Source organism: Hirsutella rhossiliensis (genome assembly GCF_020360975.1).
Source record: "Hirsutella rhossiliensis strain HR02 chromosome Unknown scaffold00010, whole genome shotgun sequence".
Lineage (NCBI taxonomy): Eukaryota > Fungi > Ascomycota > Sordariomycetes > Hypocreales > Ophiocordycipitaceae > Hirsutella > Hirsutella rhossiliensis.
The window spans coordinates 1,615,274-1,686,295 of NW_025408676.1; the positions used below are offsets into that span (position 1 = coordinate 1,615,274).

At 40.1% G+C, this 71,022-nt stretch overlaps 9 protein-coding genes across 9 annotated transcripts; 3 read left to right on the plus strand and 6 right to left on the minus strand.

Moving 5' to 3' along the window:
- Positions 1–18,340: 18,340 nt before the first annotated feature.
- Positions 18,341–20,462, minus strand: HRG_08498 (metallopeptidase family m24 domain-containing protein; the record flags this gene model as incomplete). Its single annotated transcript, XM_044866969.1, has 4 exons — positions 18,341–18,769; positions 18,866–19,127; positions 19,212–20,304; positions 20,381–20,462. 4 exons carry the CDS (start codon positions 20,460–20,462, stop codon positions 18,341–18,343), a joined length of 1,866 nt encoding a protein of 621 aa, XP_044717856.1.
- A 618-nt stretch (positions 20,463–21,080) lies between these two features.
- On the plus strand, positions 21,081–22,208 carry HRG_08499 (short chain dehydrogenase domain-containing protein; the record flags this gene model as incomplete). Its single annotated transcript, XM_044866970.1, has 2 exons — positions 21,081–21,218; positions 21,312–22,208. The coding sequence occupies 2 exons, from the start codon at positions 21,081–21,083 to the stop codon at positions 22,206–22,208; spliced, it is 1,035 nt and encodes a 344-aa protein (XP_044717857.1).
- A 407-nt stretch (positions 22,209–22,615) lies between these two features.
- Positions 22,616–23,155, minus strand: HRG_08500 (core histone h2A/H2B/H3/H4 domain-containing protein; the record flags this gene model as incomplete). Its single annotated transcript, XM_044866971.1, has 3 exons — positions 22,616–22,831; positions 22,884–23,008; positions 23,086–23,155. The coding sequence occupies 3 exons, from the start codon at positions 23,153–23,155 to the stop codon at positions 22,616–22,618; spliced, it is 411 nt and encodes a 136-aa protein (XP_044717858.1).
- A 457-nt stretch (positions 23,156–23,612) lies between these two features.
- HRG_08501 (tRNA synthetases class I (W and y) domain-containing protein) lies at positions 23,613–25,917 on the plus strand (the record flags this gene model as incomplete). The annotated part of the gene is made up of 7 exons (XM_044866972.1): positions 23,613–23,642; positions 23,720–24,091; positions 24,609–24,839; positions 24,908–24,988; positions 25,055–25,170; positions 25,256–25,374; positions 25,460–25,917. 7 exons carry the CDS (start codon positions 23,613–23,615, stop codon positions 25,915–25,917), a joined length of 1,407 nt encoding a protein of 468 aa, XP_044717859.1.
- Positions 25,918–26,292: 375 nt separating this feature from the next.
- Positions 26,293–29,802, minus strand: HRG_08502 (importin 13; the record flags this gene model as incomplete). The annotated part of the gene is made up of 9 exons (XM_044866973.1): positions 26,293–26,377; positions 26,454–26,734; positions 26,816–27,000; positions 27,060–27,122; positions 27,279–28,836; positions 28,907–29,024; positions 29,123–29,461; positions 29,522–29,703; positions 29,758–29,802. The coding sequence occupies 9 exons, from the start codon at positions 29,800–29,802 to the stop codon at positions 26,293–26,295; spliced, it is 2,856 nt and encodes a 951-aa protein (XP_044717860.1).
- Positions 29,803–30,354: 552 nt separating this feature from the next.
- Positions 30,355–31,194, minus strand: HRG_08503 (ribosomal protein s10p/S20e domain-containing protein; the record flags this gene model as incomplete). Its single annotated transcript, XM_044866974.1, has 3 exons — positions 30,355–30,997; positions 31,061–31,101; positions 31,156–31,194. 3 exons carry the CDS (start codon positions 31,192–31,194, stop codon positions 30,355–30,357), a joined length of 723 nt encoding a protein of 240 aa, XP_044717861.1.
- A 765-nt stretch (positions 31,195–31,959) lies between these two features.
- Positions 31,960–32,785, minus strand: HRG_08504 (fcf2 pre-rRNA processing domain-containing protein; the record flags this gene model as incomplete). Its single annotated transcript, XM_044866975.1, has 2 exons — positions 31,960–32,319; positions 32,582–32,785. The coding sequence occupies 2 exons, from the start codon at positions 32,783–32,785 to the stop codon at positions 31,960–31,962; spliced, it is 564 nt and encodes a 187-aa protein (XP_044717862.1).
- A 577-nt stretch (positions 32,786–33,362) lies between these two features.
- Positions 33,363–34,467, plus strand: HRG_08505 (histone-like transcription factor (CBF/NF-Y) and archaeal histone domain-containing protein; the record flags this gene model as incomplete). The annotated part of the gene is made up of 7 exons (XM_044866976.1): positions 33,363–33,450; positions 33,517–33,530; positions 33,595–33,648; positions 33,717–34,152; positions 34,210–34,260; positions 34,318–34,388; positions 34,438–34,467. The coding sequence occupies 7 exons, from the start codon at positions 33,363–33,365 to the stop codon at positions 34,465–34,467; spliced, it is 744 nt and encodes a 247-aa protein (XP_044717863.1).
- Positions 34,468–34,716: 249 nt separating this feature from the next.
- On the minus strand, positions 34,717–37,592 carry HRG_08506 (exocyst complex subunit sec15-like domain-containing protein; the record flags this gene model as incomplete). Its single annotated transcript, XM_044866977.1, has 10 exons — positions 34,717–34,795; positions 34,849–35,102; positions 35,160–35,316; positions 35,399–35,691; positions 35,755–35,890; positions 35,936–36,045; positions 36,098–36,199; positions 36,250–36,381; positions 36,454–37,464; positions 37,542–37,592. 10 exons carry the CDS (start codon positions 37,590–37,592, stop codon positions 34,717–34,719), a joined length of 2,325 nt encoding a protein of 774 aa, XP_044717864.1.
- Positions 37,593–71,022: the final 33,430 nt, after the last annotated feature.

Below are 71,022 nucleotides of genomic sequence, written 5' to 3' on the forward strand. Positions count from 1 at the left end.
CGATAATAGAGGCCCCTAAGCCTTTAGCTAAGAAGCAGCACCAACGCCTCTTAGTTAACCTAGCTAGCCTAGAAGACTTTAGGCTATAGCCCTTAGTCTTCTATACTAACGGCTCTAAGGGGTGCCCTAAGGGGTCCCCTATAGAGACTAACGCCTACTCCTTTTACGAGATAAGCCTAGAAAATAGGCCTAGTAAGGCGTACTATAAGAACCTAGGGCCCTCTATCGAAGTAGCCGACGTAGAGCTATTCGCGATACTAAGGGTCCTAGAGGACCTAGCTAAGAGGCCTCGGCCTCTAAGGTCTAGCCCTCTTAACCCCCCTATAGAAGCTTATATCTTTATAAATAGCTAAGCCGCTATATAAAAGGTTAAGGGCTACTTAGACCTCGCTATATATATTAGAAGGCTCTTAACTAGCTTAGAGGCCTTCTATAATATACGGCTATACTAGTGCCCTAGCTACCTAAGGATCTTTAGTAACGAGCTAGCCGACTAGCTAGCTAAGAGAGGCCTAGGGGCCCCTATAGTCTCTATTAGCTACTTACGAAGAAAGGTCTAATAAGCGGCTAAGGACTACTAGAAGGGCCTCTAGGCTACTAAGGCAGCTAAAGGCCCTAAGGCTAAAGGCTTAGGCAAGCACTATACGTTTATTTAAAAGACCCCCCGCTTAGCCTTTAGCCCGGAAAAGGACCTTATAGGAAGGCCTAGGCCGGCCCTTTCGGCCTACTACTAACTTCTCCTTAGGGCCGGCTTCCTATTATCCTTCTTAAAGAGGGTTAATAAGGTAGGCCGAGATAACTACCGCTATAGCTAAGGAAGGTATACGGCTAAGCACCTTATCCTAAGGTGCCCGAACTATAGGAGGGAAAGAGAGGTCCTTTACCGGGCCTTAAAAGGACGGAAGGAGGCCCTTAGCCTACCTCTTCTCTATAGTACTAAGGAAGGAAGGGAAGCCCTTCTAACCTTCTTAGCTAAAATAGAGATAAGAACGGCTAAGTAGCTTAAAAAAGAGTAACCTAGGGGCCCTAGGGCCCTTAGGGGGGAAAAACACCGCGTAGGAGGAACTAGATTAACCTTTCCTTTATCTTTGCCTTTATAGCTACCCTTTCCTTAATTAGTTATAAGCCCCCGGGCTCTATAGCTAGCTAGGACTACTAATAAGGGCCTAGGCCCCTATTAGCCTCGCTATAGCCTTAGAGGCTATATACGAGTAATAATAATAATAAAAAAAGTAATAACTAAGGTTTATACTAAGGTAGGACCTATACTAGCGGCGGTATAAAAGCGTTCGCTATAGCCTATACTATAACCTTAGATTTAATTAAGGTTAAGACTAGCGATAATCTCGGCTAAGACTAAACCGCGATAGCTATAAAGATACTACTAAATAAAGTTAGGAGCGCTAGTAAGATTAATAGGCAACGTAAGATAAGGATACTTTAGGACGGGCTCGGCGCTAAGAGAACTACTAGGCTATAGCTTAGCGTTAAAGGAGGACGCGGTAGGATCTTAAGCTAGCTTTATAACGGCCGCGGGTATAGTAACGATAATAGACTCCTTAACCTTAGCCTTAAATAAGGCCTTAAACGTAGCTACCGCTTTACCTTTACCTTTACCCTTCTTTTTATTAAAATAGACTAAGGCTAGAATAGGCCTAGTAAGACTAATAAAATTAAAACTACTATCTTTATTATTAAGGCTATTACTAGTAATAAGATAAAAATAATTAATAAGATTATTAATATAATAACCAGCGTTATTCTTAAGGGATAAACCTATTAAGGGGTTTATATTAATAGATATAATAGGGCGTAGTCTAAGTAATAATAAGTATATTATATTAGTAATAAGTTAGAGGTTATAGACTATAGACTATAACTAAGTAATTAAAATTAAAGATAGAATTATAATAAAGATCTATATTAAAAGCTAAAGAGCTATCTATTTAAAGGAGTAAAAGTAAGTAGCTATATATACCTATAGTCCCCTTACTATAACGATATTACTTATTATATTTAGCCCGTTTAGTTTACTTAGTACTAATCTAGCTAATCTAACTAATTAGACTAATCGGTGCTCGGTTTACTTAGTATCGATCGTCCGATTTAACTAATCTAACTAATCCGTTATATAACCTTTATATTAATAGTTCTTCTATAGTCCGTAGCGCCTAGCACCCTATACTTTAGCTATATAACTTATATTCTAACCGTCTTCCTTTTATAGTTAGCTAGTTTATAATATTATTCTCTCCTCCCTTATAATCCTTATCCTAAGGATTATAAGTAGTATAGTACGTCGTCCTTAAGTATTAGTTCGTTCTTTCCTTCTTTATATTTTTTTTCTATTATAGCTAACTATATCTAGTTCTCGCGTCTTTAAATTATTCTGTTTTTTTACTTAACGCTATAGGGACGTAGTATCTTAAATCGAAAAAATCGGTATTTAGTTATTCGAAATAAGTCGGTATTCGCCTTACTAAGAGAGTAGCTTATTATATTTCGTCCTAAAAGGATATTCGAAATACTTATCTTATATAAAAAAAGGCATTTATTATTATAATAGAAATTTTTCGATAGTAGAGTTTAATAGCCTTAAGGTTTAAAAGAATCGTCTTTAGGTTAATACCTAATCTAAGCGCTAAGAGGTCGGTCGGCTCGCGGCTATAGCGGCCGCCGCGTATACCGCTCTTATAAGGGCATAGTAAGAAGAGATCGATATCTCTTCTTAAATCGATCGATACTCTAAGGTATAGTCGCGTATATTACGCTAAGAGCTTTATATATTAAACGAGTTAGACTTATTATCGACCCTTAAAATAGCGGTTCTAGATAACGCTTTTCTATAGTTAGAACTAAACTTATAGCTATAGTCTAATAGCGTTACTACTAACGTTACTAATAAAACTATCGGAGTAGAGAACTATAGTAGGTTAAGTGCTTAAGTAGTTCCTAGGTATTCTCTTTTAGTCTATATCCTTTTTATTTAATAAGGTATTCTTATTACTAACCTTATTTTCTTATATTTAGTATTTATTTAGCTTTATATTCTTAATTATTATCGACTTTAATTTTATCTTATAGTTTAGCGTTTTATAGTATTAGTTCTAATAATAAGATATAAAATATTAAGTATATCTATATTATTATTAATAGCGAAAGTTTATAGTTAACTTTTAAAATACTTTTCTTAACCTTAAATAGTCTAAGTTTCTTAAAATCTAATTTATTACTTAGTTATTTTATCTTAATATTTCGTCGTATAAAGTAGACTATATCTCCCTCTTAAAAGATTAGTCCTTATAATCTTTTCTAATTATAATAAGTAGATATTTATTCTTTAATAAATTAAAGTTCTTATTATATTTCTTTATATAAGTTTTATAGCTAATCTACTTATAGTATCGCTTATTCCGCTTATAGTCCTTATTAAGTAACCTTAAATACTTCTAAGTTATATTTATAATTAGTATAGATTAGTAAAAGCTTAGTTATTTCTATAACTAAGCTATTATAAGCTAGTTATACTATTAATAGCTATTTAACTTAATTGTTTTATTTATAGCTAATATAGTATCGTAAATATTATTTAAGCGTTTAATTAAGTCGTTCTATTTATCTATTTATTTATAAGTAATAAGCTATACTAAGCTTATATTTCGTCCTTAATTATACTATAAGAGCTTACTAAAATTTAGCTATAAATATACTTCCTTTATTAAAGATAATCTTATTTAATAGTCTATAATTACTAATAACTATTTATAGGAATATATATACTAGCTCTTTTATATTACTTACTTCTTTATATAGTAAAAAGTATCTATACTTCGTTAATTTATTAGTAATAATAAATATACTATTATACTTAACGTTAGTTATAGGTTCTTTTAATAGTAATAGCTTTATAATATAGTCGAAAGCTATTAAATCCTATAGTTTCTTTAATACTAATAGCGGTTATAATTCTCTATATAGTTTATATCGTTTAGCTTTACTTTATATATAAAGTTTATATTTTTTAATAACTTATTATATTACTTCCTTAAGCTATAGGAAGTTATATTATCGTTTAATCTATTTTATTATTCTTTAGATTCCTTAATATCTATATATTAAATATTTATATATATCTTATATAACTTTATCTCGTAATTTTAATAGTATCTAGATTTTATTTTTATATATTAAAACTTCTAAATATTCTATATTATATCCGTTTAATACTTTATATTCTTTTATTTATTTTAAGATCCTTTAATATATTAAGTTATTAGGTTATACTTTAAATATTATATTTAGCTATTATTATTAGTAGTTCTTATTTTTATTAATTTCTAAGAGCTATCCTTTTACTATAAGTACTTTTATATTATAGTTACTTTATTAATTAAAGGTATTAACTTAACTATTTTTTATTCCTTTTTTATAGATTATTTTATAGTCGAATTCTAATAAATATTCGGCCTATTAGACCTATCGTCCGTTTAACTATTATATTATTATGAAGTATAAGATATTTTTATAATCTATATAAACCTTAACTTTATATTTACTTTTAAAAAGGTAGTATTAAAATTCCTTAAAAGCTTAAATAATTATAAGGAATTCTTTATCGTAAATAAGGTAATTAAGTTCTATACTATATAGCTTCTTTAAATAGAACATAATTAGTTATAGTCTTCCTTTATTATTTTTTTTATCTAATTTATACTCTTAAAGTAAAGTTTAATATATTAGTTTTAAGTTTAATTTATCGTTTTAAATTAAAGGTAGTTAAGACTAGTTCTTATATAATTATAGTTTTAATATATTTAAAAGCTTTATTAGCTTTATTATCCTATATAAATTCTTTTTCTTTTTTTATTAAGTTATATAATAGTACTATAATCTTTTTAAAATCTTTAATAAATTATTAGTAGTAATTTATAAATCCTAGGAAACTTTATATATCCTTAACGTTTTTTAGCGTTAGCTATTCTTTAACTAAGTTAATCTTATCTTATTATATTTATATCTCTCTTAGTAAGATTATATATCTAAGAAAGTCTACTTCTTATATATAGAACTTACTTTTCTTTAGTTTAACTAATAACTTTATATTTTAAAGTATATAGAGTACCTTATAAACGTATTCCTTATATTCTTCTAAGGTATCTAAGAAAATTAAGATATTATCTAGGTATACTACTATAAAGATATCTAAGTATTTATATAGGATATTATTAATTATCTATTAAAAGGTAGCTAGTATATTTATAAGTTTAAATAGTATTACTAGATATTTAAATAGTCTAAATTTCGTTTTAAAGGCTATTATTTATTTATACCCCTTTTTTATATATATTAAGTTATAAGCGCCTTTAAGATTAAGGGCTATAAACTATTTTTTACTATATAATCGATCTTATAGTTCTAATATAAGCGGTAATAGTATTCGGTCTTTTATTATAATATTATTTAAGCGTTTATAAGTAATAACTAGTTATAGCTTACTATTTTTCTTTAAAATAAATATAACTAGGTAGCTTACTTTAGATATTAACGTTTATATATATCCCTTTTATAGATTCTCGTTAAAGTAGTTATATAGTATTTATAGTTTCTTTTCGTTTAAGTTATAGATCTTATAAAACGTTAGCGTTATTTTATCCTTAAGATAAATTTTATAGTCTTATTAGCTATATTTAGGTAACCCTATCTTAAGTTCTTCCTTAAAGAGTTTATTATATTTTTAGTATTCTTAAGGGATATTCTTTATTTTATTTTATAGGCTTTATTCTTTCTTTTAAAAGCTAGTTTCTCTTAACTTAAGCTCTTTATTAATTTATTTAAGGTCTTTCCTTAAAGTAGTAATAACTCTTTAAATCTTTATATTATATCCTTTATTTTATTTATATTAAATACTAATAGTATACCTTATTTTTTACTTAATCTTTATTTATTTTATTTAGGTATTCCTCTTTAATTTATTATTAATATTATTTCTTTATATTTTCGTTATATAGTATTATATTAAGGCTTAAGAGACTAATTTCTTATAGCTAATTAAAGATTTCTTATTTCTTAACGCTATATTATTTATATTATACTACTTTATAGTTAATTATATATTATACTTTATAATTTTATTTATTTTTATACTAAAGGTTAAGTTTTCGTTCTATATCTTTTTATTTTTTATATAGTATTTCTATATTAATTTTTCCTTAGTTAAATATAGCTTATAGCCTTTATATATATTACTAATAATCTTTTAGTATACTATTATATCGTTTATATTATACTTATACTTTTTCGTATTTATAAACTTTATAGTTTAAGTATATATATTTATTATAATCTTCTTTATTATATTTAACTTATTATATAAATCTTTAAAAGATTAAGGGTTTAAATACCTTAAAGTAAGTAGCGCTATACTATTCCTTTATTTTAGCGTATTTATAGATTTTATATATCTCTAAAAGATATCTTATTAATAAACTATAATTATCGCGGTATTTAAGTAGCGTGCTATAATTAAGTTCTAATAATATAACTTAGTCGTTTAAGTAGCGTTAATCGATTTTTTAATAGTTTAGTTCTATACTTAGGTAAGGTTTTAAAAATACTTATCCTTTAAACCTAACTAAGATAGCGTTATATTATACTTTTATCTAGAAGTATATTATATAATCTAGGTAGACGTATAATATTTATAAAATATACTTATAGTACTTATAAGTAAGTAGTATTTATAGATTATCTTTAAATTCTCCTTATAGTTACTATTCTTATTATAAAGCTATAAAGGTATTAACTATAGCGATAGCTATAGTATAGTCTTCTTTATATAGTACCGGTTAATATTAAATTAATATAGCTTATTAGTTTTCTATAAGAATTTAAGGTATTTATTAAGTTCTAATTTTAAGTATTTCTTTAAATTCTTTAAAGTATAGAGTATATTCTTTAATCGTAGTATTTTCTCTTAATAGTAAAGGTAGTAGTATAAGTTTATTTTTATCTTTCGTTTCTCTAAGTATTTATTATTTTTTAGAGCTTATATTATCGATACTTTATTATTCCTCCTTAGGTTATTATCTAAGTTTTATAAGTATAAGGGCTATATCTATATCTTCTTTATTATATTATTTATAGACTACCTATTATTATTATTAATTTTTATTTTATATATCTTCTTAAAATCGTTTACTATTCTTCTTAATTTAGTTTTAAGAGACTCCTTTAAGATAAGGGTATTTTAGTTCTATAAATTTAACTTATCTTTATATTTTAAGATCCTTTTACTATATTATTATAAGGGTTTTCTTTAATAGCTTTAAGAACTATTTAGTACTATTCTTATCGCTTAAGTATACTATATATTTATCGTTATAGTATATAGTTTAACTAAGGAGTTTATACTTTAGTTCCTATCTATTAGTAGCGTTTAGGTATTTTTTACCTTTTAGGGCTAGTACTTAATAGGTTTTCTTTTCCTTATAAGGTTATTTATATTCTTTAAAGTAATATCTAAGTTTCCTATAATTAAAATACTTTCCTTTACTTTTCTATATTATATTTAGATCTATCCTACTTAGGTTAGTTATATAAGTATAGGTAATAGGAGTTTCGCGCTTTTTTTATAGTTAGTATATTAGTTAAAGTTATTCTTATAAGAAGGGTTTTAGTTTCCTCTTCCTTATTTCTTTTCTTAGTATTACATATACTATCTATCGTTAATTTATACTACTATAGCGATATAGTTTAAGAGGCTATTAGGTCGATCTTCCTTATAGAGTTCGTCCTTAACTTCTTCCTTAAGTTTATTATAGAATTGCGATATAAAGGGTTCGTTATCCTATTTAAGTTTTAAGGTAACTTAATAGAATTTAATAGTATAGTTTAATACTAAGGTCCTTTATTAAAGTTTTTAAAGTTTCTATTTAGCTTCTTATTCTTTATTAGTTATTCTAAACACATTAGTAATAGCTTCTTTAAATCCTAAGAAACTAGTAAAGACTTTATCTATTTCGCTATTTCGTTATACTAGTTAGTTATTAAGATAGTCCCTTATAATAGGTCTAAACTAAGCGAGTGCTATTTTAAATAAATAATTTCCTATATAGAGTACCTTTTTAACTAGGTTTAAAAGCTTTATTAAGTAAAACCGGTAGTAGGCCTTAAGTTAAGTAAGAAAGTCTTAAAGAGTACTATAAGTACCGTCGAATAGTCCTAGCTACTTTAGTTTAACTACTTCTCTAAGGTCCTTAACTTATTTATTACCTCCTTTATTCCTAAGTAACTATACCTCTTATCGAAGGGTAATAATCTCGCGTATTATATCCTAAGGCAATATAGTAGCTCTAGAGTTAGTTAATCTAGTTTACTATATAGGTATATTAATAGTTACGATATTACTTAGAGTAATATAGTATTATACTAAATAAGAGCTTTTAACGTATAATAACTAGCGTTATTCTTAAGGGATAAACCTATCGAGGGGTTTATATTAGTAGATATAATAGGGCGTGGTCTAAGTAATAATAAATATATTACGTTAGTAATAAGTCGGAGGTTATAGACTATAGACTATAACTAGGTAATTAAAATTAAAGATAGAATTATAATAAAGATCTATATTAAAAGCTAAAGAGCTATCTATCTAAAGGAGTAAAAGTAGGTAGCTATATATACTTATAGTCCCCTTACTATAACGATATTACCTATTATATTTAGCCTATTTAGTTTACTTAGTACTAATCTAGCTAATCTAACTAATTAGACTAATCGGTACTTAGTTTACTTAGTATTAATTGTCCGATCTAACTAATCTAACTAATCCGTTATATAACCTTTATATTAACGGTACTTTTATAGTCTATAGCGCCTAGCACCCTATGCTTTAGCTATATAGCCTATATTTTAACCGTCTTCCCTTTATAGTTAGCTAGTTCGTAATAATTAACCGCTATAAAAGTCTTTTAAGTAACTAAAAGTAACTTAAGCTTAACCTAAGCTAAGGTTTTAATAGTATCGCTAAACTTACTTAAGTGCTTTTTTAAGGACTTATATATATAGTAGGTATTATCTATAAAATAAGTAAAAGCTAACGTAAGCGTTTTAATATTCTTAGCGACTATAGCTAAACTAAAGGTAAACTCGCTTAACGCGCCTTTACCTTTAGCGGCGGGGGCCTTCTAACTAGCGTAAATATAAGTTTTTAAAATAGTATAATAAAAGTACTTTTATACTAAACCCTTAATAAGGGAAGGGCTATCGACCTTAAACTATACTTAATAAAAGGTATAAGTAGCTTCTTTACCTTTAAAGGTAATCTAAAATATAGATTAGTACTAAACTTAAATAGTACTATAATAAGAAAGGGTTACTTACTTAGTAATAAGACTAGTTAAAGTTAGCGTAAGTAATATATACTTTAGCTTTTATAGCTATTAAAGTTAGCTAAAAATACTAAAAGTAAGATTAACTTAAGATAAAGCTAAGATTAATACTTATAAAACTAGTTTTAATAGCTAGTAAAGGACCTATAAGTAAGCTTATTAATAAGATACTTAATATATATAAAATATAAAATAAAGCGCTTTAATCCTATTACTATAGTAACTTTCTTATAAAGAAAGGGTTTTAAAGAAAGTAAGCCGCTATTACTTAAGTTAGCTTCTTAGTTAAATATTATAATATAGTAATAAGTAAACTAAATATAGTACTAAGAAGACCTAAAGTTATAGAAATAAGGTAAGTAAGGTAGTAGTTAATATAAGAGTCTTTAACTATTATAGGTTATAGGCTTAGGCTACGGCCTAAGCTATATAGTTATATATAGAGGGCCGGATCCTATACGTATATATACGGGCTAGCTATATATAGGAGAGCTCTATATAGCTTATTAATATTATCTTATAGATAGCACCTACGCGTACGCCTCTACTTACTCCGTAATAGTATAAGCTATTAATTAATAGATCTAATAGATATCTCTCCGGAGAGGGCGCCTCCCCCTCGAGGAAGCACTCCGCCCCTCCCCGGACGGATAGGAAGTATCGTAGCTATCTTAGAAGCGATTAAAAGCGCGACGGCTAGCGAGAAGGACGAGGTTCTCGCTATACTAAGGGAGCCGTCTATAAGACCGGCTTTAACCCCTACGACCTCCGTAACGCTAGTTACGGCGGCGATACTACCGATAAGGAAGCCGCTCCCTTAGCCGACTTAGGACGGTAAGCCGGAGTCCTTTTACTTCTTTCTTAGCCGGCTATAGATAAAGTTTATAACTAACGAGAAATAGGGCCTAAATAGCTATCGCGATATAGCGTAGTATTCGCTCCTCTATACGCTACTAGAGCCTTAGATATAGCGGATCTCTAGATTCTAGGATAAGGGCGGCCCTAGGGGTAGACGCGACCTATAAGACTTCTTTTAATACCTTATATATACGTTTAGCAACGTATAGGAGCGGGAGAAGGCGTAAGATAGGCTATAGACCCTTAAGTAAAGAGACGGATAAACCTTTAGCGAATTCCTTCCCGATTTCGAAGAAACGCTCTTATAGGCAGCGGGGACTATAGTATAAGAAGATAGCGCGAAGCTTATATAGCTATAGAATTCGATTACGCTAGCCCTATAAGAGCTACTTATCCCTATAATTATACCTACTAACTATAGCGAGTACGTAAGCCGGTTAATAAAGGTAGCTTAGGGCTATAAGTAGACGCCGCGTTTCTAGAAGCTCTATAAGCGCACGCTATATAGCGGCGACGGGATTACCGCCCCTCTATAAGATAAATAACCGGCTATCGATATAGATAGGGATACCTTAATATCGGCTACCTATATAGACCGGGCTAGACGCGGTAAGAAGACGCCGTCGACTACCCCCTATATCGCCCTATACTCTAAGTAGCGGGCGAAGTAGGTAACGAGCGAGGAAATTAAGAAGAAGAAGGCTAACGGCCGCTACTTATATTACGGAGTATCTATATACTTTATATTAAAATACCCCTTCCTTTTAGCTAAGCGGCCTATAGTAGTTTAAGTAGTAAAGATAGAACCGCTCCTTGCCTTAGACGATAAGGAGGACTCCGCCCCCCTAGGCTTAAAGGAAAAAGAGTAGCTCTAGAGTAAAGACGGGCTCTAGAGCCCTAATTACTAGTACTAGTAAAGGAGAAGGAAGAATTATCTACCTATATAGAAAAGGAGCCTACTTTAATATAGGTTATAATTAATAACTCCTTACCTATTACCGCCCTTATAGATAAGGGCTACTAGTACTACGCCGTAGTTAATAAGGCGCTTATACGAGAGATATAAGTACTAGTAGAAAAGATCGCCCTAAGGCGAGTAAAGGGCGCCTTAAGCGCGATAGAGGGTACGGTAATTAAGGGTATTACGTAGCTAGCTATAAAGGTCGATAGTTACTATAAGCTTATCGTAGCCTATATAATCCCCTAACTAGAGTTTCCCTTAATCCTCGGGAAACCCTAGTTATTATATATAGAGTTATATTTAGTTTTATACTAAAGGAAGCTATAGTTTAAGCCTATATAACGGTAGGTCTACTACGACGATAGTTCTATAGGCGTAGGACTAAGCGTGCGAGCTTTATACTTAGTATAAGAAGTCCTTGCCTCTATCTTTATAGGAACCGTACGATAGGTAGAGCGGGGGCAAGGCCGGGCAGCGGCTAATATAGCGGTCTATATAGTTAGCTTAGCGGATATCGATAAGGCCCTCTAAATAAAGAAGCTAAAGTCGCCCTTTAAGCTACGGTAATAGATACTAAAGCGCTTTTACGACCTCCTACTACTATTTAAGTCCTAGGAAGTAGATAAGCTTAACTTATATAAGCTAAGGGTAAACTATAGGATTATACTCTATACTAATAAGAAGGGGCAGGAACTGCCTATACTATTCGGACTACTATATAGTATATTATACGTAGAGCTACTAGTGCTAAAGAAGATACTAAGGGACCTCTTAGATAAGGGTTTTATTTAAGTAAGTAGCTCCAAAGTAAGAGCGCTAGTCTTATTTATACGTAAACTAAGGGGCGGGATACGGTTCTATTACGACTATAGGGCCTTAAACGTAATTACGAGGCTAGACCGCTACCCCTTACTCCTAATCTTAGATACGTTCTATAACCTTTCGAAGGCGAAGTAGTTTACGAAACTAGATATAAAATAAGCATTCTATAAGGTGCGGATCTTAGAGGGTAACGAGTAAAAGACAGCGTTCTATATACGCTATAGCTTATTTAAGTAGCTTATAACGCCCTTCGGCCTCTTAAGAGCGCCCGCTACCTTCTAGCATTATATTAATAACGTGCTTTAAGACTTCCTTAATAAGTTCGCCTCTATATATATAGATAATATCCTTATCTATATAAGCGGCTCCTATAAGGACTATATATAGAAAGTATAGAGGGTCTTAGAGCGCCTCTAACTTTATAGGCTTTACCTCGACCTAGATAAGTACGAATTCGGGGTTAAGAGGGTTAAGTACCTAAGCTTTATTATCTATATAGGCATAGGTATATAAGCGGACCCTATAAAGATCTAGGCGATTTAGGACTAGGCTGCCCTAACTATATAGATAGGTATATAGAGCTTCCTTAGGTTCGCGAACTATTATAGGATATTTATTAAGGGCTTCTCTTATATTATAATACCCTTAAATAAGATTACTAAGAAGTAGACCGCCTTTTACTAAGGGCCCGTATAGGAAAGAGCGTTCTATACGCTTAAGGACTTATTCTCTTAAGCCTTAGTGCTACTCTAGTAAGACTTCGACTAGTCTACGTTAGTTAAAGCGGACTATAGCGGCTAGGTACTTAGAGAAACGCTCTCCTAGGAAGTAAATAGGCGGAAGTAACTAGTAGCGTTCTACTCTTATAAGCTAACCCTAATAAAGCGGAATTACGCTATTTATAATAAGGAGATACTAGCGATTATTAGCTACCTTAAGTAATAATAAGCGGAGCTCTAGAGCTATAAGAGCTTTAAGGTTCTTATAGATTATAAGAACCTTAAGTACTTTATAACTCGCTAGTACCTCTCGGAGCGGTAAGCCCGCTAGGTAGAGTATCTCTTATGCTTTAACTTCTCGATTAAGTACCGCCCTAGGCGGGACTCCGCGGTCCTAGACGCGCTTTCTCGGAGGGATTAAGACCGGCTAACGGGAGCGGATATTAAGGCCTAGGATCTATAGCTTATCCTATAGGAAGTACTATAGACTTATATAGGAGCTTCCTTAGTAGAGGAAGACGCGGTACTAGCGAATAAGCTTCCCTCCGCGCCCTTACCTTAGTCCGGCGAGGAGGGATAGACCGGCCTAGGGGCGCGCGCGGCAAGAGTATTTTAAGATAAGGCCCTTTAACGCTTATAGGATAGGATAGCGGCTCTAGACCGCACCTACGAGGGCGTGCGCCGCGCTATTAAGTCTAGCGCTTAACGCTTAGATCCGAAGCTAAAGCTAAAGGTATAGGTAGCCGACTACTATATTAACTTACGGGGGTATCTACGCTAGCGGGGGAGACTATAAGTACCAGGCGCACTATATACTATAGAAGCTAAGGAGAAGGAGGGACCGCTAGAGCTAGACGAATAGAACGAGCTCTAAAGGAGGCTAGTCTAACTTATTTATAACTCTAGCGTCGTAGGTTACCTAGGTAGATAGGGCATAGTAGTAGGCCTTATAAGGGACTTTTACTAGCCCTTCCTATAGTACTACGTTCGTCGCTTCCTCTATAACTATAATATCTATAGCTATATAAAGATCTAAAGGGTATAGCTTAAGGGGCTACTTAAGTAGCTTCCGGTGCCCGACCGGTTCTATATATATATATAGATAGACTTTATAATAGACCTCCTACTTATAGAGGGCGGCAACCGCTATATATAGGTAATTAAGGACCGACTTAGTAAGTCTATAGTATTAGAGCCGATACTATCTATAAATATAGAGTCTTATATAGAGCGCTTCCTATAGTACTAGGCCCGCTTATATAGCTAGCTAGCCTTTATTATAAGTAATAAGGGATCGAATTAAACTAGCCGCTTTTAGTAGTACCTATACTAGCTACTTTAGATTATATAGCTACTTAGCACGGTATATTACCTATAGACTAATAAAGGGCCTAAGAGAGTTAACTAGGAGGCATAGGCTTACCTATAGGCTATTATAGCCTATAACTAAGTAGACTAAGACCGGTAGCTCCCCGCGGCCTAACTTACGTTAAATAGTAGACTATATACCTCTATTAAGATAGCTCCTTTCTTTATAACGTATAGCTTCGAACTACCCTTACTAGTTCCCTTTACTATAGATATAGTAGTAGAGTAGTATAGTAATTCGTTACCGGAGGGCCGCGCCTCTATATTTATATAAAAGCTATAGGAGACTATAGATTATTACTAATCCGCGATAGCCGCCGCGGCATAAGATTAAGAGCGGCACGCTAATAAGACTAGGGCCCTAGTAGATAAGTTCGCGGTAAGAGATAAAGTATAGCTAGACCTCTATAACTATAGGTCGGCACGACTAAAGAAGAAGCTTAACTAGCTATATACGAAGTTTATAGTATAAAGGGTTATTAGCCTATAGGTTATAGAGCTCGATAGTCTCTTAATAAGGGTCTATAATAAGATTAACGTAGACCTCCTTTATAGAGCCTCCTTTAACCCGCTACTTAGATAAGAAATAGCGAACGCCTAACCGCCTATAATCGAGGTAGAGGGAGAGGACGAGTTTAAGGTTAAAGAGATATAGGCCGCGCGATAGAAAAAGGTCGGTAGGGGGAAACGCTAGGAGGTCCTCGTTAAGTAGCGCGGGTATCTCGACCCTATATAGGAACCTATACGTAAGTTTACGGGAACTATAGCCCTCGATAAGTTTAAAGCCTTATTTAAAATAGTAAATAAGAATAATAGACTAGCGGACTACCGATAGTAGCTTAGGCTAGGACTATAAAGTAGGTAAAGCGGAGTAGGTAGTTACGATAACGCGAGCGTAATTATATAAGTAGAGATAAAAATAGCGTTTATTTTAAGGTAGAGCCCTTAGACTACCTAGACCTACTCCTTATTCTTATCGTCGTCCTTATCCTTATCCTCGTCGTCCTCCTTTACCTTATTAGCGGCGGCGGCGCTCTTTAAGGCGCTTAGGCGGCCCTCTAGGCCCGCTCGCTAGTCGGCGGCAGCGGCGGCTCTAGGGGCTCTAGGGGCGGGGGGGGCCCGGCTAGTAGCAGCGGCGGGGGCGGCGGCGGGCACGGCTAAGGGGACCGCCGATAGGGCGATAGAGGTAGTGTCCCTAGTGCTAGGAGAGTTAGTAGCGGAAGTAGAAGAGCTAGATAAAAGGAACTTACTTAGGGACGAGGCCCTAGCGCTTAAGGGCGCGGAGATTACGGTAGGCGGCGGCGGCGGCGGTAAGGCGCTTCTTAGTAGCCCCCCGTGCCTACCCGTGCGCGCTAGCCTTTTAAGCCGACGCCGTAGCGAGCAGGACGGGAGGCGCCGCCTTATAGGCGCGGCCGGTACGCGCGTACTAGTAATAACTACCGCTATAGCGGCGCCCGACTTAGTTAGCGTAGGGGAGCTCCTACGACGCGCACCGTATATAAGGGGCCGCGCGGGCGGCTCCGGCCTATACTTAGCGTTTATACTTTAAGAAGTTAGCGGAAAATAACTACTACGCTCGCTAGGCAGCGGACTTATAGGGGTGGTAGTAGCGGAGGCGGGGGCAGAGGGGCCGGGCGTTATGGCCGGCGGCGGGGACGGCGTCGTTACCCGGAAGGGCGACGTGAGGGCGGCTAGCGTAGCAGAGGCAGAGGCGGCGGCGGTAGGCGCGGTCGCGGGGGCGCGGGCAGGAGCAGCGGCAGCGGCGGAGCCGTCGTCGGCCGTGCCTAGCACGGCGTCGACGAACGACTCTATATGCTCCGAGAAGGAGGAAGTAGGGGAGGGGGAGGTAGATATATCTATCGCGGAAGTTAGTATTACGGATTACGGCCTCCCGCTTTATAAGGCGGAGAACTTACTAGTTAAAGTTATTATTATTAGGGCTATTATTACTACTATAGCTATTACTATAAGTATACGTTAATAAAGTAGCCCGTATAGCTAAGAATAAACTAACGCCTTAGGTAGAGCGGAACTTACCTATTACTATTACTACTACGGTTAAAGAAGGAAGAGAAGGAAAGGAAGGAGGAAAGGGGGGATGCCGCCTTATATACCCCTAAGTAGAGGAGGCTACCTAAGGCCGAGGGGACGGGCAACTTAAGGCTTACGTAGGTCTAGGCCGGCCGCCGGCTACCTAGGGGCATATATAATAGGTTACGCCCCTATTTAAACGGCTAGCCGGCCGATAAGTATAGAGCCCGGTTCCGGCTACCTAGGCTAATAGGCGCGGGGATAATAGGGCTAGTAGGGCTAGCACGATTAACGGAAAAGGGCAGGGTAGAGCTAGCGGCATAGGCCCTATAATACGGAAGCTATTAATAAGGCAACGCCGCGCCGCGCTTAAGGGAGGGCATTATATAAGAGTCTTTAACTATTATAGGTTATAGGCTTAGGCTATAGCCTAAGCTATATAGTTACGTGTAGAGGGCCGGATCCTATATATATATATACGGGCTAGCCGCGTATAGGAGAGCTCTATATAGCTTATTAATATTATCCTATAGACGGCACCTACGCGCACGCCTCTACTTACTCTATAATAGTTAAGCCTATAAAAGAGATAGATAATAAAAAGATAAAAGGAGGTATATATAAAACTAAGGGGGGAGGGTAGGTATATATAAGCGCGAGCTAAGCGTATATAATTAGTAACTATAAGATAGAAGGTAAATATAGGCCGCCGCGCCCTTAATTAAGAAGTCGCGTAGCTAGACGGGAACCGATTTACGATTAGCGGAGCTAGCTAACTAAATTTCGATTAGCTGGCCCTACCTAGGAGCGACCTATACTAGCGCCCGGCCCGGTAACCGGATATTACCTACCCTACTAACTAACGGACCGATAAGCTAACGCGACTATAGCTACGCGGCTATAACGCGGGAGCTATAGTAAATAGAGGCGCCCGCGAGTCGGGTCCCCGGAGAGAGACTACTGCCTATAACCCTAGGCCCGGGCTAGCGAGCCCGGGCCGAGATATAATAGCGCGGGAGGAGCCCGCGGCAGCCGGCGTAAATTTCCTACGTACTACTACTATAACCTCGTTCGAGGCGGACCCGCACTAAAAGAGGGGAGGGTTTTCCCCTAGGCATTCTAGTTTTCCCCTCCTATTTAATATTAAAGTTCTAGATACCTCTAGCTAGGTCCCTAGCGTAATCTTAATAATAATATATAGGCGGGCGCGGGCGCGGGCATTTAGGCGGTACGGGTACTTACTAGGCGCGCGCGGTATAAATAGGCGGGACGGGCTGGCGTTAGTACGTATCTTAAAAATAGGGTAAGTGTGTAATTAAATAGCAGTATGCTATTATGTAAATAGCAATACTTAAAAGATATAGTAATGTTTTTAAAAACTATCCCTTCCCCCTCCTACTATGCTCTCTAACGCCCGTTTAACAACGAGGTCGCCTACTTCACTATGAGCCGCCTATTCAGAACTCAACCTTGGCGGCAACGTGCCTCCCGCCTTGTCGGCCCAGGGGCGTTTGTCGGCGCAACAATGCTCTGCACCCCCGTCGCTCGACTCGACTCGAGCCAGTCTGCAGGAACGCACGCACCACCTTCTCGAGCCTTGCGGCCCATGGAAGCCGAGCCATCACCCCAAATAGCCCGGCAGGTGTCAAGAGGAAGTCTTTCTGGTTCGTGGCCTGCTTGTTTTGTTTCCAAACGTCGCCCTCGGCTTAGCCTCCGCAGACGTGCTATTCTTCTCTCGCGTGCTGACGCCCTAATTATCTGCACAGGCTTCACTGCTGGCCTCATTCTCAGCTTGTTCTCGCGAACCGCCGTCTTCCTAGGCTGTCTAGTGGCTGTTGTCCTTCATGTGTGATACGACGTCTCTTTTCCAGTCTACGTCGACGGTCAGAAACTAATCCTCAGCAAAGCTCGCCTCCCGCCTCGGATTCGAGATGCCGCGACTACTGGTTTCCAAGGATGCAAGACGGCAGCGGCTTTACTCTCTAACCAAAGCGTGTGCTGACAGTCCATGGTTCACGGCCTCTTTCGCAATAACTTCCACCCTCGCAGCGTTTGTGCGTCTGTAGGCAATTCCGGCCTAGGGCCATCCCTTGTGTTGTCACCTTGACACTCTTTTTATTCGGTTCTTGCAAGACATTGGAGAGAAGCTTTGGGGGGGTGGGAGCAGATAAAACACCCGCCAGACAGTCCCCCTAATCCACTGGCCGCGTCTCCCTCATGAGCCACGCCATTGTCAACGGATCGTTCTCAAAAAAGCCCCTAGTCTTGTCCAGAATTTCGGCGCTGTACGCATTGAGCCACTCCTTCTCCGCAGACGTCAATAGCGTCGTATCAACGAGGTTCTGGCAGTAGGGCACCATGGTAACGTGCGAAAAGCCGAGAAACGGCTTATCACCAAAGCAGTGGTCCGTCTCGACTTCCCTCACCAGCATAACGTTCTCAATGCGGACGCCGAACCGGCCATCCTCGTAGTACCCAGGCTCGTTGGAGAGCACATTGCCGTGAGCCAAGGACACCTCAGCATACTGGACCCGGGTGCCGATACCAATGGGCCCTTCGTGAACATTCAGGTACGAGCCAACGCCGTGTCCGGTGCCATGTCGGTAGTCCAGGCCTGTTTTCTGCATGCCGTTAGTACACGTGGGAAACCCCGGTGTTGAGCAATCCGTTGCCGCTCTCGCAGCGAGACGGCACACGCGTGATGCCGGGACACTCACCCATAGGTGCTGACGAGCTAGGCAGTCCAGAGCAAATCCAGTGGTGCCTTTTGGGAAAACGGCCGTGTCAAGTGCTATGACCCCCTTGAGCACCAGAGTGTAAGCCTTTTTTTCCTCGCCCGAGGGGTTGCCAAAGTGCAGAGTCCGCGTCGTGTCAGTGGTACCATCCAAGAACTGCGCCCCCGAGTCACATAAGTACACGCTCTGCGGATCAATGGTTGCACAACTCCCCCTTTCGGGACCGTAGTGAATCAAGGCGGCGCTACAGGGAGCCATGAATCAGTTTCGCCATCCAGAAGGCCCACGTACAGCGGTATGACAACAAGAGCAAGTTGTGTCAACTTACTTGGGACCAGTAGCCGAAATGGTGGGAAACGATAGGCCAACAAAATGCTGCTTGGTGGACCGCAGCTCTTCCAGCTTGTCGGCAGCCTGCACCTCGTCCAGCGTGGCATTTTCCACCACGAGCTGATGCTCGAGCCAGGCAAAGAACTCGATCAAGGCTGCACCATCTCGGATGTGACACGCCCGCATCCCCTCCATCTCGGTCTCGTTCTTGATGGCCTTGGCGTCGCCGACGGGGCTCCGGATCTCCTCGACGGAGCCGTCACCCCCCAGAGCACGTTGCAGAGCCCACGAGCCCTTATTGGAGACAAGGAAGGTCTGCTGCGCCACGGCTCCCGGGGTCGTGCTCTTCTCGCTCAACTCGGCAAGATGGCCCCGGGCGTCGCTAAGAAAGGCATCATATGGCTTGACCTGAACGTTGTTGTTGGACAGGTGCGACTTGCACGTTTCGCTCAACTTGGAGTCGTCAGTGTAGAGGGTGGCCGCGTGTGGAGTGATTGTGGCATAGGAAAAGAAGACCGGATTGTAGGGAATATCACTGCCGCGGAGATTGAAGAGCCACGCGACTTCGTCGAGCATGGAAATGAAGAAGCCAAGGCAGTTCTTCTTGGCGAGCTCCTGTCGTAGCTCAGCAATCTTGCTGTGGACAGACTTGCCCGCAACACCATCAGGAATGATGGTGACAGCACGGCAAGGGCGCCGCGGACGGCCCTTGGCCCAGACAATGTCAACCAGGTTATCGTCTAGGGGAAGAAGCTCCGAGCCACCAGCTTTGCGGACCTGTTCGGCGAGTTTCTTGGCGGCAGGCCCAGAGAGGAGCGTGGGGTCGACGGCGACTACCTTTCCACCGGCAGACTGTTCAGCCGCCCATTCCTGCCACGTCGGGACGTCCTGGAGGCCCTGCTTTAGCAGGGTCCAGTTGCTGTCGAGCTCCTTGGCCGCTTGGTTGAAGTATCGACCATCCGTGGCGAGTGCGGCGGCCTCGGAGGTGACAACGGCGCACCCGGCCGAGCCGGTGAAGCCCGAGATGAATTCTCGCCGTGAGTCACAGTCGGCAATGTACTCGGAGCTGTGGCTGTCCTCGGACGGAACAACTGTCACCAGACGGGTCAGCCAGAAGCGGGCAGACCTGGTCGGGCAGGCCCCGAGAGAGGAATATAGCTCACTCACTGTATATGTGGACACTGCGGTCTTCCATCAACCTCCTCAAGTGGGCTAGGCGGGACGAAGTGTCGACTCGAGTCATGGTCATGGTTCCAGTGACGAATGGCCGGGCTACGGCAGACAGTTTGCAGATTTGGAGCCGATGTCCAAGGAATCTCAGACCAGACAGGGCGGCAGGGGCCCGCGCGAGCATGAGCGAGCTGCTCCTTTCTCCGTCTTGCTTCTGCCTTTCTGCTGGCGGGCAAGAGCTCTATGGCCTGGCTTGGTGTGCCTTGATGGTCGTGTCTCGTTGCTTCAATCCCGCCTGTAAGCTTCTCAACTGCTCTGCTTGCTAAACTGCCGCTTCGCGTCGCCTCGGCTGGGAAGTTTTGGTCGGGTCGGGGTGAGGGGTTTCGAGAACCTTGCCGTTTACGTTGCGTCGCAATTCATTCATGCAGCACGGGATCCTGTTCCTCTCAATAAGTGTGATGGGATGCGCTGACAGCTCTTACCTACCCACCTACCTATATATATATAAGGTAGGTAGGTAGGTATATATATACCTTATCTATCTAGATACATACAGTACCTGGCAAAAATGAACTAGCGCTCAACGGCCTGCTATGGCCGAGGGTGGACGTTGCGGGGCGGAAAAGCGGCTTCTCCTGGCTTTGTTGATCGGCTTCCCCCGGCTGGGCGACAACGGCTCGCCAACTGCACCGATTACATGGACTCACATAGCCGGCCAGACGCTCCCGTGCCAGACGTCGCTCCCGACGTGCAGTCCATCAGGCCGCGGCTTCAGCTGCCGGCGAGTTGCGATCCGCCTTCGGTCAGCTCTGCTACGCGGCAACTCGTATGGATCGTAATGTCACCCCCCCTTACTGCTCTCCTCTCCCATGCTCGCTTTTGTCAACGCCGCCCGTTACTCACCATCCGCCGGTTGTGCCTTCGTTAGGTCTTTGGTGGCACCGGCCACATGGGCCGCTCTCTTGTCAAGTGTGCCCTCTCGCGAGGCGACCTCGTCACCTCAGTTGGCCGTGTGTTTGAAACGAGCCCCGACGACATGTCGAACATCCACCAGAACTGCCTCGGCACCCTCTGTGACGTGCGATCCCGTGAGTCTGTTGGTCAGGCTGTCCAGATCACACTCGACCGCTTTCGTCGGATCGACGTTGTCGCCAATTGCTCTGGGTACGGCGTCATCGGCGCTTGCGAGGACCAGGATGAGCACGACTTGCGCAATCAGTTCGAGACCAACTTCATGGGGACCCTTCACGTCATCCACGCCACCCTTCCTTACTTCCGGAGACAGAACTCTGGACGCTACCTCATCTTCAGCTCCACTTCGGGTGCGCTTGGTGTTCCTGGCCTGGGTCCTTATTGTGCCACCAAATATGCCGTCGAGGGATTGATCGAGGCAATGCTCTACGAAACGGACTCGTTCAACATTAAGGCTACGTTGATCGAACCAGGTCTCGTCAGGCGCGACGAGCCGGACACAGCCGACAACCCACTGCCGACCTGGGGCCATTTTCTCATCAAGCTCCCCAGCTCGGGCTATTCCCACTCGACATCGCCGGCTCTTCACGCAAAGAGAATGGTGCAGTGGCTCGGCGATCGCCAACCCACCAGCGCTGTCAAGTGCGCCGAGCTCGTCTGGCAGCTCGCGCACTGCTCATACCCGCCTCTGCGCCTTCTGCTCGGAAGCTACGCCATTGAGAGCATTCGTGATCGCATGCGATCGGTGACGGAGGAACTGGAAGACTGGAAACACCTGAACTTCCCATTTACGCCAGACGGCGACAAGGATCACAGCCACCGGGATGACAACAGAATGGACACTCCCGCCTGAGTTGTCCTCGGGCGGACGCCCAGCGCCTTTGAAGAAATGCTCACGATTGATTGCATGCATCTTTCGTGTCCAGCAAGCCCCGGCATGTCCCAGTGAGGCCGGCCCTGGCCGCTTCGCGACACGGCGCAGCTTCATGCATGGAAGTTAGTTTTCCTCTGGAACTACCCACAACAGTTGCTTGTAAGCCTGTCTTTGATATTCAATTTCAAGTACTACTAACCCATGCTCCCCTTAGAGCGCCTCGAACCGCGTATCAATCGATTCCCTCAGAATTGCAATAGCACATGATCCCTTGGCTCTATGGAGTACAGTTGGTCATGATAACAGACAATCGTACACCGAAACGCCGGCGCGAGTGAGCTATGAACCCAATGTGTTGCTCCCTCCGTTGAAAACAGCGGCTATAGTCATCCCAAGCCAGCCCAAATGCCCCGAATTCGCCTCGCAAGCTGGATATCTTTTTGCATAACCGTAACTCTTCTCGCGTGGATTGCGCATAATTGAGCGTCCTCGAACAGATGGACCATGAATGCCTCGGCAGCTTCTTGTAGGGCCTGAATGGCCTGGCTCTGCCACCGAAACTCCCTCCCCCTGGGCCGGAAATCCATGCCTATCTCGCGGACCTGACAGGCGCATCAGCGGGCGCTCCATGGCACGGTGACAAGGTGATCTGACCAGGCGCATAAATGGTAGCTTGAGGAGCAGGAGCTTGGTGCCACTCTGATATTGCCTGATTTCGCGCAGCGCAACGGTGCCAGGGCGATAGCGTCTCTTGTGCTTTACGGGAATCGGATCGCCGGCTTCGAGGGAGTCACCGTCAGTTTCCATGAGCCGCGCATCCGATGAACCGGCCGACCGACCAAAGGGACGAACCTACCTTGAACGTCTCTAGGGCGCGCACGCCGAGCCGCCGACGCGACGGATGGTTTCCCAGGTTTCGGGGCCATGGCGAGCAAGCGAGTGCGATATTATAAACATCAAGCCAGGCCCTGCGCTCGCATTGCGCGGATTGTTCGACGGAGAGCAGCTATCCAATAGCTGAAGACATGGAATGGTGAGGAGAGGAGCCGGCGTTGGGGTGGAGGAAAGGTGGGAAGCGACTGCTATGCTACCGCGAGAGATGAAATTGCTATCATGTGTAGAGTAAGTACCCGTTACAAACCGCGACAGAGGCGCGAACGCGTACGCGGGGCACGCGCGTCTTACGGCGTTGCAGGCTGCTCTGGATTGCCCCCGCCGCCCCCAAAAAAAGGGCTTACTAAACAGCCAGGCAAGGACTGAGCCAGAGGATGGCAAGCGGGGGAAAATACCCCGCCCTCCGTGGGCAGGTCTTGGTCGCCCACTACCTACGTCGTGCCGGATTCTCAATCACAGGTGACACATTGCTTGGCGCTGCAAGAAACCATGAAGGCATACATGTTTGACAACTCTCCGGTAGGCAAACAATTATCCCCTAGACAGCTCACTTATCTCTAGCTTCCTTTAAAACGACGGCGACTAATATAGCCAAGGGTGACCAGCGTCTCCCTCACGACTCGGGACGCGCTATAAGTGTTAACGAGTTAAATAAGCTTGGGGTGCTATTCTTTTACCTCCCCGAGATGGACGACGTCGATAAGCTAGCGGCGGAGCGAGGCTATAAGAATCGCGACGAAATTACCGTATCGCCCGCTACGATGGGAGCCGTATACGAGGATAAGGTTAAAACATTCTTCGACGAGCACCTACACGAGGACGAGGAGATTCGCTATATCCGCGGCGGGCAGGGATACTTCGATATCCGAAGCAAGGAAGATAACTGGATACGCGTTAAGCTTGAGAAGGACGATCTATTAATTCTGCCGGCGGGCATCTATCACCGTTTTACTACGGATGAATCTAACGTGAGTTATATTCGCCACGGGCTTTGTCCTCTATATCCGGCTCTCCTACCGAGCGGCTAGGAACAGCTACATCGGTATTGCCACTAACACTTTGACTGGGGGTCTAGTATGTGCATGCCACGCGGCTTTTTAAAGACGAGCCTAAGTGGACAGCCCTAAATCGGTGTCCACAGCTCGATAGTAATACTGTCCGTGATGGCTATGTTAAGCAGCTATGATTTATGTGTGCCAAAAACGACGTTTACGAAAAGGCACAGGAGCCTAGCTTGGACAGTTGCTTGCAAGAGGGTTAATAATAGCTTAGTACGCGCAGTGCAAGATTAGGTACCTTCAAACAGCTCCTTATCTTTCCTATGACGTGCCTCGGCTCTTCCAGATAGGACCTTGCGCGATATCGGTGCTAGTCTCGCACCACCGACGGACGAGATATTTTTCATGAGTCCAACTGCCCGGCGCATCCCCCATGCATCTTGCCAGCAAAGCTCTCCGGCCTCGGGTCGTCTTCTCGGGGATACAGCCCACCGGTGTCCCTCACCTAGGCAACTATGTTGGCGCGTTGCGGCAATGGGTGCAACTACAGCACCAGCACGACGCTGACACGAGGCTCGTATATTCCATCGTCGATCTCCACGCCATCACAATTCCGCAATCACCCGAGAAGCTCAGGAAACAGCGGCGCGAGAGCCTCGCCGCGCTCCTTGCCATCGGTGTCGACCCGGATCGCTGCACCGTCTTCTACCAGTCCTCCGTCAGTCCCCGTCCCCCGGGCCAGTTGTCCGGCCATGGTCTCACACCCCCGGGCCCTCCTCGTCGTAGGTTCCCGCGCACTCGGAGCTCATGTGGATCCTCTCTTGCACCGCATCTGTCGGCTACCTGTCGAGAATGACACAGTGGAAAGTAGGGCCGCCCATATGATCGATGCTTGCCCAGCGTCCGGTACCTATAGACTGAACATGGCCGCAGCAAAAGCTCAATCTGTCGCCGACGTCTCAGCTGGCCGAACGCCCCGTCGGCTCGCGACTCAAATTGGGGCTCTTTTCTTATCCTGTCCTGCAGGCAGCCGACATTCTCGTTCACAGGTGAGATGTTCTGAGAGTGCCTACCTCGCGACAGACGCCTATCCCGGCTGACTCTTGCGTCTTCATCCCCTTTCGCTGCGGCTAGAGCTACCCACGTACCCGTTGGCCATGACCAGCAACAACATCTAGAGTTTGCCCGCGAATGCGTTACCAATTTCAACCATTCGTACGGTCCGCATCTTGTCCATCCCGAGACCATTACCCGTAAGGCTTTTGCTCACCTCCACGCCCGTCTAACAAGCGGGAGCGTCGACGTCTGGACCTTCCCATTCGCTAACTCCAAAGGTAGCCACGGTGCATCGCATCATGTCTCTCACCGACCCCAAATCAAAAATGTCCAAGTCGGACCAGAGCGAGCGCTCGCGCATCTTGATCACAGACACGCCAGAGGAAATCCAAGCCAAAGTGGCCTCGGCCCATACTGACTCCTTCCCTGGCATTTCCTACGATGTGGCAGCTAGACCTGGAATCTCCAATCTGCTCGACATCCTGTCCATCTTTGACACGCAGCGACGCAGTCCAGCCCAGCTTGCCGAGGACTACAGCGATGCCCAGCCACGTCAGTTTAAGGCCTTGGTCTCGGACGCCGTCTGCCAGGGCCTGTACGGCATCAGCAGCCGCTACCTGGAGCTTCTCGATACCGACAAAGGAGGCTACCTTGACCATGTTGAAGCCGAAGGCACGCGCAAGGCACGCCAAAGCGCTGAGGAGACAATGGAGATTGTGAGGTCTGCCGTGGGCCTCTGATCGCACTGGCTCCCGGCCCAAGTACAGGGTTGAACCATCATCTACAGCCTCTCTTGTAAATTCTAGAACTCATGTAAAACCGTCATGTACCCGGTACCTTGTGACGCAGCGGTGTGAACATGAGCTGGCTGGGGAAGGAAGCGTGAGCATTCAGGACATGCAACATATCAACGCGCGGGTTTGACGTAGTCGGCCTTTCACTGCCGCCTTCAAACTCCTTACTTTTTGCTCACATTAGATGTATGGCTCGCTCGCTCAACTTTATGTTAGGTGCTCGTGAGTCGCTGCGAAGCCGTCTGTCGGGGAGACACGAATGCTTGGCCAATGTCCCCATCCCCACTTGGACGCCGCCAAGTCTCGCCGGCTATGTGCACATCATGAGACATAGGCAAAATTACTACCCCTGGCAGAGAGCCAAAAGTCTCGTATGACTTGGTTCGTCGCTCTTGAGCCTCGCAAGCTACGTCCATGGTTCAGCGACGATTCTGCAGAGGTCGGTACAAAGGGCCAGGACTGAGCTGATGGATGGTACATACCTTACCAACTTCTTCACAAACAGAATCTTCTGCTCTGAACTGACCTTGTCGCTCGGGAATGAAGAATGGCTCAGTCCAGACTGCAGCCATTCTCTTGCCTTGGGGTGGCGACTGACCAACTTCTTCACCGGCTCGCTCAGCCTGTCCAGCTCACTGCGTGAGGCGTTGCCCCCGATGTTTCTCGCCAGGCTCTGTGTCAACGGGGGCCCCAGAGCATCCATGGCGCCTTTGATGGCTTCTTGCGACTCCGGGTTGTCGCTCTGAAGGCCAACAAAGGTCGTCTTGTAACGAGTCAGAACAAATCGCTCTCCGGCAGCCGAGACTTGGTCGGCGATTGCAAGAAAGCCCAAGTTGCAACGTACCCAGAATTCTGCGGCGGCGACTTTCGGCAGGGGCTCTTTCCCGTCAAGAACGCGAATAGTAAACATGAAAAGGAACTCGGCTGCGTCCACGGGTTGCAAGCCCAGCACGGTGGCCGGGGATCTGGACAAGACCCGTGAGACGAACTCGACTCCGTTTTGTGCTAGCTCCGGGTCACGCTCCGGCTCTGTATACAAGTCAGGCTATGTGGTCACCCTCAAGGTAGAAACTTTACGGCCATCATACCGGATATCTGCTTGAGCAGGCTGATAACCCAAATAAGCAACGCGCCAAGTATCTTCTGCCGGTCTGGGCATCCACGAGAATGCATCGAGCTCACAAAGGAACAGCCTGTGCTGACGAGCAGACCTATCCTTGGCGTGTCTCCCGTATGGCTCGTCAAGAAATGTGCCACCATTTCTGGGTGGAAAACAAACGGGCCGGGATCGGTTTCTGAGAACCCACAGCGGAGGAGGCTGCAGAGTAGCTCCGTCACCTCTGAGCTTCCGCCAAAGGTATCCTCGAGCCGTAAGACAAGGCCCATGATTTTTTCATGGAGAGGCACAAGGCCGGCGCTAAGTGTGTACAGTCGACAATGGTCGGCGTCGAGGTCAATTGCGGGCTCAGACGGCGACTGGAAGCCTCTCCCGACGTTGACCAGGCCTCGTAATGCTCCCAGACCAACATGCAAAGCGGGAGGCTCGTCGACGAGGTTTCCAAAGCAGCGCAAGCCTTGACAAGAGATACTACTGCTTGGATCCGTTGCTGCGGCGAGTCCTTGAGCAAGCTCAACATCGCTCTCGATGAGCTCCAGGATCTCGGCACAGGCAATATGTCGTCGGTCGGTGTCGGGGATAGCCTGTGCAATGCAAGCAATGGCCCCCAGGACCCTTTCGCTGGATAAGCAATCGAGCCGCTTCCCGCTGAGGAGAGTTTTATATTCATCAAGAAAGCCATCAGTCTCCGTGTGGAGGTGATGCCGGCAAGAAGAGCAGAGTCGCAGTATCGACTTTGACGCCGATGCTGCCATGGACTGTTCGCGAAGCATGGCAAACAAGAGACGCAGAGCCGGGGCAAGAAAGTCCACGTTTCTTTCGAAATACTCGGTATACTGCTCTATGAGTGAGAGGCAGGTTTGCCGTGTACGGGGGTGCACATGGGAGTCGTGGGTTTGGAGAATGGAGAAGAGGGGTGAGGCGAAGACGGAAGTCAGGGCTTGGTCGAATCTGAGGTCTTCCCTGCCGCAGTCTGCGAGGCCTCCAAGGCAAAATGCAGCCGCCTCGAGCGGAAGCCATGCCGAGCTCGCCAGGGCCGAGAGAGTCAAGTTTGCAAAGTTCATAGCCAGGCGAGGCCCAACAATGGTATATGCAGCTTGCAGCAAGTCCACCACATCCTTTCGCGCGTCGTGGAACCCGACACGGTCACTCGAGTCCCACTGGTTGAATTCCTCGGACGGAGGATAGGTGATTTTGTGCCATGCGTTTGAGACTGCCTCGAGCGCGTGGGATATGGCCGACGGTGCCCATGGAGCCGAAGACGCGTCTTGGTCAAAGTGGACCATGTCAGCCAAGGTTTCTATGAATGTCGACCAAAACTCGATGGCGGAGACAAAGATCTTGTCATTTACGACTGGGAAGCCTTCTGCAGCAAGCAGGCCGCAAAGCATGGCCAGAAAACGCTGACTTAGCTCGTCGCTGCTCTGCATGAGCGCCTCTGCCTTTGCCTCGCCAAAAGCAAGCAGGAGCTGGCCAAACTGCATCGAATCGAACTCGAAGTCGCCTTGCAGCAGCCTACGGTAGCGTTCTTGGGCCCAGGGGGCCTCGAAAAGGCTAGCCATGTATTCGTAGTGCTTGTGGGTCAGTAGAGACGGACAGTTGGCGAGTATGTCTACAAGCAATTCCGCAGAGCTGTCAAACAGCTCCTCAACTGAAAGCGATGCGATGACTGCTTCGGCGAGGGGTTTCAGGGAGTTGACAACAGGGTTATCCCCAGAACTTGCTCGCTGGGCGAACCAGACCCACGACTGAAGCGAATGTGAGTCGGGAGGGATCGGATAATGGAAAGGACGGAGGCCTAGGGAACAGAATCTGTACCTGGAAACACCGTGTAGAGTCGCCATGGGTTGCAGGCGTACCATTTGGTACGGTAAAGCTTGTGGCCATGAGAGCCACGGCGTCTGTAACGGTCTGCAATAAAGCATCGTAGAGTCCTCTACCGAGGAGTCAGTGAAGCCTCGTCGTCTTCCTGCACTCTTGGATTGCTACTTTGTCTAGGGAGAGACGGGAGAGGTAAGTTGGATCATGGCGTACTTGTTCGTGTTCAGGTCAATCCTCGAGACGTCTTCCATGACACTGGTGACGACCCATAACGCAGCCTGGAGTTGCCCGGGCTGGAGATTGCCCAAAACGGCAGCGGTGTCGACAGTGCCATCAATGGCGTCGAGGCTGTGCGACTGGCGCGACGCAAGACACACAATGAGATGGCGGAGGTAACGCGGCCAAAGCCGGTGAAAGTGAATGAAGTGCGTTGCAACTGCAGACGAAAGCTTCCTCGAGACAAGTGGACTATAGGCCTGGCTGAGGGCGTCCAGGTACCAGCCAACGAGGTGGACGAGGAGCTCATTCGCCTCTGCATCGCTGAGCGAAGAGCTTTGCCCGCACGGTTAGTTGTGTCGTCTGCGGCACCGGGCCTCGAGTGGCTGGACATACCTCTCCTTATTTAATTTGATGATGACGGTGAGGGCACCGAAGAACCTAACCTTTTCGTCAGGCCGCTCCAGAAGCAAGTGGATCATGGACCAAGCCTGAGGCGAGCCCTGAAACTGCGACAGCGACGCCTGTGTTGCAACAATGACATCTGGATGGTTCCGCTGATAAAGAGAAAATATCAACTTGGGGCAGGTTAGCCACGGGTGGGCGGCTCTCGTCGTCTAGGCTGCACGAACGGATTCCACCTGATCAAGACTCAATGGTGGCGCCGCGTCTTCCATTTTGAGCTGCTGCTTGGCGAATGCTCATCGTCGCCCACCGTTGGGCCCGTGCTACAGCGGGGAATGTAAAGGTGATGCGATGCGCAGTGCTGCGAGAGTGGAAAGTGTCGGTAATCAGCTCTTGCGGAGAGGGCGAGATCAGAATTTGGCCTGTTGCTGTGCTGCGGAGAGCATACCTGAGTTTAAGGTGGGGGGGGAGGCACCGAGTGCCTTCAAGGAGCCAACATGGATTTTTAGGCTAAAACACCCAGCTTAGAAAGCAAGATAACATCTTCGTACGAACAAGCAAATAGCTAAAGAGTAGTACACTACATAATAAATTATATTCCACCGCTATCCCTTTACCTAGCATAGTCCGAAGCAGCCTTGTTGAACACACTTGACTAAATTACTCCCTGTTTATTAGTGCTTGATGGGGGTGTTGAGTGGGTGCGGAGAGGCAGAGGAAACGTTATGGGACGAGTGGGCTGTCGCGGCAGGCCTCTCTCCCTCTCTGGTTGGAACGATGAGACAGAAAGTCCACCGACTTTGTTAAGGGGACAGGCAGCTCGTCTATTTGCCGCCAGCGGCACCTTGAGGCCGAGAGGAGCCGACAACCTCTTGAAAGCGGCGACTGCTCAGTAGTCCTTCCACCTCGCGAGCCGTGCCAATATTCTTGGTTTGCCCCAGATGCGACCATGACGACTCCAATTCCTTCAGTTGATCCTGGGGCAGTTCCATGGTCCGACCCACGCCTGTTTGACCAAACTCCCACATATTTGCTTTCATACCCACGCCGTAGTATTGGTGCTTCCGCAAGTACGCCAGCCACAGCTGCACCGTCTCGGGATTTCCATCCTTGACCTGAATCATACGCCGTAGTGTTACACGCTCAAAGTTCTCCTGCGCCTTTTTGAAGATGAAATGACTCTTGGGGACTGTCCATCTTTCCGTGATTCGCGGTAGCGGGATAGGTCCGTACGCCGGCAAACCAAGGTAATAGGCGGCCCGCAATGCGAAATCGGCGAAGAACTCGAGGGGCTGAATACTGAACGATCGCAGCTGCAGGTCGCACGAGGGGATGCCGAACTCGGCCTCGCGTTTCAAAGGCTTGAGATAAATCGCTTGAAGAGAGCGTGGGCGGCGCGGTGGCTGCGTCCTCTCATTGTTCGCAGAGACGAGCGATGGTTGCCCCGAGTCTTTGTCTCCCGACACGCTGCAGAAATTAGCAGAGGTGCTGGGCAACGGCGTCGTCCATTGTGTGCGGAAGGGGACGTACAGCGAGGCCTGGGTCCTCCGCGCTCTCCAGAACGCTCCGACCTGGGCAGTGTTAGCATGGGCGGACGATGCACCATGCACCGAGGACAGATGTACCTGGAGTCGTCCCAGGGGCCTTTCTGCAGAGCGAAGCATCCTGTGACGAGGTTTTCATTAACTTCTTGTGGCCGGCTGCCGTAATATCTGCTGGTGTCGTTGTCAGGACGGAGCAGGAGAAAATCCGGGGCCAGCTGTGCACAAGCCAGCAATATTTGCGACGTATGCCGCGAAGGAACTCTACCTCATCCACGCACACCAAATTTCTTAAAACGTCCTGCCCGCCCGTGTGACCAGGATCAGACGGGCATGTTGACTATCCATAACCGGCTGAAAATTGAAATTATACACGACTACGGAGTATGATAAGTTCCATACATAATCGCGCCCATGGCAGTGCAGAGTGCATCTCTGTTGGGTAGGTCTCTGCTGCGTGATGACATGTTTGGCCGGCTGGTGACTCTGGAAGTAAAACCGACGACTGTCCACAGCGTCTGGCTTAATGTGTTGACGCTCAGCGACGAACACGTCTTGACGCGAGCCTTGCAGGAGAAGAGCGCGTGGGCGTGAATATAAATACATACGAGGCCAAGGAGCTGAGCGGATGGGATCCTAACCAGTCCCAATTTGCCAATGCCAGTGGTCGATACATCCCTCAACAATCCATAACTCTCTGGGCGCGCTTACAAGAGGACAGCAAGAGAATATCGCAAAACCCACCTGGCATCTTAGGTAGTGCTTCCACGGTCACCTTGATTGGTGGCTATCGCCCTTCTTCGGTCGGGGCTCCTAGCACTCCGCGCCTTGGATGGCGAGTGAGTCCATGTACGCCCTTGGACGGGTAGACGTCGCAAAGGGGGGCCTTCAATTCTGTCGTTTCCGCCTTTGAGAGAGAAGCCGCTGGTAAAAAGCCTTCTTTCCTGAAGTCTTGCTGCGCTGGATGCCAGCATACTTGCTCTTCAATTTGTCGCCATCGTGTGCAGCCGTGACTTGTTCGAAAATCGTTCTCCTTTTCTCCCTGCGCGTGAGCCTTGCGCCGTAAGAGTCAGCCGGCCCGGATATGACTTCGCCAATTTGGGAATATCCCGGGGGAGCCGACGGCAACGCCTTTTTCTGGTGTTTGGGATCGAGTAGCCCACGCATGCGCAGGAGCTGCCAGTCTCTTTTGAACTCGGGAGTGAGGACCGTCTTTGGCAGATTGAACCAGTTTGGCCCAGCCGTATCCTATAGGTCGCAAGTCAGCAGCAGACAACACGCAAGTTTTGTGTCTGCAAAGCAAAGCGGGCCAACAGGACTTCTGGGGAGTCTCCATGTTTTGGCAGCAGAAGTAAGAATCAGAGTAACTATGATGTAAATGAAATCATGGAGCCACGGAAAACCATCCAAGACGGATGCTTATTCGTGTCATGAAGCCGTGAGCGGCTCCTTGTCATCACGATATCCGCTCAAGAGGAAGCAGCACAAGTAGAAGGCCGAGTTAACTCACATTCTTGGACTCTGCTCGAGACGCAGTTGCTTGCGGTTGGCGCACCGCAAGTGGTGCTTGGTGCGTATTGGGTTTTTGGTCAAGAGCAGTAATCCTGTTCATCGACCCTGGGGGCCCTGGACGAGAGAACGCAGGGATTTCGTGCAGGCGCTGCTCGGCTTCGCGAAGCAGCTCGTCGACCTCGTCATCAAGGATGCCCGGCATGATTCGCCCGATGATAGCGTCGACGGGCGGCAAGCACTCGGGCTGAAGGATGAAATTTCTTTCCCAGACCCTCTAGGGGCGGGCAGGGAAGAGAAGAAAAAGTCTCGGATTAGCTAACCCCACCAGGCTAAAGTTTTAAAGTCTGTGAATTGGCACTTACATAATACGGTCTCGCGCGGTCGGTAGGTACCTCGGAAGGTACCTAAACACTCTGCGCTGATGCTCTGCTCGTTGTCGCTCATTCATTTCCCACCATCTCTCTCAATCACCCCTCGAGCCATTTGCCCCCTCCCATCCTCTCCAGGCTCTTTTACTCTCCAACATCGGCATCCATCTCGTTTATTCAACACTAGCTTTGCTCTCATCGGTTCATCGCCCCTCCGATCAAGCCATCCGACAACGCACAGCTTCATGATCCGTTGATCGCGTCTGCCATCACCCTTCCCAGTACATCGCCGGCGCGTTGTTCGATCCCAGAAGCTTGCTTATCCGCCATCTGCCAGTCCGCGCCCGACTGGCAGCATCTACTTCCGTTCCAGCTTATTCGCCCGAGCCAGCCGGGTTTCTCATCGGTAGAATGGACCCGCAAGCTCAGCCCGCGCAGCCGCATCCTCAGCAGAGCCGGTCTGCGCCGGCATACGATCCTACCCAGGGCGGTCACTATGGTCAGTCGCCTTCTCTTCGTTGATTCTCCATGGAAAGGCTGACGGGATTCTTCCGTTGATTAATAGGCGCCTGCGCTGCTGTACGTGGCCTTCTATCTCCCGCCCCTATGAATCTGCCCAGCGGGTTCTGACCTGGCGGTTCAGTTAGCTGCGCAGGGCTTCGCTCCCGCCGAGCTCTACACTGGTCCATGGGCCAACGTCTGTACTTTTGCCTCCCTTCACTGCTTGAGATGGCTCATCAAGGCTAATTCGTGCACTGCGCACAGGTTCACCAGGGCCTGACTGGCCAGTACAAGGACATCCTGACCACGTACTGGCAGCAAACCATCACTCACCTGGAAAGTGATGCTCACGACTACAAGATACATCAGCTGCCCCTCGCGCGGATCAAAAAGGTCATGAAGGCCGACCCTGAAGTCAAGATGATTTCTGCCGAAGCCCCAATTCTCTTTGCCAAGGGTTGTGATATCTTCATTACCGAGCTCACCATGCGCGCCTGGATACACGCCGAGGAAAACAAGCGCCGCACGCTCCAACGCTCCGACATCGCCTCGGCTCTCGCCAAGTCGGACATGTTTGACTTCTTGATTGACATTGTTCCCCGGGAAGAGGCCTCGTCTCACGCAAAGAGAACTGCTGCGCAGCCCTCCGCCGCCAATGCCCAGACAGTGCCCGCGGCTCCGGGCCCAGGCCAAATGCCTGGTCAACATGCTGGCATGGGCCAAGGAGCTAATCACGGCCCTCATCCCATGGCGCCAGCCGATTACATGAGCGGCCACCATCTGGCCACGGAGCAGGACTATCGCCAGAGTACCAACATGTATCCCGGTCAGGTTCCTCAAGCTCCGACGGCTCCATATGGCCAAGCCCAGGCGCCGGGATCCATGTATGGAGAGATGGAGGGCATGTACCCGTACTCCACGATGCAACCCCAGCAGGTAATCCAAGTTTCTCTACTTCTGTGCGAACTCAGCTCACCAAATCCAGGCACCCATGTCATCCGAGGAGTTTGAATGAGGCGGAATCCCCCGTAATATTCCCTATCGGCAATCGACTGCCCAAAGGGCATTTGGTCCGGGGTACAGGACTCTCGGTCAACGCGTCGCCTGTCCTCGGTGACGGATTTGCAGTCTGTTGTACAGCTCCTGTAGCTTGAAAAGCCACAGAACCACCTTCAAAATCTGATCAAGGCTGCCGTCCCCTAAGCTAGTGATCGCATATGGAAACTACCGCTTCGGGCCTGGTCCCTTCTCAGTCGGTCTCGTTTCACTTCATCATGGCGAAGCGCGATGACAGGTTGGACAGCGGTGCGGTTCTTCCGGAAGCTTGAGTGACCGGCGTGAGCCTGCGTTGCGTGTCAGTGCCAATTAAAGGTGCGCCAGAGACATTGCATCGTACTTCTCCAGCAGAAGCGGCCCATTAAGAGCGTCCACTCGCCCGTACTTCTTGTTACGAGTAGAAATATCAAAGAATTCTTCGTGGTTGTCAGATTGCATCAGATTGATGGTTTGTTGAAGCTCGTCCAAATTCTCCTTCAACATCTGCCCATTCTCCAGGCTGCTGACAAACTCGGTCAAATACTGCACATCCTGAGCCAGCGCAGAAACCCCGTGCGCGTTGATGTGCTTCACGTCCGGCGACAATGGAAGAGCCTGTGCAAGTGTTAGCCCTGCTGACTAACGGCTCCGATTCCTGGCGAGGTGTCGAACCAGAATCTTGTTTGCCGCGTGGCTCAGGGCGTCAAAGTAGATGAGCTCTTTGATTTCGCGCGGCAGGCCGAGTAGTGTGGAGTTCATGATGTTTGACAGGTAACGTGTCAGGGTTTGCATGTAGTTGCTGGGTTCGGTTGTCACATTCGAGGCCAACCTGCCAGCGATCCTCAGCGTCAGTCACAATGGCGGGGGGGAGGGGAACAGGGTAAGACGAAGGGAAAGAGGTCCAAGCCTACCAGTCGTATTCTGCCGTGTCAACGAGGTCGTCTATTTTGCTGTTGACAAGTTCAAATATTCGCTTTTCGGCGGTCTTCTTGTTGTTGCGGAATTTCTCGGTTGCTTTCAGCTTCAGCGGGCCGCCGGCCGAGGTTGATGACCTCGCTCTGACCAGGAGCTGTTCCAGCTCTTGACATGCTATCTCGAAATGTTCCAAATTGATGAGTATTTGTACTATCTGGCCGAGGTACTGAGAGCTCAAACGCTCGACCAAAGACTGGCAGACCTTTTCCGTAAGAAGCTCATCAAGTGACTATTGGAGCCCTGTTAGCCTCCAAACTGGCAGCAACACGGGTTGAAAGCGCAACACATGTACCTTTCTGAGTGTTTCGTCTATGACATCGGAGTGCTGAAAATGATCGTCGGAAAAGAAGTAAAACTGGTTGAGGAAATTTCTTATGTCGATGCAGCACAAGGGGTACATCTGTGAGAACGGCAGCACACAGGGAAACCTGCCCATTGTTAGTGTTATCCATGTCATGAGACGTATAACGCACGCGAGCTCCTCTATCGGTTGGTCATGGATGAACCAGCTGACATTGATGACTTTTTCATACTCTTCGAGAGAGTTGATGGCCATGGGCATGTAATCATCGGTCGAAACAATCTATGCGTCGGTGAGTTTCGGAGTCGTGGCGGGACACGGAAGGGAGGCAAACCTCTTGAAAATCCTCACCGAACCGTCGTTTAAGGAGCTCAGCGTACTTGTCGAATAGTGTGAGGAGGAACGTGTCTAGCGTGGCAATCGAGTATCCCCAACCCTGGGTTCAAGTCAGCGGTGCTTGGATGAGCGGGGGGGCGCCCAAAATACCTCCATAGTTTGGACAAACAAGGCGATGAAACCCTTGATTTTGAGCAGAACCTCGGCATTGCCCACATCATTGATTGCCCTCGACGTCAACGTGATGGCCGCGCTGCACATGGACTCCCAGAGTTCTTCTACCTGGAAGCGATACGGCACTGCGTCAGCCCTCAGTCGAGATGTGGGGCTCTTGGGAAGGGATGGTCAACTCACGTCCGCCGGTGAGCGCAATTGAGGCACACGGCGCATTGTTGCCTTCTCGATAATGGCAAAGCCAGTAATGCCTTCCAATAGGCTGCTGAGAGACGTCTCGTCATCCGCCAGAAGCTCCACGGAGTTAGGGAGAAGAAGATCTTTCTGCTGTCGACGGGTGGCGGCGTATTCGGACCGGAATCGATCACATTGGCCGAGAGCGTCGTGAATATGCAACGCCTCGAACAGCGGAGTAAAGTCGACCTGAAGCTCCTCGTTGTTGAGCACGTCGAACTCCTCGCTTTCATCGCATACGAGCTCGATGGCGGAGTTGAGCTTAAAGTTGGATAGGAACTGGTCGTCCTCGACCCTCTTTCGTTGTCTGGACCTTCGCAGCTCGGTATGGTAGAAGGCCACCTCGCCCAGGAACTGTGAGGTTTCTCGAATACGGAACAGCCAGGTATTCAAGTCTGTCATGACGGCTTCCGATATTGTCTTTTGAGAGCCAGGTATCGACTTTTGGATGACGTCAGCCAGGCGGTGCTGGGTCGCATAGCGGTTCTGGAGGATCGGAACCAGGTGTTCATTCTGGAGGTCCTCGAGTGATTTGAGCGCCGAGTAGTACTTCTTGCGACGGACGAGATCATGGGAGTTGTTGAGCGCATGCAAGACTTTGAGCGATTCCCGGAGGGCGCTTGTGGCGTCGGCGATGTTCTGGCGGATGGCGGTGGTGTTCACGAGGGCGCCCTTTTGCTCGGCGAGTTTTTCTGTGCTGGCTTGGATGGATTGGTTGAGTTTGAGTATCTCAGACGTCAGGGCGACGGTGCCGTCGCGGACATGCTGCAGTCTGCCCACGGAATCGAGGAACTCCTCATGTTTAGTGAGGCCGATGCGTTCGATGTCGGCTTCGCGGTCGTCGGAGTAGCGAGTGAGGCATTGAATCAACGAGGGTGTTTTTTTGGAGCTGGCTGCGTCTTTCAGAACCGGAATCAAGTGGTCGGGAAAGTCTGAGTCTGAAGACGAGAGTATGATCTGGTGAACACAGTTAGCCGACCGTGACGAGGGACGGCGACTGCGAGGCGTGGAGTGGAAGCGGGGGAGAGACGTGCCTGTGGAATCGCGACGGCATAATCGTCAAAGGCTGCTTGCCGTAGCGGCATTTTCGGAACATTGAAAGACTGGGCACTGGGGGTTGGACTCGCGAGCTCAGGCAGAGTCGCGGAAGAACGTGGGCGGGGGATGGTTTGGAGAGGAATATCCGGGGTACCTAAGAGGGGTGTCGGAGTCTTGACTGGGGCTTTAAGGCGGGTGCGCTAGTACGGACCAACCTAGGGACCTAGACCTACTCTGCCGGTATTTAGTGCTATTAAGTATAGTAGAGGTAGATATACTTTATAGATAAGGAATTACTCGTATATAGCCTCTAAGGCTATAGCGAAGCTAATAAGGGCCTAGGCCCCTATTAATAATCTTAGCTAGCTATAGAGCCTAGGGGCTTATAACTAATTAAGGAAAGGGTAGCTATAAAAGTAAAGATAAAGGAAAGGTAAGTTTAGTTCCTTTTATATAGTGTTTTCCCCCTTTAAGGGCCTTAGGGCCCCTAGGTTACTCTTTTTTAAGCTACTTAGCTATTCCTATCTTTATTTTAGCTAAAAAGGTTAAAAGGGCTTCCTTTTCTTTCTTAGAGCTATAGAAAAAAGGTAGGCTAAGGGCCTCTTTTTATCCCTTTAAGGCTTAATAAAGGACCTCTCTTTCCCTTTTATAGTTTAAGTACCTTAAGATAAGGTACTTAGCTATATACCTTTCTTAGCTATAATAATAGTTATCTTAGTTTATTTTATAAGTAGAACTAATTAAACTTATATATATTTTTAAATTATACTTATATATATATCTTTAATTATACTTATACTTTATTTTTTAAGATATATACTAGCGCTAGCCTATCCCGCTTACTTATACTATATAAGGCTAGTAAGTATTTATACCGCCTAAATACTTATACCGCTTAAATACTTATACCGCTTAAATACTTATACCTATACTTATACCTACTTATATATATTATAATATACTTTTAGCTATATAATATATACCTTTTAATTTGCTTAAATAATATATTTTTAAGCCTTAAGCTTAAAGTTATAATAATAGGCCTATTAATTAATTATATTCTTCTTTTAGCCTTTATAGCTATATAGGTAGTAGCGTAGTAAGAGCTTTATATAAGGGTCTTACGTTATATAGCTAAAAGTATATATTAATATATATAAGCGGGCGTAAGTATAGGTATAAGTATTTAAGCGGTATAAATACTTACTAGCTTTATAGGGTATAAGTAAGTAAGTAAGTTAGAATTAATATATATCTTAAAAATATAGTATAAGTATAATTAAAGATATATATATAAGTACGATTAATTTTACTTTATTTTATTAGTTTTTTTTTTAAAAAGGAAAATAAAAAACTAGCTTTAAAAAGGAGCTAGTAAAAAGCTTAAAAGGTTAGCTTAAGCTTTTTAATAAAGTTCTTTTTTAAGCTAAAAGCTAGGTAAAGGGTCTTTTAAATAAATATATAGTATTTACTTAAGCCCTTAGCTTTAAGGCTTTTAGCTGCCTTAATAGCTTAAAAGCCCTTTTAATAGTCCTTAATAGCTTCTTAAACCTTTCTTTATAAGTAGCTAATAAAAACTAAAGAAGTCCCTTAAGTAAAAGCCTTTAAGCTTTTCTTAGCTAGCTTATTATTAAAGATTTTTAAGTAGCTAAAGTATTAATATAGCTATATATTATAAAAAGCCTTTAAGCTAGTTAAGAGCCTTTTAATATATATAGCGAAAAAAAACTTCTTATAAAACTAATATATACTTATAGTAAGTATATATTACGACTAAAATACTAGTTAATACTAAGAATTAATTTAGTAGTATTAATTACCCTTAATAATAATACTATACTAAGGCTAAGGGGTAAGTAAATATAGTAGCGGCCTACGATATACTAAGCTTAATTAAAGTATATAATATAAAGAGATACTACCTAAATTTATATACCTTAATAAGGCGAGTTAATAAACCTAAAGTAGTAATATAATACTAGCCTAAGCGCTAAGTAACCTTATAGAAAAAGTAGTATATAATAAACTTATAGGCTTTATCTTAAGTATATAGTTTAGTAGGGTATAAGTAGTAGTTAAACGGCTCTTTAAGATAAAGAGCTATACTAATAATACGTTATTAATATAAGAGTCTTTAACTATTATAGGTAATAGGCTTAGGCCGCGGCCTAAGCTATATAGTTACGTATAGAGGGCCGGATCCTATAAGTATAGGGGCGGGCTAGCCGCGTATAGAAGAGCTCTATATAGCTTATTAATATTATCCTACGGACGGTACCTACGCGTACGCCTCTACCTACTCCGTGATAGTATAAGCTATTAATTAATAGATCTAATAGATATCTCTCCGGAGAGGGCGCTTCCCCCTCGAGGAAGCACTCCGCCCCTCCCCGGATAGATAGGAAGTATCGTAGCTATCCTAAAAGCGATTAAAAGCGCGACGGCTAGCGAAAAGGACGAGGTTCTCGCTATACTAAGGGAGCCGTCTATGAGACCGGCTTTAACCCCTACGGCCTCTATAACGCCGGTTACGACGGCGATACTACCGATAAGGAAGCCGCTCCCTTAGCCGACTTAGGACGGTAAGCTAGAGTCCTTTTACTTCTTCCTTAGCCGGCTATAGATAAAGTTTATAACCGACGAGAAATAGGGCTTAAATAGCTATCGCGATATAGCGTAGTATTCGCTTTTTTATACGCTACCGGAGCCCTAGATATAGCGGATCTCCGGATTCTAGGATAAGGGCGGCCTTAGTAGTAGACGCGACCTATAAGACTTCTTCTAATACCTTATATATACGTTTAGCAACGTATAGGAGCGGGAGAAGGCGTAAGATAGGCTATAGACCCTTAAGTAAAGAGACGGATAAACCTTTAGCGAATTCCTTCCTAATTTTAAAGAGACGCTCTTACGGGTAGCGGGGACTATAGTATAAGAAGATAGCGCGAAGCTTATATAGCTATAGAATTCGATTACGCTAGCCCTACGGGAGCTACTTATCCCCGTAATTATACCTACTAACTACGGCGAGTACGTAAGCTAGTTAATAAAGGTAGCTTAGGGCTATAAGTAGACGCCGCGTTTCTAGAAGCTCCGTAAGCGCACGCCGTATAGCGGCGATAGGATTACCGCCCCTCCGTAAGATAAATAACCGGCTATCGATACGGATAGGGACACCCTAATATCGGCTACCCGCACGGACCGGGCTAGACGCGGTAAGAAGACGCCGTTAACTACCCCTTATACCGCCCCGCACTCTAAGTAGCGGGCGAAGTAGGTAACGAGCGAGGAAATTAGGAAGAGGAAGGCTAACGGCCGCTACCTACGTTACGGAGTATCTACGTACTTTATATTAAAATACCCCTTCTTTTTAGCTAAGCGGCCTATAGCGGTTCGAGTAGCGAAGATAGAACCGCTCCTCGCCTTAGACGATAAGGAGGACTCCGCCCCCCTAGGCTTAGAGGAAAAAGAGTAGCTCCGGAGTAAAGACGGGCTCTAGAGCCCTAATTACTAGTATTAGTAAAGGAGAAGGAAGAATTATCCGCCTATATAAAAGAGGAGCTTACTTTAATATAAGTTATAATTAATAACTCTTTACCTATTACCGCCTTTATAAACGAGGGCTACTAGTGCTACGCTATAGTTAACGAGGCGCTTATACGAGAGATATAAGTACCGGTAGAAAAGATCGCCCTAAGGCGAGTAAAGAGCGCCTTAAGCGTAATAGAGGGTATAGTAATTAGGGGTATTATATAGCTAGCTATAGAGGTCGACGGTTACTATAAGCTTATCGTAGCCTATATAATCCCTTAACTAAAGTTTCCCTTAATCCTCGGGAAACCCTAGTTATTATATATAAAGTTATACTCGGTTCTATACTAAAGGAAGCTATAGTTTAAGCCTATATAACGGTAGGTCCGCTATAACGATAGTTCTATAAGCGTAGGACTAGGCGTGCGAGCTTTATACTTAGTATAAGAAGTCCTTACCTCTATTTTCGTAGGAACTATACGATAAGTAGAGCGGGGGTAAGGCTAGGCAGCGGCTAACGTAGCGGTCTACGTAGTTAGCTTAGCGGATATCGATAAGGCCCTTTAAATAAAGAAGCTAAAGTCGCCCTCTAAGCTATAGTAATAAATACCGGAGCGCTTTTACGACCTCCTACCGCTATTTAAGTCCTAGGAAGTAGATAAGCTTAACCTATATAAGCTAAGGGTAGACTATAGGATCGTACTCTATACTAATAAGAAGGGGTAGGAACTACCTATACCGTTTAGACCGCTATATAGTATATTATACGCAGAGCTACTAGTGCTAAAGAAGACGCTAAGGGACCTCTTAAATAAGGGTTTTATTTAAGTAAGTAGCTCTAAAGTAAGAGCGCTAGTCCTATTTATATATAAACTAAGGGGCGGGATATAGTTCTATTACGACTATAGGGCCCTAAACGTAATTATAAGGCTAGACCGCTACCCCTTACCCTTAATCTTAAATACGCTCTATAACCTTTTAAAGGCGAAGTAGTTTATAAAGCTAGATATAAAATAAGCATTTTATAAGGTATAGATCTTAGAGGGTAATAAGTAGAAGACGGCGTTCTATATACGCTATAGCTTATTCGAGTAGCTTATAATGCCCTTTAGCCTCTTAGGAGCGCCCGCTACCTTCTAGCGTTATATTAATAACGTGCTTTAGGACTTCCTCGATAAGTTTACCTTTATATATATAGATAATATCCTTATCTATATAAGCGGCTCCTATAAGGACTATATATAGAAAGTACGAAGGGTCTTAGAGCGCCTTTAACTTTATAGGCTCTACCTCGACCTAAATAAGTACGAATTTAGGGTTAAGAGGGTTAAGTACCTAGGCTTTATTATCTACGTAGGCATAGGTATATAGGCAGACCCTATAAAGATCTAAGCGATTTAAGACTAAGCTACCCTAACTATATAGATAGGCGTATAGAGCTTCCTTAGGTTCGCGAACTATTATAGGATATTTATTAAGGGCTTCTCCTATATTATAATACCCTTAAATAAGATTACTAGGAAGCAGACCGCCTTTTACTAGGGGCCCGTATAGGAAGGAGCGTTCTATACGCTTAAGGACCTATTCTCTTAAGCCTTAGTACTACTTTAGTAGGACTTCGACCGGTCTACGTTAGTTAAAGTAGACTATAGCGGCTAGGCACTTAAAGGAACGCTCTCTTAGGAGGTAGATAGGCGGAAGTAACTAGTAGCGTTCTACTCTTATAAGCTAACCCTAGCGGAGCGGAATTACGCTATTTACGATAAGGAGATACTAGCGATTATTAGCTACCTCGAGTAATAGTAAGCGGAGCTCTAGAGCTATAAGAGCTTTAAGGTTCTTATAGACTATAAGAACCTCGAGTACTTTATAACTTACTAGTACCTCTTAGAGCGGTAAGCCCGCTAAGCGGAGTATCTCTTACGCTTTAACTTCTTAATTAAGTACCGCCTTAGGCGGAACTCCGCGGTCTTAGACGCGCTTTCTTAGAGGGATTAAGACCGGCTAATAGGAGCGGATATCGAGGCCCGGGATCTATAGCTTATCCTATAGGAAGCACTACGGACTTATATAGGAGCTTCCCTAGTAGAGGAAGACGCGGTACTAGCGAATAAGCTTCCCCCTACGCCCTTACCTTAGTCCGGTAAGGAGGGATAGACCGGCCTAAGAGCGCGCGCGGCGAGAGTATTTTAAGATAAGGCCCTATAACGCTTATAGGATAGGATAGCGGCTCTAGACCGTACCTACGAGGGCGTACGCCGCGCCGTTAAGTCCGGCGCTCGATGCCTAGATCTAAAGCTAAAGCTAAAGGTATAGGTAGCCGACTACTATATCGACCTACGGGGGCATCTACGCTAGCGAGGGAGACTATAGGTACCGGGCGCACCGTATACTATAGAAGCTAAGGAGAAGGAGGGACCGCCGGAGCTAGATAAATAAAATAAGCTTTAAAGGAAGCTAGTCTAACTTATCTATAACTCTAGCGTTATAGGTTACCTAGGCAGATAGGGCATAGTAGTAGGCCTTACGAGGGACTTTTACTAGCCCCTCCTATAGTACTACGTTCGTCGCTTCTTCTATAACTATAATATCTATAGCTATACGAAGATCTAGAGGGCATAGCTTAAGGGGCTACTTAAGTAGCTTCTAGTACCTAACTAGTTCTATACGTATATATAGATAGACTTTATAACGGACCTCTTATTTATAGAGGGCGGCAACCGCTATATATAGGTAATTAAGGACCGACTTAGTAAGTCTATAATATTAAAGCCGATACTATCTATAGATATAAAGTCCTATATAAAGCGCTTCCTATAGTACTAGGCCCGCTTATATAGCTAGCTAGCCTCTATTATAAGCGATAGGGGATCGAATTAAACTAGCCGCTTTTAGTAGTACTTATATTAGCTACTTTAGATTACGTAGCTACTTAGTACGGTATATTACTTATAGACCGACGGAGGGCCTAAGAGGGTTAACTAGGAGGCGTAGGCTTACCTACGGGCTATTATAGCCTATAACTAAGTAGACTAAGACCGGTAGCTCCCTACGGCCTAACTTATATTAAATAGTAGACTATATACCTCTATTAAGATAGCCCCTTTCTTTATAATATATAGCTTTAAACTACCCTTACTAGTTCCCTTTACCGTAGATATAGTAGCGGAGTAGTATAGTAATACGTTATTAAAGGGCCGCGCCTCTACGTTTATACGAAAGCTATAAGAGACTATAGATTATTACTAATCCGCGATAGCCGCCGCGGTATAAGATTAAGAGCGGCACGCTAATAAGACTAAGGCCCTAGTAAATAGGTTCGCGGTAGGAGATAAGGTATAGCTAGACCTCCGTAACTATAAGTTAGCACGACTAAAGAAGAAGCTTAATTAGCTATACGCGAAGTTTACGGTATAGAGGGTTATTAGCCTATAGGTTATAGAGCTCGATAGTCTCCTAACGGGGGTCTATAATAAGATTAACGTAGACCTCCTTTATAAAGCCTCCTTTAACCCGCTACCTAGATAAGAAGTAGCGGACGCCTAACCGCCTATAATTAAAGTAAAGGGAGAGGACGAGTTTAAGGTTAAAGAGATATAGGCCGCGCGCTAGAAAAAGGTTAGTAAGGGGAAACGCTAAGAGGTCCTTATTAAGTAGCGCGGGTATCTCGACCCTACGTAGGAACCTATATATAAGTTTATAGGAACTATAGCCCTCGATAAGTTTAAAGCCTTATTTAAAATAGTAGATAAGAATAACGGACTAGCGGACTACTAATAGTAGCCCGGGCTAGGACTATAAAGTAAGTATAGTAGAGGGGGCAGTTATAGTAATATAGGTAATATAAGCGCAATAGTATAGGCGGAGATAAAAATAGCGTTTATTATAAGGCGGAGCCCTTAGACTACCTAGGCCTATTCTTTATTATTATTATTATTATTATCTTTATTATCGTCGTCCTTATCGGCCTCCTCCTTCTTATTAGTAGCGGCGGCAGTCTCTAGGGCGCTAAGGCGGCCCTTTAAGCCCGTAAGCTAGTTAGCGGCGGCGGCGGCTCTAGGGGTAAAGGGGTAGCGGCTAGCGGCGGCGGTAGGGGTAGCGGCGGTAGTAGAGGCGGGTATAGCTAAGGGGACCGCCGATAGGGCGACGAAGGTAGTATCCCTAGCGCTAGGTACGTTAAAGGCGGAAATAAAAGAGCAGAGGAGTAGGACTTACTTAGGTATAAGGCCCTATCGCTTAAGGGCGCGGAGGTTACGGTAGGCGGTAGCGGCGGCGGTAAGGCGCTTCTTAGCAGCCCCCCGCGCCTACCTATATAAGCCGGCCTTCTAAGCTAACGCCGTAGCGAGTAAGATAGGAGGCGCCGCCTTATAGGCGCGGCCGGCTCGCGCGTACTAGTAGCAGCTACCGCCGCGGCGGCGCCCGGCCTAGTTAAAGCAATCGAGCTCCTATAACGTATAACGTATATAGGGGGCTAAGCGGGCGGCGCCGGCCTATACTTAGCGCTTATACTATAGGAGGTTAGCGGATAACGTCTATTACGCTTACCTAACTACGGACTTATAGGGGTAGCGGAGACGGAGGCGGGGGCTAAGGGGCCGGGCGTTATAGGTAGCGGCGGGGACGGCGTCGTTACCCTAAGGGGCGACGTAAGAGCGAATAGCGTAGTAGAGGCGGCGGCGGCGGCGGTAGGAGTAGTAGCAGCGGCGCGGGTAGGAGCGGCGGCGGCGGCGGAGTTATCGTCGGCCGCGGCTAGCACGGCGTCGACGAACGACTCTATACGCTCTAAGAAGGAAGAGGTAAGAGAGGGAGAGGCGGATATATCTATCGTGGAAGTTAGTATAACGGAATACGGCCTCCCGCTCTATAAGGCGCGGAACTTACTAGTTAGAGTTATTATTATTATTAGGGCTATTATTACTACTACCGCTACTACTATAAGTATATATTAATAGAGCGGCCCGTATAGCTAAGAACGGACTAATGCCCTAGGTAAAGCGGAACTTACCTATTAATACTATTACTATAGTTAAAGAAAGGAGAGAAGGAAGGGAAGGGGGAAAAAGGGGATGCCGCTTTATATACCCCTTAGTAAAGGATACTGCCTAAGGTAGAAGGGACGGGCAACCTAAGGCTTACGTAGGTCTAGACTAGCCGCCGGCTACTTAAGGGCGTATATAATAGGTTACGCCCTTATTTAAACGGCTAGCCGGCCGATAAGTATAGAGCTAGGTCCCGGCTGCTTAGGCTAACGGGCGCGGGGATAATAGGGCTAGTAGGGCCGGCCCTATTAACGGGAAAGGGTAGGGAAGAGCCCGCGGTACGGGCCTAATTATATAGGAGCCGTTAATAGGGCAGTACTACGCCGCGCTCGAGGGAGGGTATTATATAAGAGTCTTTAACTATTATAGGTAATAGGCTTAGGCCGCGGCCTAAGCTATATAGTTACGTACGGAGGGCCGGATCCTATAAGTATAGGGGCGGGCTAGCCGCGTATAAAAGAGCTTTATATAGCTTATTAATATTATCCTATAAATAGCACCTACGTATACGCCTCTACTTACTCCGTAATAATTAGTAGTACTTTATATAGATAAAAGCTTTAAGATAATAATCTAAGAAGTAATTAAAGAGGTAGTTAAAGAAGAACTTTACTTAAGTATTACTTTAAGCTTAAGAGGCTCTAAGCGAACCTAGGCTATAATTATAGCTAAAACTAAAAGACTAACTTAATATAAAGCTATAGTAAAATAGGTCCTACTATACTATAAATATAAGATTATTATAGTCCTTACTAAGGTACTACTTAAGATCCTAAGCCGCGAATTAAAGGATATAATAAAGGTAGTAAATATAGCCTTAAAAGCTATAAGCGCTATAATAGTAAGGCGCCTTTAAAGTAAAGATATTATAGTTATATTTAATACTTTAGTAAGAGCTTATTAAATAGACTAAGACTAAAAAGCTATATTTAAAGTAAAGGTTATAATTACTTCTTAAGGTATATAAGTAAAAGCGGAATTTTAGGAAATTAAGGAATTACGTAAGACTATATAATAGAGGGGAAGAAGGAGTATAAGGTAGGATTTTTAACGGAATTTATTAGTAGTATATTAGTATATAGAAGAGGTGTTTAAGTTAATTATTCTCTCTTTATCTACTAGCGGACATACTGTCTTATATAGATAATTATAGCTAAACGGAAGAACCTTTCGGGACTAGATTTAGGCTGCCGTATAGCCCTAAGACTAGGGAATTCCGTGATATCTTAAGTAAATCTAAAAGTGTCTTAGTTCTACTAATATTCGTGTTTAGAGGAGGTTAGTTATGCTAGTATTCTTAAGAGGTCTTAGCTAGTATTCTAAGCTAGCTCTATTCCTTCGATTCCTAATTATACAATAACCGGCAACCCGTTTAATATATAATAACATAAAAAATAACGAGCGATTCTTACTCTATAGGATAAGATTTTATCTATAATTAATATACTACGTATTAGCTTATATAATCGGGAGAGTATAGTATAGCTGCTTTATTTATAGTAAGAACACCGTTCCTTATAGCCTCCCTTAAAGAGTAGATTTATATACTCTTTACTAATTTATTTATAGTAGTATATATATAGGGTAAAAACCTAATATAGGAAAACTATTCTTATACCTTAATAGGATATATAAAAACCTATTCTTTCTTAGGAAAAAAAAATATCCTTAGGTATATACTAATAGAAAAACCTATGGTAGGAAAAATCTATAGTTATAATAATTATTTATAGGATAACCTTATATAAGGTAAAACCTATTATTACTAGGAAAATCTTAATAGATAAAAACCTAGTAAATATTTCTCTAGGAAACTTAAAAGGAAAAACCTAGTAAGGGAAAGATATAGAAAGTATAAGAAATATCTAAAAACCCCTTTAATTGCTTAGGAACTTATATTAAGGATAGACCGTTTCTAAATTTATAGAGTAATCTAGGTCTTAATTCCTTCGTAAAAATATTAGCTATATTATCTTCTAATTTAATATAAAAAACTCTAATTTCCCCTTCTCTTATACTAGTTTTAGTATAGTAATAGGCTAATCTTATATACTTAGACCTTTTATAAAATTCCGGATTTTCTGCTAATTTAATAGCAGTAGTATTATCCGTTAAAATAGGAGGTATAGTATTAGGAATCTTAATAGATAGATCCTTAGTAATATTTTTAAAAAGCATGTTTAAATAAATAGCTTCTTTATTTACCTCCCTAAGGCTAATATACTCTACTTCGTAGGTAGAAAGGGCAACGGCTTTCTACTTAGAGTAAGCCTAGCTTATTATATTATTATATATATAAGAATAGTAACCGGAAAAGGATTTTCCGTCCGTTAAATCCGACGCCTAGCTAGAGTCGGTAAAACCCTTATATATAGATAGGTAAAAGGGATATTATAATTATATTTAATCTTTAGGCTAGGGAATTTATTTAAATATTTCTAAATTATATTTATAGCCTTAAAATGCGTCTGGTCGGGCTTAGCCGCGAATCTAGCGTAGGAAATTATAGAATATAAGATATCTAGCCTAGTAAATAAAGCTAAGTATAATAGAGATCCTATTTCTTTCTAAAATTATAATATATCTTCCTTAGAAGGTAATTCCTTTGCTTTTATAAGCTTAAAGCCTACTATAGTAGGTAAATTCGAAGTTCCTAAACCTTCTTTATTAAATTCCTTTAATTTATTTAAGGTATAATTTTCTTAGGATATATATAGCTCTTTATTTTCTTAGTTTATTATAATATTTAGACCTAAGAAGTCTTTTATATCTCCTAAGATAGTAAAATCTAGGAATTTAGATAATTCTTTAAATAATCTTTCTTCTATTATAGATTTAGAGGCCCTACTATAAGAAAGTCGTCGACGTAAATTGCTAAGGCTATACTATAGTCCTTATTTATAAATACTCCTTTATCTATTAAAGAGGAAGAAATCTGAGATTATTTAGTATAATTTTTAAATAATTATACTAGAGCTTAGGACTTTGTTTTAGGCTATATAATGCTTTCTTTAGCTTTGCTTTAATTTAACCGCTTTTATATAGGTCTAGGAATTTAGTTAATTTAATTCCTTTAGCTCTATAAGCTAATCTATATTTTAAATAATATTCTTTAAGAGCGTATTCTTTATAGCTTATAGGAAGATCGATATATACTTCGCTATCTATATCGGTATATATAAATATATTTATTATATCTATTTATAAAGCTTCGAATTTGTAGATAATAGCTAAAATAAGTAGAATTCTAATAGATTTAGGTCTAGCCGTAGTCGAGAAGGTATCTAGGAAATCTAAGCTATAGATCTACTTAAATCCCTATATTACGAAACGGGCTTTATATTTTATTATATTATTTTAACTATCCTTCTTAATAGTATAGACCTAGCGGCCTCCTATAGCCTCCCTATCCCTAGGGAGGTAGGAAAATTCCTAAGTTTTATATTTAATTAGCTAGATAATTTCCTTAATTATAGTATCTTTTTAAAATGCTATTTTAGGGCTATTTATTGCCTATTTATAGGTCTTTAGAATTTTTAGATCTTAATTTTCTATACTAGCTAGAATTAACTCTATAAAATCGTAGTTTAGAAATAAATTAACGTTAAGGTATTCGATATAGTTAGAATCGAACCCTTCTAGCTTCTTAGGTAATTCTACTACTATTTTACTAGTAGTAGGAATAGGATCGTTATTTAAAGACTCTTCTTCTATAGAGGGCGAGGGACTTTTATCTCTAGGATCTCTAGTAGCTTCCTCTATAAGGATATAGCTTTCTAGCTTATCTTTATTTAGAATAAAATTAAAATCAAAGGTATTATTACTATTAGAGATTTCTAGATTTTTTATAAATTTATTTTCTAGTATAGTAATATCTCTAGAGATAGTAATCTTTCTCTTAGAAAAATCCTAGATTTTATATGCATTTTCTAAATAGCCTACTATTATTCCCTTAAAAGCTCTATTATCTAGCTTATCTTTAGGGTCTTTATTCTTATAATATATAAGGCTTCTAAAGGTCTTAATTTTATTTAAGGTCTTAAAGGGTAGTATTATATTATCCCTCTTTTTTATAGGACTTTTAAATCCTATCGTAGAATACGGTAATCTATTATATAAATAGGTAGCTATTAAAACAGCTTCTCCCTATAGATATTTAAGAAGCCTAGCAGTAAATAAAAGAGCTCGTACTTTTTCTAATATAGTACGATTTATTCTTTCTATTCTACCGTTAGATTCCGGCGTCCTAGGAGGACTAGAATTAAAGGTAATTCCTTCTTTTTCGTAATAGAGCTTTATTTTATATATAAATTCTTTAGTATTATTAGAAAATGCTTCTCTAATCCTAGTATTTTTAGGGTTATTTTCTACCCTATTTTTAAATTCTAGGAACCTATCTAAAGCTTCTCTCTTTTTTCGAAGAAGGTATATTTCTAGATATCGGGTTCCTACGTCTAGGAAAGAAATATAATAGTAATATTTATTATAAGTAGGCACTTTAATTAGCCCTTAAATATCTAATACTATTTTTTCTAAATAAGAATAAGACTTATATAAAGGTTGTTTATTAACCTTATTCGTTACTTTAGCTCTAATATATATTTCGCATTGCCTTATTTTATTTTCCTCTTTTAGAGGCATTTTTATATCCTTATTATATCTTTTTAATATTTCTAAAATAGCCCTACTATTTATATACCCTAAGCGTAAGTGCTAAGTATAAAAATCTATATCCTTTGCTTTTAAAGATATAATAAGGATTGATTAGCTTTCTAATAAAGGTTCTATAGGAATATAATATAATTTATTTCTAAGAAATCCTTTAGTAAGGACCTTAGCCTTATTATCTAATAAAAGGACTTTATTTCCTCCTATTAAGGCATAGGTATTATTAAAATAAGATTAGGATAGTATATTTACCCTTAATTCGGGTATATAAAAGCAGTCTCGAAGGATATACCTTTTTCTATTATACGGGAACTTAAATACTAAGTCCCCTTTCCTTTACTAATATAAAGGAAGCTTTTCCTAGTAAACTTTAGACTTAATTTCTTTATAGTTAATAAGGAAATTCTTATTAGATACTATATACCTAGTAGCTCCGGTATTATATATAAAATTAAAGATCCTTTTATTCTTATAACTAGGAAATCCTCCTTCTCTTACCTTTAAGACTAATTCCTTTATTCTAGGAATCGAGGCTTCTAGAGGTCCTAAAAGAGAGTCTTTATTAGCTTCTATTATAGGGGTATTTATAGAGGTTAAAATTACCTCTAAATCCTTAGACGTTTATATAGGGGTCGGAGCCCTAGAAAGGTCTATAAGGTCGATATCTAGGTCTATATTTTCTTATAAAGCTATATTTAAGACCTTATTACTATCTTCTAAATCGGACTCTAGCTCGGTAATTTAAGCCTTCCTTCTTTTATTAGTAGTAGAAATGCTACTAGAAGGGGATTTCTTCCTAGAGGAAGAAGAAGAATAAGATTTTCTCTTCTTAGAAATTCGAGTCCTATCGTCCCTTTTTCCTTTATTTAATACCTAATAAGCGGGAGCCTTATTCGGGTGTAATTTATAGCAATTTACTATAAAATGCCCTGGTTTTTTACATTCCTTATAATAAGGAGTATCCGTAGAATTTCTATAGGATTTCTAAGGCTTCCTTTATATTAAGAAGGCTTTCTCCGAAGATTTATCTATATCCTCTATTCTTCTAGCTTCGTCTAAAAGACTAGCTATTAGGGATTCGAGGGTAAACGCCGTAGAATTATACCTAAGGCTCTACGTAATATTTATAATATAGCTTCTAAATTCCTTATTAAGGCAATTAAGAATCCATGCTATAAGGATAACTTCTAGAATTTCTATATTATAGGATTTTAAATCCTCGTAGATTTCTTTTACCTTATAAAGGTATTTCTCTAAATTAGAGCCTAAGGGACTAAGATTAAAGAGCTGCTTTATAAGCAAATAATTCGACGAGAAATTCGACGGATTATATAGCTTTATAAGCTTATCCTAAGCAGCTTTAGCATTTATTAAATGCTTAATTTGCATTAAAGGGCTATCTTCGACTTAAAGAAAAATCTAGGATAAAGCTTCTATAGTCTTTATATGATTTTCTTACTCTAAGGTAGCGATAAGCTTTTCCTTAGTAAGGATAGCTCTTATCCTCGTAGTCTAAAGAGTATAATTTAAATTTCCCTTAAGTCTAGAGAATTTATATTCTTTCTATCTACCTATTTTATATAAATTCGGTATTATTTCGTTCGTAGGGATCGAGAAGTCTAGGCGGGAGTTTAAGAGCGTAGGAAGGTAAAAGAAGTTAGGGGGAATTTCGAAAGGAATTTTAATTAAATATTTCGACGAGGAATTTTAAAGGTATAAGTAGTTAATTTCCTAGCTTAAAAGGAGTAAGCCGGGCTTATAACCTCTTAAGGTATATAAGCAAAAGCGGAATTTTAGGAAATTAAGGAATTACGTAAGACTACGTAATAGAGGGGAAGAAGGAGTATAAGGTAGGATTTTCAACGGAATTTATTAGTAGTATATTAGTATATAGAAGAGGTGTTTAAGTTAATTATTCTCTCTCTATCTACTAGCGGACATGCTGTCTTATATAGATAATTATAGCTAAACGGAAGAACCTTTCGGGACTAGATTTAGGCTGCCGTATAGCCCTAAGACTAGGGAATTCCGTGATATCTCGAGTAAATCTAGAAGTATCTTAGTTCTACTAATATTCGTGTTTAAAGGAGGTTAGTCGTGCCGGTGTTCTTAAGAGGTCTTAGCTAGCATTCTAAGCTAGCTCTGTTCCTTCGATTCCCGATTATACGATAACCGGCAACCCGTTTAATGCATAATAATATGAAAAATAACGAGCGATTCTTTCTCTATAGGATGAGATTTTATCTATAATTAATATACTACGTATTAGCTTATATAATCGGGAGAGTATAGTATAGCTGCTTTATTTATAGTAGGAACACCGTTCCTTATATTACTATATATATATATAGTAATTACTAAGAATATCCTTTTAAGGGTAGTAATAGTAAATAAAAAGTAATTACTTTATAAGATTATAAAGGTAAATAAAGTTAAGGTCTTTTAGGCCTAAGCGCTATACTCTTAATCTAAGATATTAATAATAATAACTATACTTATTAAGGTTAATAGCTTAAAGGAAGCTAATAAGCTTTATAACTTATACTTAATCCTTAAAGTATAAATCTTTTAATATAAACCTTATAATAAGTTAGTTTAACTATAAAGGTACTATAATTACTATAAGTATAGCTATATTACTAAATAGTATATATTAATATAACTTTATAGTTAATATAAGAGTATAGTATATAATAAAGGTAAGGATAAATATAAAGCTAAGAAAGGTAAAATCCCTTATAACTATATTTTATATTAAGGGAACTACTTATTATAGACCTAAACTTACTTTATAGTAAATAAAGCTTAGGAAAAGGTTAGGAAAAACTACTTATAATAACTTTAATAGTTCGCGAATACTTAAATATATACTAAGTAATAAGTATTACTTACTATTAAAACCTAGGGCGTTCTTAAATTAACCGTAGTTTAAAAGTAAAGATTAAGTAAACTATATTAAGATAAAAGGTTAAGCTTAAGATACCCGCTAGCTAATAAAGCTAAGGAGGCCGAACTAAGTATAAATAATATTTATAGGTATAGTAAATAAAAAAGCACTAAGAGATAAAGCGCTTCCTTTCTTATATAAATAACCTCTTTTACTTTAACCTTACTTATATATAACTAAAAGTACTATTTTAAAATATATAAAAGAGATATAAGTTAGCTTAGTTAGCGCTTTACTACTAAGCTAGCTTTAACTTAATAGTATTATAAGAAGTAAAAGCTATACTAAGGCGCCCCCCCCCCCCCCTTTAAAGTAGCGCTTTATAGCTTAGTTTATAAAGAGGGGAGATATATACTATATATATATAAAAGGCTTAAGCTAAGAACTTAGTCGCCTTAGTTTAAACTAAATTAAAGTAAGGTAATTTTTAAGGATAAGATTAAACTATAAGTAATTTACTTACTATTAAGGGCTATAAGGGCTAAAGCGTTATATAACTTAAGCGTAATTAAACTAAAGTACCTTATAATAATAGTAAGGGACTTTAATATTTATTACTTACTTTAAGATAAATATAATAAAACCTTAGATAATATAATATAACTTATATAAAAAGTAATAAAACTATAACTTAAACTTACTACTTTTAGAAAGGAGTATATAAGATTTTTTTATAGCTAAAAAGATAGTACTATTAACCTAGCTTAAGTAATACTAAAAACTAAGATATAGTATACTAAGCTTAACCTAAACTTAACTAAGTTAAACTATATCCCTTAGACTATTATACTATAAGTTAATACTTAGGCCTAAGCGCTTAAACCGGCCTTAAAGTAAAAAGAAGTAAAAGTAAAGCTAGTTAAAGCTAAGATTATATCTTAGCTAGGACTATACTAGCTAATACTTTAAAAGCTTAAGAATATTAATTAAGACCTAGACTATATCTTTACTACTTTAATATAAATTATAATAGCTATAGTTTTATATTAAAAGTAAGTATTACTTAAAAGTAATATATAGTTTACCTTAAAAGTAAGAAGAGTAATAAGGGAAGCTAAGAAAGTAAAGAAGAAGTATAAGTAAGAAAGGAGTAAGGTAAACTAAGAAGACTTATATAAAGCGTTTATAGCTTAAAAGTAAACTATTTATAAAGTAAAAAAAAGAAGGGCTTATTAGCGCGAGTTCTTAAAGGAATTTAGCGCTAATAATACTAAGCTTTAAAATATAAAGAAGTAAGCTAGACTTTATAGTAAGCTACTATTAAAACTAACTTATATCTTATTATTAGTTAAGAAAGGTAAGAACTAATTAATAGAAACCTTTAAAGGAAAGGCTTAGATATTAGCTACTAAGTTCTTTTTATTAAAGGCTAATATAACTTAAAGGCTACCTTAGCTTATAGATAAAGCTACCCTTATAATTAACTAATAGATCTAGCTAGCTAATATTATAGTAGCGCTAAGTAAGATAGTAAGCTAGAAAGTAATAAGTTTAAATAGTATCCTTTTAAGGTTTATTAAGAAGTATAAACTAGCTTTAGTTTAATAACTAGCTATAATCTTTAACGCTTATACCTAACTTTTATATTTCTTAGTTTAGTTTTATAATATAAATATAATAGTAATTTAAAAGCTAAGTAAGAGGCTAAAAGCTTACTATATAGTAAGAGGATAAAAACTAATTTCCCTCTTACTTATAATAAGAAAAGTACTTAAGTAAATACTAGCTTAAAAGATTATAAGAGTAATAAAGGTAAATAATATCTTATTAAATAAATAAATAAGGAATAAAAAGAAACGCTTTATAAAAGTAGCGATATTATTAATAATAAAACTAATATATATAACCTAAGCTTATAAGGGTATTATATTATTTTTATAGTTAGATACTAAGACCGTATTTAATATAATTAACTATAATAAGCTTATAAGGAAACTAAAGCTTAAGAGATACCTTAGATAGCTTATAAGCTTAATATAGAGCTTTATAAGTAATAGAAGATTAATTCTTTACTTTAATAAAAAGACTTTAAAGCTAACTTAAGTATTAATAAAAGTCCTTTAAAGCTCCCTTTTATTTTTAATATTATTTCTATACTATATAACCCCTTTATATAAAAGGCTTAGTATAATATATAGTATTTATATTATTAGCTTCGCTAATAATATAAATATAGTTAGTATTAAACTTAATAAGGCTATTATTATAGTATATTTAAAGGAAGCTTAAAAGGTATATATAAAGTAAGCGACTAAGTTTATAGTTATTTTTAAACTATTAAAAAGTAAGTTAATATACTTTATATAAAAAAGATAAGTAATAATAACGCTAATTTACCTTAGGGCTAATATAGTAACTTTAGTTTAAGAGGCTTACTTATTAAAAGTTTAAGTATACTAGAAATTATATTAAAAGGTATACTTAAAATAGCTTTAAGAAAAGATAAAGCGCTAAACTATAGCTTTAACTAAGCTTATAGCGTTTATATAAAGCTATACTTTACTATATACTAAGAAAGTCTATAATAAGGTAATTTAGTTTTTAATCTCTTACGCTATAGTTATATTTTATAAGATAATACTTATAAAAAGGAAACTATATAAGATTATATAGGACTTAGTATAAGACTAATTAGCTTACCTTTAAGTAGTAATAAGCGCCTACCGCGCGACCTTAGTTTATTAAGTTAAAGTAAAGGTATAGGTGCCTTTAAAGGGGGATAGCGTAATAGTAAAAGCGCTTAAAAGACCTACTTCTTCTACGAGGTCGTAGGTTCGAATCCCGCTCCCCCCCTAGCTTATCTAGCTGCTTTACCGCTAGCCCTAACTAGCTAGTACTAATAGTCCCCGCTTATAGTAAGGTAGAAACAGCCCCCGGGCTATATAACGGAATAGCCTTTAGGCTATATAACGATAAGCTACTATAGCTATAACGCTATAACGCCTCTTAACCTTAGTAACTACTTCGATCCTTAATATAAGAAAAAAATAAAGGGGGCCTAGGAACCTAGTAATAAAGGGAAAAAACATAGCGTAGGACTAACTAGACTAACCTTTCCTTTATTATCTTTATATTTTATATAAAGAAAAAAAATCCTCTTTAATTAGTTATAGGCTATATAGTTATATAATTAGCTAGGACTATTAATAAGGGGGCTTCCCCTTACTAGCCTTACTATAGCCCTAAAGGCTATATATAAGTAATAATATAATTTTTTTTCTAGGTGCCTTTAATTAACCTTTAATTAAACTAAAGAATAATAAATACCTTTTAAAAGCTAAAAGACTTAAGGCTCTTAAGCTAAATCTAATATATATTTAACGCGGTTATAAGTATACTTAAAAGGAGGCGATACTAAAAAGAAAGTAGGCCCTTAATAGCGCTACCTTTAAGTAAGCCCCCTTTTATAAAAGAAATAAAAGGGGTCTAAAGCTAGATAAAATTAAACGACCTCTTAAATAAAGCTAAGTCGCTTAAAAGCTAAATAAGGAATAAGCCGCTTAATAAAACGCTAAGAAAGATATAACTTAATAATATTAAACTACTTTTTACCTTACTAACTTCTTACTATAGTTTAATAAAGTAGTAATATTAAACTATTATAAGGGCCTCCTTAAGTATATTAATATAGTAATTACTTAGATATATATAAGAAAGATTAAGCTTAATAACTTCCTTTTTAACTAATAAGTCCTTAATATAGTCTTATTAATATATACTTATAAATAAAAATAAGATATTATTTATTATATAATAATTAACTATTTATTAACAGTAAGGGTAAGAGAGTCCCTCTTAATATAAGTATAGGATATAAGTAATATAAAAGTAAGCTTTTTAAAAAAAAGATAGTAGCGCTATTAATATAATAGTTCTTTTACTTAAGTAAGCTCTATTAGTTTAACTTAGCTTTATAAAAGTCTTTAACTATTATAAGTTAAAGGCTTAAGCTATAGCCTAAGCTATATAAGTTATATATAAAGGGCCGGATCCTATATATATATATATAGGCTAGCTATATATAAAAGAGCTCTATATAGCTTATTAATATTATCTTATAAACGGTACCTATATATATACCTTTACTTACTCTATAATAATATATGCTATTAACTAATAGATCTAATAAATATCTCCTTAGAAAAGGTACTACTTCCTTAAAGGAGTACCTTACTACCCCTTAAGCGGATAAGAAGTATTATAGCTATCCTAAAAGCGATTAAAAGTATAATAGCTAGCGAAAAGAATAAGGTTCTCGCTATATTAAAGGAGCTATCTATAAGACTAGTATTAACCCCTATAATCTTTATAATATTAATTATAGCGGTAGTACTATTAATATAAAAGCTACTTTCTTAGCTAACTTAAGATAGTAAGCTTAAGTCCTTTTACTTCTTTCTTAGCTAGCTATAGACGAAGTTTATAATAAATAAGAAATAGGGCTTAAATAGCTATTGCGATATAACGTAGTATTTACTCCTTTATATACTATTAAAGCTCTAGATATAGCGGATCTTTAGATTTTAAGATAAGGGCGACCTTAAAGGTAAACGCGACCTATAGGACCTCTTTTAATACCTTATATATATATTTAGCAACGTATAAGAGTAAGAGAAGGTATAGGATAAGCTATAGACCCTTAGGTAAAAAGATAGGTAAACCTTTAGCGAATTCCTCTTTAACTTTAAAGAGACGCTCTTATAAGTAGTAAGAACTATAGTATAAGAAGATAGCGTAAAGCTTATATAGCTATAGAACTTAATTATACTAGCTCTATAATAGCTACTTATCTTTATAATTATACCTACTAACTATAGTAAGTATATAAGCTAGTTAATAAAGGTAGTATAAGGCTATAAGTAAACGCTATATTTTTAAAAGCTTTATAAGTATATACTATATAGCGGTAATAGGATTACTGCCCTTTTATAAAAGGAATAGCTAACTATCGATATTAATAAGGATACCTTAATATTAGCTACTTATATAAACCGAGCTAAATATAGTAGGAAGTCATTATTAAATATCCTTTATATTATCTTATACTTTAAGTAATAAGTAAAGTAAGTAATAAGTAAAGTAAGTAATAAGTAAGGAAATTAAGAAAAGAAAAGCTAACGGCCGCTACTTATATTATAGCGCGTTTATATACTTTATATTAAAATACTTTTTCCTTTTAGCTAAACAGCCTATAATAGTTTAAGCGGTAAAGATAAAACCGTTTTATAAGGGAATATATATTATAGTACGATTAGTTAGGTAGTAGAGATAGTTAAAGGAACTACGCTATATATATTATATTCTCTTTATTATAAGACTAAAGCTTACTAAAAGAGGGATTTCTCCTCTTTAATTAAAGTAGTAAGAGGTCTATAATATATAAGCGGGGTAGGTATAATTCCCTACTAATACCCTACTAATATATTAGTACTATATACCTAAGTAATTTATTAGCTTATACCTCTTAGTAGCGCTTTTATAATTATCTCCCCTCTTATATAGACGTCTTAGCTATATCTTTAATATATATTACTTTCGCTATACTATATATATTTAGTTAAAAAGAAAGGTAGTTTTAGTTATATATCGCGCGTATATACCTATATAAGTATATATTAGTCTATACTTTATAACGTTAATAGTTATTATATTAGCGGTTACCGTAAAGTAATTATCGCGGTATCGCTTATATATCGGCCGCGTAACTATAATATAAAGAGCGTATATATATATCTCTTACTTCTTTTATTTTCTTTTTTTCTTTAACTCTTCTACTTATAATTACTATAGAGTTTTATACCTTTTTTTATTAATCCCTTATACTTTTTTATATTACTTTTTATTAATAATTTATTAATAATAATACCTTTTATATTAAAGAAAATAAAGAACTATAACGCTAATTTCCTATACTATATATAAGAGTAGGTAGCGGTAGGTTCGCCCTTAAAGTATAAGCGATCGGCCTAAAAGTCTTATAGTAACGTTAGTTCCCCTTTAATAAAGAAAGCTAAGAAAGGTATAAAGGAATCTTAATTCTAAGAGACTTTTAGTCTAAGACCTAATATTAGTAAAGGTTATACCCTTATTACCCTACTAAATACCTTAACTCTAACTACTAATAAGCTTACTTTTATAAGCTAGGAAACTTATAAGTTTATTACCCCTATTAGCGATATTAATACTAATAAAGAGATTATGCTTAAGCGCTCTTAAGTAAGTACTAATAACCTAGCTACTTTATCTTAATAAGGCGGCTCTAGCTAATAAGAGGTCGTCGCCTAGGCCGCTCCTTAAAATAAGTAGGCTAATATTAACGATAAGGCTTAGCCGAATAAGGGCTAAAATAATCCTAATGCCTAGCTAAACGAGGGCTAAGATAACGATAATAGTAATAATAGAAATAGCCGCGATCTAACTCCTCTTACTAATAAACCTAAGAATAGCGGCGCCGGAGATAAGGGTACCTAAGTAGCGGTATAAGGCGGTCGCGCTCCTATAAAGAAGTATACTTAATCTAAAGCTAAAGCCTACTTAGTTAAGGCTTATAAGGTTATCCCTTATAAGCTTTAGTATATATATTATTTTAGGATAGTTATTAAGGAGTATAGTATAACTAAGCCTAAACCTATTAAGGTATTCTTAATTAGCTATATTTTCTTAGGGGTTTCCTTAACGCGTTATAAGTAGTATTATAAATATACTATAACCTATAACTAAGTAAGTTTCCTTTTAACTTTAAATATTATAATTAATAAGCTAATCCTTCTTAAAGCTACTACTCTTATATTTAGTAACTAGGCTAATATAATCGCTATTATTAAGTACTTATATAAGCTTAATAAGCTAAAGACTAGTAATAAGGATATTAAGGATAATAGCTTAAATATAGGCGTACTTATTTTTAAGGAGGCTAATTAGTACTATCTTACTATTATAGTATAGTATTTAGCTAAGGCTTTTAACGCCGCTAAGATAGCTTATCGTAAGTCCTTTAAGACTATAAGTATATAAAAGTCTACTATTATAAGTTTTATCTAACCCTTTTATTAGTAATAGCTTAATAATATACTAAGTTAAGTATACTAACTACTATATACTAATTAATAAGCGCCGCGAGCTTATTATTCGCTTTAACCCTACGCCCTTATTTAATATTACTTATATAAGCTTAAAGTACTAGGCTTAAGAATCCTAGTTAAAACTCCGCCTTATCGATAGCGATATAAGCTATACTTTATAGTAATACGCCTTATTATTTACTAAGGCTAAGGTAAGTATTATACTAATAAAGATAGGTCTTAATATAAAGGATAAGAAAGGAGCGGAGGATAAGGTAGTTTTAGTATTTCTAGAGGTATTTAGTATAGTAAAGGGGGCGCTTTAGTTAGTTCCTACTATACTAGTAAAAAGAGGGGTAGTTAAAAGTAATAAATAGGTCTTATCTTTCTTTTATTTAGCTATAACTATCTTTCTCTCCTTTATCGTTAAGGTTTTAATAAAGTTATAGTTTAGTTTTATTTCCCTTAATAATATTTAATAGGTAGTATAAATAGTTTTCCCTTATTCTCTTATTTTACTATTTTATATATAGTTATAAGATATTTAGGTATACTAATATATTAATAAGTCGGTAGCGATTTAATAGGGATTTATTACCGATTTAATAGCGTTTTCTTATACTAATAGGTTTCCCTACCTTACTTAGTCTTATACCTCTTTTTCCTAGTTAGGCGAGTAATATATTCTTTAATAAAGTCTTAGCTATTTACTATATCTTTAGTATTAACTTATTAGTTATACTTAGCTAGCTATCCTTTCTATTTAATAAGGAAAAAGGTATCGCCCTTAGATCTCTTTTAGTTTTTAATCTCTTAAACTTCTTATTTGCCTTTATCGTCCTTTAAGTCTAGTATTAATAGGGTTTTACTATCTTTATAAGTGCCTTTTCGCTCTTTCTATAGCTCTAAGAGACTAATATAAAAAACGTTATAAAAGCGTAAGTACTTCTTAAGGAGTATAAGATAATATACTTACTTTTTAATAGCTTATAGGACTTAAAATAGTTTAATATACTTAGGTAAGAGTTTTCTTTTTTTATCTTTAAAGCGTAAATTCTTTATTAATAATACTATAAGGTCTCTTACTTTTAGTATAAGTAGTTAGTACCTTAAATTATAGTATTTCGCTTACGATTTAATAGCCTTTCTTTAGTATTCCTTAAGCCTCTTTTATAGCTCTTATAACCTAGTAACTCTTACTCTTACTTTAAGTACCCCCCTTTAAATAATATCGTCCTTAATATTAATATAGAAGTTTAGTTAGTAACCTATTAATACTTTATTAAGTAATAACTTAGTTATCGCGTTCTTTATATTATTATATATAAATTAAGTAATATATAGGAGTAACGCTTAGTTAGTTTATTCTAAGTTAATAAACTATCTTAAGTAATACTATATAGCTTAGTTTATTCGTTCTATTTACTTATTAGTTTATAGGTAAAATACTATTAATAGCCTATATTTTATATATAAGATAAAATAGAGATCTAACTAAAACTTACTTATAAATAAGGACCCTCTATTTAAGATAATACCTTTTAAAGGTTTATATACTAATTTAACTTAGTAATAGAATAATTCTACTAGCTTTAAAGCTATTATTATCTTAGAGATAAGAAAGAAAAAGCAATACTTAGTATATTAGTCTATAATTACTAAGATTATATTAACGTCTTATCTATTATATTATACTTTAAGTAGACCTATAGTAAAGTCTATTAATAATTCTTTTTATAGTTATATAGGACTATAAGAGTAATGCCTCTTAAATACTATACCTTAATATACTAAGTATAACTAAACGTATTTATTTACGTTTTTTATTATTTTATCTTAGTAAAAGTTCCTCGCTAATAGTTCGCTAGTATATTAAGGGCTAAAGTATCTTACTAATAGATCGTTATAAAAGAGCTATATTAGCTCTTACTATAAAGCAATTTTTAGAGGTACTATAATACGACCTTTTTATAGTAGTAGTTTATTTAGGCATACTAACTAAAAACCCTTTTTTTTAAGAAGTCTTTAATCTCCTTTAGCCTATTAATCGCTATATTAACTAACTAAGTACGTTTTAGTAACTCTAATAATAGTTCTAGAACTTCTACTATATAAACCTTTATATAGTAAGCCGCTTTTTTAATAGTCTTCCTTAAAAGTAACTATTTATAACTAGCTCTCTCTTTAGCTTAATTAGCTAATCGTTTAGGTCTTATACTTAAATTATTATAGTTTTACTATAAATAAGCTTATATATTTTCCTTATATAAAGGCACTTTACTATACTTATATTAACTTAAGGTTAAGTATCTCTTTACTTATAAAAACGCTTTATTATTTCTTTATATAAATATAGTATTAATAGTAGCTAGTTTCGCTTATAGCTTTAGTAATAGTTCTATAAATAAAGGCTTCTTACCCTTATATCTAAGCATTCTTAATAGCGCGTTTACTAAGTTAGATTTACCTATATAATACTTAATTATAAAGTTAAATAGTACTAAATATATATACTATCTTACTTACTTCCTATTTAAGGAGGTTTAGTATATAAACGTTTAAAGGTTATAGTAGTTTAATAATACTTTTACTTTATATACTACCCCTTTAATATAATATCGCTAGTATTTAAATAACTTAATAATAGTAAAGAGTTCTTAGTTTAAAATACTATAATTAAGTTTAGCTCTAGTAAGCTTCCTTAATTAAAATACGATTAAATAGTAACGCTTTTTATTATTAGGTTAAGAGATAGAAAAACTTCTCGCGAAACTAATATACGCCCGTAGCGGGTATATATCGCGACTAAAACACTAACTAATACTAGGAATTAATTTAGTAGTATTAATTACCCTTAGTAACGATACTACGCCGAGGCTAAGGGGTAGGTAGATATAGTAGCGGCCCTTAACGTACTAGGCTTAATTAGAGCGCGTAGCATAAAGAGACGCTACCTAAATTTATATACCCCGATAGAGTAAGTTAATAAACCTAAAGCAGTAATACGATACCGGCTTAGGCGCCGAGCGACCTTATAGAAAAAGTAGTATATAATAAACTTATAGGCTTTATCCTAAGCGTATAGTTCGGTAGGGTATAGGTAGTAGTTAAACGGCTCTTTAAGGCAAAGAGCCGCGCCGGCAGCGTATCGTCGGCGGTGCTCCGTATAGATAAGAGCTTTAAGATAATAATCTAGGATATAATTAAGGAGGTAGTTAAGGAAGAACTCCGCTTAAGTATCGCTTTAGGCCCGGGGGGCCCTAAGCGAACCTAGGCCGCGGTCGTAGCTAAGACTAAGGGACCGACCTAATACGAAGCTACGGTAAAATAGGTCCTACTACGCTATAAACGCGAGATTATTATAGTCCTTACTAGGGCACCGCCTAAAATCCTAAGCCGCGAACTAAAGGATATAATAAAGGCGGTAAATATAGCCTTAAAAGCTATAAGCGCTATAGCGGCGAGGCGCCTCTAAAGTAAAGATATCGCGGTTATATTTAATACCGCGGCGAGAGCCTATTAAAGGGACTAAGGCTAGGTTAAGGCTATATTTAGACCGGAGGCTACGATCTCCTACCGCGCGTATATAGTAGTTATAAAGAACGTCCCCTTAAGGGTAGCGATAGTAAATAGGGAGCGATTGCTCTATAAGATTATAGAGGCGAATAAAGTTAAGGTCCTTTAAGCCTAGGCGCTACGCCCCTAATCTAAGATACCGATAGCGACGACTATACTTATTAAGGTTAGTAGCTTAAAGGAGGCTAATAGGCTCTATAACCTAGGCCTAGTCCTCGAAGTATAGATCTTTTAATATAAACCCTACGATAAGTTAGTCTAACTATAAAGGTACTATAACTACTATTAATATAGCTATATTGCTAAGCAATATATATTAATATAACTCTATAGCTAATATAAGAGTATAATATATAATAGAGGCGAGGATAAATATAGGGCTAAGAAAGGCGAAATCCCTTATAACTATATCTTATACTAAGGGGACTACTTATTATAGACCTAGACCTACCCTATAGTAATAAAGCCTAGGAAAAGGTAAGGGAAAACTACTTACGTTAACCTTAATAGTTCGCGAATACTTAGATATACGCTAAGTAATAGGTACTCCCTACTATCGAAACCTAAGGCGATCTTAAATCGACTATAGTCTAGAAGCGGGGACTAAGTAGACCGCGCTAAGATAAGAGGTCGAGCTCGAGATACCTGCCGGCTAGTAGGGCTAGGGAGGCCGAACTAAGTACGAACGATATTTATAGGTATAGTAGATAGAGAAGCGCTAAGAGATAGAGCGCCTCCCTCCCTATATAAACGACCCCTTTTACCCCGACCCTACTTATATATAACTAAAAGTACTATTCTAAAATATATAAAAGAGATATAAGCTAGCTCGGTTAGCGCTTTACTACTAGGCCGGCTTTAACTTAATAGTATTATAGGAAGTAGAAGCTATACTAGGAGGCGGCCCCCCCCCCCTTAAAGCAGCGCCCTATAGCTTAGTCTATAAGGAGGGGAGGTACGCGCTATATATATATAAAAGGCTTAGGCTAGGGACTTAGTTACCTTAGTCTAAACTAAATTAAAGCGAGGTAATTTTTAGGGATAGTACTAAACTATAGGCGATTTACTTACTATTAAGGGCCGCGAGGGTAAGAGCGCTATACGACCTAAGCGTAATTAAACTAAAGCACCCTATAGTAATAGTAAGGGACTTTAATATCTATTACCCGCTTTAAGATAGATATAATAAAACCTTAGATAGCGCGATATAACTTATATAAGAAGCGATAAGGCTATAACTTAAACTCGCTACTTTAAGAGGGGAGTATATAAGATTCTTTTACGGCTAAAGGGATAGTACTATTAACCTAGCTTAGGTAATACTAGAGACTAAAATATAGTATACTAGGCTTAACCTAGACCTAACTAGGTTAGACTATATCCCTTAAACTATTATACTATAGGTCGATACCTAGGCCTAAGTACTTAAACCGGCCCTAAGGTAGAAAGAAGTAAAAGTAAAGTTAGTTAAAGCTAAGACTACGTCCTAGCTAGGACTATACTAGCTAATGCTTTAAACGCCTAAAGATATTAATAAAGACCTAGACTATGTCTTCGCTACTTTAATATAGATCGCGATAACTATAGTTCCGCGCTAAGGGTAAGTAATACCTAAGGGCAACGTATAGTTTACCCTAGAGGTAAGAAAGGCAACGAGGGAGGCTAAGAGGGTAAGGAGGAAGTATAAGTAAGAAAGGAATAAGGCGAACTAAGAAGACTTATATAAGGCGTTTATAGCTTAAAAGTAGACCGTCTATAAGGTAAGGAGGGCTTACTAGCGTAAGTTCCTAGAGGAATTTAGCGCCGATAATACTAAGCTCTAAAATATAGAGAGGTAGGTAACACTCTATAGTAGGCTATTACTAGAACCGACTTATATCCTACTATTAGTTAAGGAAGGCGAGGACTAATTAATAGAAACCTTTAAAGGAAAGGCCTAGCTATTAGCCGCTAAGTTCTTTCTATTAAAGGCTAGTACGACCTAAGGGCTACCTTAGCCTATAGCCGAGGCGACCCTTATAGTTAACTAATAGATCTAGCTAGCTAACGTTATAAGGGCGCTAGGTAAGATAGTAAGCTAGAAAGCGGCGGGTCTAAATAGCGTCCCCTTAAGGTTTATTAAGAAGTACGGCCTAGCCTTAGTCTAGCGACTAGCTACGATCTTTAACGCTTATACCCGACTCTTATATTTCCTAGGTTAGTTCTATAGCGTAAATATAATAGTTATCCGGAAGCTAGGTAAGAGGCCGGACGCCTATTATACGGTAGGGGGTTAGAGACTAATCTCCCTTTTACTTATAGTAGGAAAAGTACTTAAGTAGATACTAGCCTAAAGGATTACGGGAGTAGTAAAGGCGAACGGTATCTTATTAAACGGATAAATAAGGAATAGGAGAGAACGCTTTATAGAGGCGGCGATCCTACTAGTAATAGAACTAATATACGCGACGTAGGCCTAAAAGGGTATTATATTATTCTTATAGCTAGATATTAAAGGTATATTCGATATAGTTAACTATAATAAGCTTATAAAGGAACTAGAGCTTAAGGGATACCCTAGGTAGATTATAAGCCTAATACTAAGCTTTATAAGCGATAGGAGATCGACCCTTTACTTTAATAAGAGGACCTTAAAGCTAACTTAAGTACTAACGGGAGTCCCTTAAAGCTCCCCCTTATCCTTAATCCTATTTCTATACTATATAACCCCTTTATATAAAAGGCTTAGTATAATATATAGTATTTATATTATTAGCTTTACTAACGATATAAATATAATTAGTATTAAACCTAATAAGGCTACTATAGTAGCACGCTTAAAGGAAGCTTAGAGGGTATACGCGGAATAAGTAACTAAGTTTATAGTTACTTTCGAACTATTAAAAAGCAAATTACTATACTTTATATAAAGGATATAAGCGATAACGACGCCGGTCTACCTTAGGGCCGATATAGTAACCCCGGTCTAAGAGGCCCGCTTACTAAGGGTTTAGGTATACCGGAAACTATATTAAAAGGCGCACTTAAAATAACTCTAAGTAAAGTTAAAGCGCTAGACTATAGCCCTAACTAGGCTCGCGGCGTCTATATAGGGCTATACCTTACTACGCGCTAAGGAAGTCTATAGTAAGGTAATCCGGTCCTTAATCTCCTACGCTATAGTTATATTCTATAAGATAACGCTTATAAAGGGGAAACTATATAGAATCGCGCGGGACCTTACTTAGGACTAGTTAGCCTACCTTTAAGTAGTAATAGGTACCTACCGCGCGACCCTAGTCTACTAAGTCGAAGTAGAGGTATAGGTGCCCTTAATCGACCTTTACTTAAACTAAAGAATAATAAATACCCTTTAAAAGCTAAAAGACTTAGGGCTCTTAGGCTAAATCTAACGCGCGTTTAACGTAGTTATAGGTATACTTAAAAGGAGGCGATACTAGAGAAAGGGTAGACCCTTAGCGGCACTACCTTTAGGTAGACCCCCCCTCGCGGAGGAAATAAAGGGGGTCTAGAGCTAGATAGGAATAGACGACCTCTTAAATAAAGCTAAGTCGCTTAAAAGGCTAAATAAGGAATAGGCCGCTTAATAAAACGCTAGGGAAGACGTAATCTAATAATACTAAACTACCCTTTACCCTACTAACTTCCCGCCTTAGTTTAATAAAGCAATAACGCTAGACTATTATAAAGGCCTTCTTAAGTATATTAGCACGGTAATTACCTAGATATATATAGGAAAGATTAAGCTTAATAACTTCCTCTTTAACTAATAGGTCCTTAGTATAGTTTCGCTAATATATACCTATAGATAAAGATAAGATACTATTTATTATATAATAATCGACTATCTATTAATAGTAAAGGTAAGGGAGTCCCTCTTAATATAAGCCTAAGACGTAGGTAATATAAAAGTAGGCTTTTAAAGGAAAAGGACTATAGCGCCGCTAGTATAATAGTTCCTTCGCTTAAGTAGGCTCTACTAGTTTAACCTAGCTCGGAGGCTATATATAGATATACTAAATAATAAAACTAAGGTCGCGCTAAGGATAGAGCGGCCCTAACTAAGACTACCCTAGCTAACTACCTCCTTTATTAAGGCGACCTAGAAAGGGAAAGGACTTACGATTATAGGACTATAGCTTTAACTAAACTAAACCTAGACTAAGTATAAACCTTACCGATTAAACTATAAACCGAATAAAACTAATATAACTTAACCGAACTAACCTTAATAACTATAGAATAAGACCTACTACTAAAAGACTATAACTAAATAAGACTTAACTTAGAACTAAATTAAGATAGAGCTAATAACTAGCCCCCCTTAAACTATAACCTTAGCCTAGCTCGTTAGTAGTAACGTCCGCCTTATTATTATAGCGGGAACGATAAGACCCCCTTAAGGTAGTACGTAGAGTATAGGAGGGAGTAACCTAAGGCTTATAAGGAGTACGGGGACTACTACCGTTATAAAAACCTTAATAACGACTAAATAGACCTAACCCTAAACCTAAACTAGAGCTAGCTTAGATAGCTAGCTTATAAGATAAAGTAACGACTAAGGTCTATACTAAGGTAGGACCTATACTAGCGGCGGTATAAAGGCGTTCGCTACGGCTTATATTATAACTATAGATCTAATCGAGGTTAAGACTAGTAATAATCTTAGCTAGGACTAAACCGCGATAGCTATAAAGATACTATTAAACGAAGTCGGGAGCGTTAGTAGGATTAGTAGGCGATATAAGACGGGGACGCTTTAAGGCGGGCTTAGCGCTAAGAGAACTACTAAGCTACGGCTCGGCGTTAGAGGGAGACGCGGTTAGCTCCTAAGCTAGCTCCGCGACGGCCGCGGGTATAGATACCTTAACCTTAGCTTTAGATAGGGCCTTAGACGCGGCTACCGCCTTACCTTTACCTTTACCCTTCCCTTTATTAATAGGGATTAAGGCTAGAACGGGCCTAGTAAGACTAATAAAATTAAAGCCGCTATCCTCTATATTAAGGCTATCGCTAGTAATAAGATAGAAATAGTTAGTAAGATCGTTAACCGCTATAAGAGTCTTCTAAGCGACTAAGAGCGACTTAGGCCTAACTTAGGCTAAGGTCTTAATAGCGTCGCTAAACTTACCTAAGTACTTCTCTAAGAACTCGTATATATAGCGGGTATCGTTTATAAAATAGGTAAAAGCTAACGCGAGCGTCTCTATATTCTTAGCGACTATAGCTAGACTAAGGGCGGACTCGCTTAATACGCCCTTACCTTTAGCGGTAAGGGCCTTTTAACTAGTATAAATATAAGTTTCTAGAGTAGTATAATAAAGGCGCTCTTATACCGAACCCTTAATAAGGGAAGGGCTATTAACCTTAGACTATACCTAGTAAAGGGTATTAGCGGCCTCCTTACCTTTAAAGGTAATCTAGAACTTAGATTAGTACTAAACTTAGATAGTACTATAGTAGGAAGGGGTTACTTACTTAGTAATAAGACTAGTTAGAGTCGGTATAAGCGATATACGCTTTAGCCTTTATAGCTATTAAAGTTAGTAAAAATACTAAAGGTAAGACCGACCTAAGATAAAGCTAGGATTAATACGTATAAGACTAGTTCTAATAGCTAGTAAAGGACTTATAGGTAAGCTTACTAGTAAGACGCTTAATATACGTAAAATATAGGATAGAGCGCTCCGATCCCGCTACTATAATAACTTTCTTATAAGGAGGGGGTTTTAAAGGAAGCGAGCCGCTACTACCTAAGTTAGCTTCTTAGTTAGATATTATAACGCGACGACGAGCGAACTAGATATAGTATTAAGGAGACCTAGAGTTATAGAAACGAGGCGGGTAAGGTAGTAGTTAGGCCTATAAAAGAGATAGATAATAAAGGGATAGGAGGAGGTATATATAGAACCGGGGGAGGAGGGTAGGTATATATAGGCGCGAGCCGGGCGCGCGTAATTAGTAACTATAAGATAGAGGGTAAATATAGGCCGCCGCGCCCCCGATCGGGAAGTTATATAGCTAAACGGGAACCGATTTACGATTAGTAGAGCTAGCTAACCGAATTTCGATTAGCCGGCCTTACCTAAGAGCGACCTATACTAGCGCCTAGCTTAGTAACCGGATATTACCTACCCTATTAACTAATAAACCGATAAGCCGACGTAACCGTAGCTACGCGGCTATAACGTAGGAGCTAAGGTAAATAGAGGCGCCCGCGAGTTAGGCCCTTAGAGAGAGACTACTACTTATAACCCTAGGCCCGGGCTAGCGAGCCTAGGCCGCGGCCGCTCGGGATAGTAGCGGCTATAGCCTAAGAGGGCCCGCGCTAAGACGCGATTTCGCGGGAGGAGCCTATAGTAGCTAGCGTAAATTTCCTATATACTACTACTACGACCTCGTTTAAGGCGGACCTATACTAAAAAAAGGAAGGGTTTTCCTTTAAGCACTTTAATTTTTCCCTCCTATTTAATATTAAAGTTCTAGATACCTTTAGCTAGGTCCCTAGCGTAATCTTAATAATAATAATAGGTTAAGAAATAATCCTTACTATTGCGAATTATAATATATTTATTTCGATATAAATACGTCTTTTTAGATTATAATATTAAAGGAGTAAGGCTTCTTAAAAAGTATCCTTAAGAGCTTAAAACGC